At 44.7% G+C, this 63,117-nt stretch overlaps 1 pseudogene; it reads right to left on the reverse strand.

The window, feature by feature from the left end:
* Positions 1-39,950: 39,950 nt before the first annotated feature.
* LOC119814338 lies at positions 39,951-45,627 on the reverse strand (annotated as a pseudogene).
* Positions 45,628-63,117: the final 17,490 nt, after the last annotated feature.

Genomic DNA, 63,117 nt, shown 5'->3' on the forward strand with positions numbered 1-63,117 from the left:
GACATGTTTTTGATGGTTTCTTTAATTATAGTAAAGGGCATTCTTAAGTTATCCTAATGCATTAGTGTCTTAGCTAGGGTTTCTATTGTTGTGAAGAGACTGCATTGTAGCAAGAATAATAAAACCTTAGAGACAGGGGTTCAGCCTGAAGTTCAGAAAACCAAAGCAACCAAGCCACTAGAGAGACCTTTCAGCTCTACCACCTCTCCAGACAGAAGGGGTGAAATCTGTCCTTGAACTCACAGAGATCCCTCTGCCTTTGTCTCTCCAGTCCTAGGATTAAAGGTGTGTGCCACCACTCCCTGGTTTGTATGGCTGACTTGCATAACTGCTTTGCCCTCTGATCGTCAGGCAAGCTTTATTTATTAAAACACAAATAATATACCACCATACACCATGATCACAGAAAGTCCTGTAAAGAAAACATACCATTGGGGTGATTCACTTGCAGCTTCAAAGGTTTGGCTCATTACTATCATGACAGGGAGCATGGCGGTGTGCAGACATGGTGCTAACTACATCTTGATATGCAGGCAACAGGAAGCCGACTGAGACACTGGGCAGTATCCTGAGCATAGGAATCCTCAAAGCCCGCCTCCACAATGACACACTTTCTCCAACAAGGTCATACCCACTCCAACAAAGCCACACCTCCTAATAGTCTGCTCCCTATGAGATTATGGGAACCCGTTACATTCAGGCTCCATAATTAGCAACTAATGTGCCTTTGTTTAAAATGTAGGAAACCGGTGGCCGTGTGCTCCTGTCTATCACCTCTGTCCTTAATGCCTTTGTGTCTTACTTCATAAACTAACTCTATCCTATTGTTTTTAATTACATTTTTGAAAGAAATTGGAAGAGCACTTGGATTTTGATGTGCCTCACTGTGTGTTTATCATTTCCACAGCTTCCCAAAGTTTCCTGTTGGCTAAGGATTCCAAGAAGTCTCATCTCCTCTCAACTACAAAAACTTCCTTTAGCATGTCCTGAAGCTAGAGTGTTACTGAGGAAATCGTTGTGTCCTTCTTAGCTCTTAGTCTCTTTAATAGTCTATTATGTTTCGTGTTTAATCCCGGCGTTCAGGAAGTAGAGGCAGACACATCTCTGTGACTCTCTCTCTCTCTCTCTCTCTCTCTCTCTCTCTCTCTCTCTCTTTCTCTCTTTCTCTCTCTCTCACTCTCTCTCTCTCTCTTTCTCTCTCTCACTCTCTCTTTCTCTTTCTCTCTCTCTCTTCTCTCTCTCTCTCTCTCTCTCTCTCTCTCTCTCTCTCTCACACACACACACACACACACACACAGAGAGAGAAATTTAGAAGGACTCTGAAGGAAGCTTGAGAACAAGGGCTTCTCACAAAGGTCAGAAGAAGGTATTGAATCTCCTGGACCTGGAGTTTCAGAAAGTTGTTAGCTATCATGTGAGAACTGAACCTGGATCCTATGGAAGAACAGCAAGCTTTCCTAACCTCAGAGACACCTGTCCAGCCCCAAATTAATACGTTTTGCCTTGTAAAGCTTTGGTTCTCCTCCAGGACAGGGAAGAAGCTGAGATGTAGATCTCCAGACCGGGCAATCTAGCTTGCGAACTGTTCCTATGTTTAACTCCCCTTAAACAAAATACCTTCCTAGCCTGAATTAATCCTCTGCACACTGAAAGTGTTGAGAGCACTCTCAGAGTCGCGGAAACGAGAATAAACTGTGAACATAATACCTGGCACTACATGAGAACCAGATTCAAAAAGAGGGCTTAATTCTCCTTCCAGTATTATTGTGCCAGTAGCATTACAATGGGTGGTAGTACATCGTGCAAAATATATATTTACTTTGATATTTGTGTGTCTGTGGAGGGGGGGCACATGAGGGCAGGTGCTCATGGAGGAGAGAAGAGGGCACCAGATCTCTCTTTCTATTTTTCTAGCCTTCTGCCTTTTTGTCCACTTTATAGCTTACCTTGATAATTAATCACTGCTTGCTTAATAAAAAGAGGACAGCTAAGAGATCCTTTTTGCAATGTTGCAAGGGTGAACTTCAACTTCTAACCATTCGGTTCCAAGCCTTTTCCCAGAAGATGGCTGAGGGAATAAAGTTGTTTGCTATTTGGTTTATAAAAATATCATTTAGAATCATTTTCGGTAGTGGCTGATGAAATCATCTTCATCATTACATGTGTTCTTCCTCTCTTACTAATATTTCTGATAAGATAGAGAGATGTTCACTGAATCACAATCTACAATGGTTACTTTAAAACTGTAAGCATGACTCAAACCAAGCAGTGTCAAGTTGTTAATCTCCTCTGCCCACATGTGATCTAATTAAACAGTCTGAGGCATGACTCGTACCAGACAAAATGCAAAATCAGAATAATTGCTGACATCGTGGGCAGTCTAAAATAACTACATCAGGAAGCTCGCATATCAAATTACTTCCGGGCTCATAAGGGATCATAGCATCTGAGAGGACTCTGGAATCAAAAAGAAAGTCTAATTGCTATAGTTACATCAAATGAGTTTTCAAAGGGTAAAAAAGAACCATTTCCTTTGTTTGATGCTTGAAGATCATGCAATGTGAAATATAGAGATTATTTTCAAAGCTCTAAAAATGCACACACTTCCTCTTCACAGCCAAGACAATGAACTACTTTGCATTACACATCTAGAGCTATTTTGATGGATGTGATAAAGGGGGAGGCAAGGTCCTAAGCATTTTATTTTTACAGCGATCTAGTAATTAAGACTTTCATCTTTTTGTGCACGTGTGAGGGTGGAGGTCAGAGGTTAACATCAGGTGTCTTCTTCAACTGCTTCTCCATCTCACCACATTCTTTTCATTTTATATTATGTGCATGGGTATTTTGACTGCGTGCATACATCTGTAATCCTAGCACTCCTATGACAAGATAGGAGGCAGAAACTTGAGACTCCCCAGACGCTCAGGGACCAGCTAGTCTGGCACACACAGCAGCAAACAAGAGATGCTGTCTCAAACATGGTGCAAGAGGAAGATGAATACCCAGGTTGTCCATGGCACACATGTACTCTGAATTGCACACACAACCATGCACATACAAACTGACTACAAATTGAACTGATAAAAATAAAGCAGTGTGTTCTATCACAGCTGGAGAGAGGGATGTGGGCAGAATACATTCCCCCTGTATGCTTCAGCAGAATGTGCTCTGAGCCTTGGTCCTAGCTGATAGTGGTCATCAAATGCCTGAAAACCTTGACTTATAGTCATAGTACACCAGTCTTTGCCCCATCTCCATATACTACCCTTTCTAGGTTTCTTTCTATGTATCCCCTCTTCCTTATAAGCATAAATCAGTCGCTAGACTTAGGGCTAACTCTAATCAGGTAGGACCTTATCAAGTTACACTTGCAAAAGCTCCATTTCCAAACAGGCTTGAGTATAAAGTTCCAAAAGGGCATAAATCCTGAGAGTATAATGTGTAATTCACAGATAATAAACAATGGTGATGATGATAGACAATAGACAGAAAGTTGATAGGTGGATGGAGAACAGATGGATGGATAACATGATAGATAAAGATAGACAGATAGATAGATAGATAGATAGATAGATAGATAGATAGATAGATAGATAGATAGACGGATGATAAAGATAGATAGATAGATGATAGATAGATAGATAGATAGATAGATAGATAGATGATAGATAGATAGATAGATAGATAGATAGATAGATAGATAGATAGATAGATAGACGGATGATAGATAGATAGATAGATAGACGGATGATAAAGATAGATAGATGATAGATAGATAGATAGATAGATAGATAGATAGATAGATAGATAGATAGACGGATGATAAAGAAAAATAGATAGATAGATAGATAGATAGATAGATAGATAGATAGATAGATAGATAGATGATTGATAGATAGATAGATAGATAGATGATAGATGATAGATAGATAGATAGATAGATAGATAGATAGATAGATAGATAGATAGATAGATAGATGGATGGATGGTAGAGAAAAAGACAGAACTTGGTTTTTTTCTAGAACGATGGGATCTTTTATGGCTCAGTTGTATATGACCCAAGAGCCTAAGATGCTAGACACAACCTGGGACAGTGACTCTGAGTTTGTTGTCTATACCAATGAAGGCTAATTATGTAGACCTTCACAGTCATATGCAAAGCAGAAGCAGGCTTTATTAAGAATTTTTACCCAAAAGTGAGAAGCTGAAGGAAATTGAGAAATTAAGTGAGACACTAGAGAGTGGAAGAAAACTGCCCGTATTTGACACATTCTGTAATAGGGGCTGTTGAGCTCCTAACATTGCAAGAAATATCTTGAACATACCTGCTCCTTCATTTGAAGTGTCATTATTTTAAAAAGTATTCAGAAATTTCAGCAATTTACAGGGCAAGATTTAATGATTAATATTTTATAAAGTTTAACTCTTTTATCTATATTTTAAAAGAAATTATAATATAACGTGACTTGCACCTTGCTTCTCATGCCTTCTCCTTCCTTCCTTCCAGAGAGATCACGGCTGCACATACGTGTTAGATTTTGTGTTTCCCTGTGTCGCGTGTGTGGTTCTCTCTTCTTTAATGAGGGAGATGAACGCAGCCTCCGTGTGGCATGTTGCTCTTCATCTTGCTGTGAGTGTGGAACTTACACAGGTTTGCCAAGGTGTACTCGGCTCTGAATGAATTGTAGTTTATTCCCTCGCCCCGCTGTTGATAAGAAATGAGGTTGTTTTGTTCCTTCAGCTGTGACAAGCAGTGGTAGTGACTGTCTGCATTTGACACTTTGTGTGCACACAGGGCTCTCTTTGCTGCCTCCCTCGACTCGCTCTGTAAACGCTCATTCCAGCTGTGTCCGAGACTTTGGCCTTTACTACACCAAGTATCCCCCAGAGACACCGTCAATCCTACGAAGGATCTACTGATACAGGTTGCATAGAGACAATGCCATCTACTTTTTCGGCTTCGGTTCAGATTTGAATTCCAGCCTCCAGATGTCGGGAGGCACGCATCATTTATTATGACATTATATTAGAAGGATTATACACAAGAAGACAATTATTCATCCTGCTAACCACACTATTGCTCAAGGAAAGACATAGAAAACAGCTCTGTTACCTGTTCTCAGAGGGAATCTTGAATCCCGGCTCCCCGAGCAAAGACAGGCGTTGGAGGAGAAAGCTCAAACTCAGCTAGAAATATATGAGAATTTCCCACTAAGCTCTCCCACACTTCAATCGTCTCCAGGAAACAAGTAAAGGGGCGGGGGTAAGAGTTAACATTTTTAGACTGTGGGTCTATGGCGTGCTTACATTTCATTGTTTATCTTTGTGTCAAAATTCAGGGCTTCACCTTTTTTTTTTGGTCCGTATATACATGTTCATGTGTGTGTTGGTGCTTGTGTGTGTGCGTTTGTGTATTTGTGTGTGTGTGTGTGTGTGTGTGTGTGTGTGTGTGCATCATCACACCTGCATTTGTGTTCTCCTACTTATAGATTGTCTCTCACGTTCCAGGGATGTCACTCTTGGAGGAAGGTAGAACTGTAGGTTCTTATGTCCTTCTCGGTCAGAAAGAAGGGGCCCTGTCATATTAACACGTCAGTTTAAACAGGCATCTGTGTAAATGCATAGCACACAGTTATGAGAATAACAGCTGGCTATGATTATATAGCTTATCACATGAGAGCTAGAGATGCTGGCTTCATATATGACCTTACTGAATATTCAAAACCATTCAACACAGTGGGAATTGCTGTCTCCAGTTCAGAGAGGATGATATGGAAATCCAGGAAGGTTCAGCAACTCAGTCCCATAGAAGAACCGGGCTGACATCCTGGTTTATCTGACTCAGGATTACCGTCTCACCTCTTCGTTGAGCAATACTGTATGTTCCAGTGATACTAGGAGAAACAGATACTGGTCCAACCTCCAAAAGCCTCTCAATTGATTGTCGTGAGATTTATAATAATGAAAGCTTTATAATATTTTCCCAGCATCTGTTCCTATTACACATACTGGATAGAATATACTAGATGGTCATAAATGGAATCATGAAGGAATATATTAGTGAAGGCACACATACATGTGTGAGTGGGAGCTTGGAGAAGGAGGACTGTGTCTAGAGAAAGTATAAGCCGGCAGACACAAGCACTTGTGCAAAAGCAGAGATGGAGCACTGGGCGGGGTGAGGGAACACTACAGAGTGGATTGGTGGTAGCAAGCTCTGTGAAGAGCAGGTGATGCAGCTGCAAGCCGACGAAAAGGATTCACGGGGCCCTGGTGTGAAAGCGGACATCCATGCTGTGACCGTCCTCATCTTCAGTCAGCGAGCCTCACTCTGATTTGCTTTCTGTGGCTGTGATACAAATAAATAAGTCAAATAAGACACTGGCTAAAGCAGTTTCATGGAGGAAAGCGCTTGTTTGGCTTCTACGTCCAAGCAACAGGCCATCAATAAAAACTGTCAGGATAAAAAAACAAGCAGAAACCATGGAAGAATATTGGTTGCTGGTTCGCTCACAGATCCAGGTATAGCTAGCTTTCTCATAAAACCCAGGACTACCAGCCTAGGGATGGTGCTACCCACAATGAGCCAGGGTCCTGCTATATCTATTAACCATCAAGACAATCCCTCACAGACAGACCAGTCTAATACTGGAAATCTCTCAGTTGAGATTCCCCTCAGTAGAGTCAAGTTATCAATTAAAGCTAACTAAGACAACCATAACTCAACGTATTGACTGACCATTTCTGGCAAACACAGATCCTTAAAATCCTCATTTCTTTTTAAATCTGGGAGGGATACTAAATCATTTGTGCTGAACCCTAATGATGTATGTGAAAGTTCACACAGTCCCAGTGAAACCACAGAAAATCATCTTGACAAAAAAAAATATTCTTTTAGTTTCTGACTCTTAATTTAACAAGAACCATGCAGAAGGCAAGATCAGGGGCAGGAAAATATCTCAGCTGAAATGGCACTTAGATTGAAATATTCAACATGAGCAGGAGTTGGAAAACAAGTCGCGATTCTCTGGGCCCTTGATCATTTTCCTTGTGCCAGGAAACCACGCACATTTTTTTAAGCAACTGTAAAGTGTCTCCCTTTCCCCTCAGCACATGGGGAAAGGTCGTCACACAAATGATCTAACTAAATACAATGGCACCAGAGAGACTGGGATTTATACTCGCAAGGAACGCACAGACACGTAACTCACGAGCAATGTTGACACAGTGAGCAATAGAGAGTCTCGGAGGACCACAGATCAGGCCTACAGCTCCCATAGATTTAGTTCATTGTTGAGTTATACAACATTTTTATCTTCCGAACTGTCATTGGGTAGATTGCATTCTGGGCTTGTAACTGCTAAACTATGGGGGGCTTCATTTGACAGACATGCAAGTGGCCTGTGTTTCATTATGTTTCAACATAAAGTTTCACCCATAATTCTGCGGTGACCTGGGTGTTTATGGCCTGGAGGATGTGATTTACGGAGCATGCCAGATTCCGGAAGGACACTTTCCAACCTCAGGAGAATATGGCTGAATGGACATGTCATGAATGAGTACAGATCTCCGGCCCCTTGCACGGAGTTTATTAGGATCTCATTAAGACAGTCACTGCCCCTCTACGCTCAGTGCCGTCCTAGCATTTTGAAGGAAGATAAACAGTTGAGTAATTTATATTGGTGTCGTTGAGAGTCCGAGTATAGAGCCATTGAATAAACTAGCAGCAAAAACCAGGTACAGACAACTGCTTTATCAATAAGCCATTAAGCTTCTCTCTCAAATATGAAATGCCAATGGCGGCTTTGAAGGCATATCTCTTCCCCTTTCCTATTCAGCCCATCTCTTCTCTGCATTTTGTCCTCTGCTCCTGGGGACTTGATGGCATATCCACAATAATATCTGAATATATAGCTTTCATTTTAATTAAAAATCAGTGAAAATATTAAAAACTTTAACAAGTACACACAGGAGATGACTGCTCCTTGTGTTTAATTACCCAACCATTAGGCAATAAATGAGAATCACTTTCTGATTATGCAATGTGATTAGGAAAAAGTGTCTTTTGCTATCAGAAGAGAGAACCGGACAATTCCAAATTAGGTTTTGAAAAGAAGCTGGGGAGGCAGTTCTAAATTGTTTTTTTTTTTTTTTTGAGAATAAGATTGACAGTTAATATGTATGCTAATTGATGTCGTACATTTCCTAGGTATGCCCCATGGTTGCCTGTAAAAGTATCCAAAGGATGCTTCCTAAAAGTCCCTTTTAACAGGTATGAGGTTGGAGCCACATGGGTTAGAGGCCCTGTATCAATCTCCCTTGGGATACTGGATGGAGCAGGTCCTAGCTACCACCCTGAGCAGGACTCCTTTAGCCCCAGAAATTAATAGCAAGTTTGGGAGCAACCTGGTCTACAGAACTGAAAGCATGCCATGCTCGTGGTAAGTTCCCAGTTGTTGGTATCATGTGTTCTCATCCTCACAACTGCATGATTTAAGTATCGTCATTTCCTCTATGCAGACAAACAGACCAGGACTCCATGAGGACTCACACTGACAATGGGACTTTAGGCAGGGGGTGAAATAATCTGGTTCACACAGGCAGTATGACAGGTTTTCCACTATTTTGTGCCCCTTAGCCCTCCATGATAATGAAACGTGAAAGAACTCTAAAGCCTTTGAAACACTTTGTTCACGCCCACATCTTCTGGATCATGCATTGAAAAGGGTGTCGTTTATGGAATGAGAAGATTACCATCATGTTAAAAGTGACTTCGCTCTTTTTCTTTTAATGATTTATTTATTATGCAAATAAATACTGTTCTGCCTGCATGTATCCCTGCAGGCCAGAAGAGGGCACCAGATCTCATTAAAGATGCTTGTGAACCACCATGTGGTTGTAGAAATTGAACTCAGGACCTCTGAAGAACAGCCAGTACTCTGAACCACTGAGCCATCTGTAGTGGCATTTTATATTTATTTTAATAAAGCTTGTCTGAAGTTCAGAAGGTAAAACAGCCACACTGGCCAGCCTTATAGACCAGGATGCAGTAACACACACCTTTAATCCCAGTAACCACACTAGTTTGCCATAGAAACTGGGCAGTTCACACCTTTAATCCCAGCACTAGAGAGGAATATAAAACAGGAGGAGACAGCTCTCAGTCTTGGTCTCATCCTTAGATTCCTGGAGGCAGGATGGCCATTTCAGACTGAGGTCGAGGTTAGAGCCAGTGGTTGGCTGTCTTGCTTTTCAGATCTTCAGGCTGAACCCCAATTTCTCTGTCTGGGTTTTTATTAATTGTGCTTCAGACATCTCTCTTCATCTTTTGGCATTTTCGCATGTGTGGGGGTGAGTACGCAAGTGTGTCCATGTAGAGGCCTGAGGCTTACACCAAGAGTCTTCCCAACAGCACATCACCTTATGTATTAAGGCAGAGTCCCTCAGTTAAAACGTATGCTTGTGGATACAGCTAGCCTAGCTTCCAGCCTCCTCTGACTCTGCTTCCTTCTGAATGACGGAATTACTGACAGGCCACCATGCCTACTTGACATTTGAGTGACTTCTGGGGAACAAAACCCTGGTCCTCACCCTTGTACAGTAAGCATGCCATCCACTGGGCCATCTTCCCAGCCCACACTCTCAAAAGGAATATAAATATACTTTAACACCTACAGTTAGCCACACCAACCACCCACAAAAGAGCTGCATGTCATCACTTAGACATCTTAAATACTTTGCCATTTCCCATGAAACTGTTTTCCTGCCATATCCATCACCGAATCTTATTTTAAAATGTGATCTTTCAGTGCTTAAAATATTTTATTGATTTATCTACTTCTAAGTAACAAAAAGGTGTACAGGAAGTCTGTGAAGTTGGTAGTTAAATTGTCTGTGACCACAGTCCTTCAATATCAAAATGGTTCACCCAGTTGGTTAATAACTACAACTGTTCTTAGTTCAACTGTCAACAGATATTACATGTGTTTCACTAATGCTACCCCTTCCTGCCTGTTGTCTCCTGATTTTCTTGGCCCATGACCTCTCTAAATTCTGACCTAAAATTATAATTCTTGTAACCATACTAGTTCCTACTCATCAGATTTAACATGTTTTGCCTCCAAAACATGTGTCTGTTCCCTAGGAAAACCTAAGAGGCATTCAAGAGAGGACCCGGTCTCCTCTTCTCATCTCTCTATCCCAAGAGCAGTGTGAGCCACAGAGATAGCAGAGTGTAGGAAAGCATGGGTGTGAACATCAAATGTGAGGAAACTTGGGTTTGGAAGGTGTCTAGAGATTGGTCCAACATCCATTAGTTTGAAACAGTTGCTAGGCTTATTTCATACATGTGCGGTCTCTCTGTGTGTTTCTATAACTGCAAAAATGCATGTGGTTCAATTCCCAGCAACAACATGGTGGCTCATAACCATCTGTAGTGAGCTCAGATGTCCTCTTCTGGTGTGCAAGTGGACATGCAGACAGAGCACTCATATACATAAAATAATTAAATAAATCTTTTAAAAATGAGTTGATAATAAGCCTGAGCTAATAGGCCAACCAGTTTATAATTAATGTAAGCCTCTGTGTGTTTGTTTGGGACTGAATGGCTGTGGGACTTGGTGGCACAGAAATCTGTCAATATTCATCTCTATAGCATGTCCCCTTTAAATGTAAACAAACATTTATAAACAATTATTTAGGGAATTTGGGTTGTTTTATAGACTACTTTCTGCTGATTGGGAGTGTTGTTAATCAAGTCATTTATAGGGTATCCTGTGTGGTAGGTCCATCTCAGCCAGCAGTCCTGAAGCTGTCATGGATGTTGGACCATCTGGGCCATTGCTTCAGGGGGTCTTGTTTGATCAAACTACATTGGCTGGTAAGGAATCCACAGATTTTTGTCCTCTGTAGAAACAGAGGCCAACAGCTTAAGCATATTTCTGGCTAACTCTTACATCTTAAATTAACCCATTTCTATTATTTTGGGTATTGCCATTGGACTGTGGCTTACTAGTAAGATTCTGGCTGGTATCTGTCATCTTTCTTCTTTGGCAGCTACATGGCATCTCCTCAATTCTGCCTACTTTCTCTATATATCTCAGTTTGGATTTCCCGCCTGGCTTTACTCTACTAAGACATTGGCTGAAACAGCTTCTTTAATAACCAATGGTAACAAAAATATATTTACAACATATAGAAGGAAATCCTGCATCAGTGCACAGCTTCTAAGGAATAACACAGGTGGCTGTCCTCTGACCTACACCTATACCTATACACACACTTACACACACACACGCATACACACAAGTGCATCTATCTACCCCATCTACGCTATACACACGTATACATACACACATTCACCCACACACACATCCATACACATGTGTACCCATACACATACATGTACCCACACGTATACAGCCAAAGAATATTGTTTTGGGATATTTCAAGACAGTGACAGCAGAAGCAACTGAATAAAGTGGTAGCAAGAAATCCGACTTGCTTTGGTTGTTCTCTTGGTTCCCAGGTATGACTTGAGTTAAACCCATTCTCTTGAGCAATTTATTTAATCATCTATAAAAACTCATGGGCTAAAAGTCAATATTTCAATAAACCTACATATTAACACACATCCTGGTTTCAGCTTACATGGAGGGATTAGCTCTCTCTGTCTAGGTAATTTTGACCTTCATGGCAGGTTCTATTGCTGGATTTTGAAAGGAATGATTTACCCCTCTGTGATACTGTTTTGAATTCTTCAAATTGCAAGACATGAAAATTACATGGTAGGCATAGGAGCAAATGTGCTTAGGGCTTGCATTTTCCCACTGTGAGCTAAGAACAATAGATAAATGCTAATTGCATTGTAGGTCTGTACTGCGTGGATGGACACAGTGGTTCCTGGAGGGAAATAGTGTCCAATAGCACTGGTGATTAATTGGGTTAATTAAAGCTCCTGTCATCTACTTCTTTATTTCACCTCCATGTCTAAGCAAATGCTTAAGAAATAGCCAAAGCAGTGCGACCAAGCCATGGTTCCTATAGGAAAATCTAGGAACACACATAAACAGTGCCTGTAAAGCTGACCTCAGTTAACATAAGCCCCTGGGTTGTCTCAGATTCCGCTATCACCATGGAGTTAGGAGTGCCTACAAGCAGAAAGGAGATGGTAATTTAAACATGCCAGATCTAAACTTTCAACTTTGCCCAGAAAGTCATTTTTTTTAGTATTATATCTGATTTCAGCTGAGCCCAGAGAGGCTTAACCTGAAGTACAGCTGCTGCAAACTCCCTCTGCCACACTTTCTTCTTTGATTCTGCTTGGCCTGAAAACATATTTCCAAATGTTAACACCATGCCCCATTCTCTTTGAGCTTTTCAACAAGTTAAGCCCTTCTTTAATAACTCACGATGGAACTGGAGAGATGGCATGGGGTGAGGGAGCTTGCTGCTCTTCCAGAGGATTGCAGCTGGTTCCCATCACCCATGCTGGGCAGCCTACAACTGCCTGTGCTTCCAGCCTGAGGCTTTGACATATCCTTCTGGCCTCCACAGGCACCCATGCACATGCACACGTGTGTCCACGCATGCGCACATACCCACCCACCCCGACACATATACCCATTACACTAAAAACAAAAACAAAAATAAAAATTTTACAAGACTCTTGGTGGTATTATTGTGTAAGCAACTTCTCCAGGACAAAGGAAAGTGGCGACTCTGAGAATGTTTGTTTGCAAACAGCTGTATTCCTCCATCCCACATAATGCCTTGAACTGTGTGTGTGTGTGTGTGTGTGTGTGTGTGTGTGTGTGTGCATTCATGTGCATGCTTACATGTGTGTGAAAACCAGAGGTCAACTTTGGATATCATTCTTCAAGAAATATTGACCTTTCTTTTTGAAGCACAGTCTCTAATTAGCCAGTGAACTCCAGGATTCCACCTGCCTCGCTCCCCAGGGCTGGGATTACAAGCTCATACCCCTTGCCAGCTTTTGATTGGGGGTGAGGGATTGAACTCAGGTCCTCATGTTTACACAGCAAGCATTTTACCAAGGGACCCATCTCCCCAGCCCCATGTTTCCTTTGCTTTCTGGCTCCACGAGGAGAACAGTGCTTTCTCTTGGCTGTAACTGGGCATGTCTACATGAATTCCAGCCAACAACCCTCACAGCAGTGATGGACAGACTGCTGGGCCCACGCCAAAGCTTTTCTGCACTTCTTTCTTTCAGTTCCTGCAGATGAGCCAGACCCCTGCAGACTGTGCATCACACACAGTTTTGAAACAGGACACAAGGATATTTCATCCCTAAATCCAGGACTTGGCCAAGAGCCCTTCAGCCAATGGATATTGACCAATTTTACATCCATTAGACAAATTCATTTCAGCATTTGATGGACTATAGATCAGTCTGCTCTTTTGATGGGCCTTTAAACCAATGGTAACAGTTTATTGATTTCCTCGCTAATAAATAATTGAAATAAAAATCATTGCCCCACCCTCCATCTATATCTGTGTGGGCGTTGAGATTCTGCTATTCAAAACATTAGCACATAAGAGCATGATCACTGTCCATGGCAGAAACACACAGCATCAAACATCATCTTTCTACTACCCCTTTCAACATTGTTTGCTGAAGTTAAGGTTTTTTTAAGATTCATGTTTAATTGAGTATGTGGGTATCTACATGCTAGTGCCTGCCGAGGACAGAAGGGGACACCTGATCCCCAGGAACTAGAATTACATACAGGTGGTTATAAATCACCAAATGAGGGTTCTTGGCATTACATTCAAGTTCTCTGCAAGAGCAAGTGCTCTTCCCTGCTGAGCCATCTCTCCAACTCCCTTGGAATTACCTCTTTTAAAACCAGAATCAACACAAATGTAAACTCCAACCTTTGACCTGACGTGACACCAGCTCCGCAAAGCCATTTCGAAGCTGCTCTTTTCCAAGGTCTCAAGGAGAGAACTGACCGGTCACGACTTTGCTACAGCATACCCTCTCAGGACAGATGCCACACGCACACATCCCACACACAATCCTTCACTGCTCTTCCACACTGTTGGCACCACACTCGCCTCTGCTAAAGGACCTCAGAGAGGTACACAGAAGAGCGCAACTTGAGCCAACACGTGGAAGCTACCCAAAGGCAATAAAGAGAGGCGGGTTGCGTGCAGTGTTCTGCAGACACATCTGTACTAGCTTTTCAAAGAGAAGAAACACTGATGAATAAAATATGCTAAGTGCTTTTCCATGCCTGGATCCCATTTTCTGTAACACTGCAGTTGCAAATTATGTATTACTCCGTGCACATGGAGTCGTTTTCAAGTCTTACATCTTCAGGCAAGACAGACATACAGCCGACTCTGGATCCGTACTTGGCCCTTTGCTCTAAACCTTGTTCCATGTTCAGCCGTCAGTGGGGCTGTGATTTGGTTTAACTCCCTGTGGCCTTCTGCCTCCCACCTGGACTTCTCCATCTACCCCAAATGTTTGCTCCGGATGGGATTGGTGCTGTCACGTTTGCTTTTCGTTTTAATGATGAAAAGTGCTTCGTTTCCTGAAGACAGGGAAGGAAACATTTGCGACATGAAATCAAATGCGACAGTACCCATCCTTTCAGAAGGAAATGGTGCAGGATACAGTGATGTGTGGGATAAGGCAGAGACACTACGCTTAATGAATTAAGCCAGACACAGAAGAAAGAAATGGCATGAATTCATTAGTCTGAGATACCTAACACAGCTAAATTCCCTGAACCGAAGAGTGGGATGCTAGGTGTCTGGGGTTAAGAAGTAGGGAAAGTGAGGAATTACTAGTCATGGATCACACAGCTTCTGTTGAGCACCGTGAAAACATTCTATAAAGTCCCTGTAGCTGCAGTCAAAACCAGTGTGGTGTACATTTCAAATAATTCTTTGAGGAATTTTCTCATATTAAGTATTTTTACCACAATGAACTGGACTTCACAGAAACATTAAACTGATTGCATTAACTACTTTCCTGCTGCAGTGAAATACCATCCCCAAGGCAACTTTCGGAAGGAACAACATCTGGGTTGCTCTCAGAGGAACGAGCCCAGGGCGGCGATGAAGCTCTGTGGCAAGCCACAGGCATGGCAGCAGGAACAGGAAGCAGGAAGCTGAGAGCTCACGTCATTTTCCAGCGCAAGCAGGAGTAGAAGGGCAAACGGGAAGTAGGAAGTAAACACTCAAAGCTGGCTTCCACAGTCATACTTCCTCCAGCAAGGCTACACCTCCCCCAAGTCCCCACCACCCCTGCAGACCAAGAGTTTAATCGCCTGAGTCCTTTGGGGACTTTTCTTATTCAGACCACCACACGAGCCTAGTTACCGGTCTTACATGACAAGGGATGGTTCCCACAGAACACACGGTATATACGTCTGTTCTTACATTACAACTTCAGGTGGCAAGAGGTATGGTCCTCAGTACCTAGTCAATGCCCTTTTCTGAAAGATTTTGCTTTTCAATGAATTACACAATTTCTGTCTAAAAAAAAAAAAAAATGACCGGACCAGACAGTATGTTGGAAGAGGGTATTACTATGGATTCTTAAGGATGAGTTTTTAAAAAATGTTTAATATAGACTGAAGAGGTAGCTCTGGTGCATGATTAATTAAAACTCAGAGAGTGAAATTGGGGTTCAAGCTGAGGATAAGAAAAGCAAAGCAAGCTGGGCGGTGGTGGTGCACGCCTTTAATCCCAGCACTCGGGAGGCAGAGGCAGGCAGATCTCTGAGTTCGAGGCCAGCCTGGTCTACAAGAGCTAGTTCCAGGACAGACTCTAGAAACTACAGGGAAACCCTGTCTCGAAAAACCAAAGAGAAAAGAAAAGAAAAGAAAAGAAAAGAAAAGAAAAGAAAAGAAAAGAAAAGAAAAGCAACCAGCTACTGGGATTAAAGGCATGCCCCACTAAGACTAAATGCATGCATTGCCCGGTTTCTATGGCAAACTAATGTGGCTGCTGGGATTAAAGGTGTGTGTCATTGCAGCCTGGTCTGTAAGGCTGCCCAGTGGGGCTGTTTTACTCTCTGAACTTCAGGCCAGCTTTATTTATTAAAATAAAAATGAAATGTCACTACAAGGCTCAGCAGTTAAGAGCACTGACTGCTCTTCCAGAGGCCCCAAGTTCAATTCCCAGCAACCACACGGTGGCTCACAACCATCCATAGTGGGGGGTCTGATGCCCTCTTCTGGCCTGCAGTCATACATGCAGACAGAACACACACACACACACACACACACACACACACATATAAAGTCTTTTTAAAAATTGCTCAATATAAGCTTATGTCAACTATAACACATTAGAAATAAAAATGGAAAACCAGCTTCAGGGCTGGTTGCATCAGGGGCATCCAGTATTAGCACTCATTAGTTTCTGCTTTGCCTGTCTGTGTTTGCTTGATTCTCGGGCAGCTAAGACTGCAGGTGCGAAGGCCTATAGGTGGCCCACTAATTTAAAAGGCTCATCTCAGACACCCAGTAGTAATACTAGGATACATGGAAGTTACATAGAAGCACACCATGACAGAAGTAATTCTGCTCGATAACACAGTGGTTTGGGAGCTGGAGACATGGCTCTTGCTCTACAAGCATGAAGACCTGAGTCCAGATCTCAGTAACTACGTGAAAAGCCAGGCATGGCCTTGCATGCACTTATAACCACAGTGACGGGAGGAGGCCTGGGTCAGGAAGACAGGAAGGTCCCTGAGCTCACTGGCTGCAAACACAACAAGCTTTGAGTTCCGTGGGAGACCATACCTCAAGGGAATAAGAGAGAGAGTACAAGTGTTGGGCACCGATGTCTTCCAATGGGTGCTGGGGGAAAAGCCATCCCCAAAGTTCTACAGCCATGAGAGGAGGCTTCTGTTTTCTTTGATTTCCTACCCTGTAGCCTGCCTGTGTTCAGCCACCTCCGCACAGTCCGCCTTTGCTGCCCTTCTGCATTCTGCTCGAAGTCACCGAGCCGCAGCTCATGATGGATGACTATCCTGTGACTTCTTGACTTCAATTTTGGGGGTAGAAAAGCAATACTAGTATTTATGGCTAATATACTTAAGGTATTGCAGGAAAGCACAAACAAGGCAAAGAAAGCCAATGAGATCTGACAATAGAAGAAATGAAACCATTTGGCAAGCTCGTTGGGTCTCAGCTGGGAGGCCTTTGGCTGGAGCAGATGTTGTCATTGCCAGCTGAGTCAAGGCGGTCACACTGATGCGTCTATAATAGCAAAGTTGGCTTTTCAATTCACAGAGCAGAACCTGGAAATGTGCACATTGCCCCAGACAATCACCACTGACAGCTTTCCCTCTCGCTGGGTATCCGTGGAAGAAAGGAAGCTTTGTCCGTACTCATGCACACAGGCCATGTATCATCTCTCCATCCCCTACCCGCTTCCCTTAGTACTGACGTTAAAATGGCAGATTGAAGGGAGACTCTAACAATTTACTCCCTGCTTTCTGACCACATCTCCCAGATCTGATTAGATATGCTTTTTGATGGCATCCTATCAAAAACTCTTGCTACTTTGGGCCGCGAAATGCAGGCCAGAGAAGGAAACAGAAGGCCAAGAACTGCATGCAAGTCTCAAAAGGAATAGGGGGAGGGGCGGTGCTGGGAGACACTCAGCTCCAGGCTGAGCTCTGCAGAGCTGACAGTGTGGGGAAGCTCAACCCCATGCAGGAAAGCCAACGGCCTTCAGGATCCACAAGTGCTGTTGGCAGCAGCAGTGCTAACAGCCAAGGATGGATGCATGGGAAGGAGCCCCACTCCCCTGCCCCAAGGTTACAACAGAGAAGAGAAATAAGCGCATGTGAACAGCACTGAGTACTGAGGGCAGTTCCTGCAGAACGCTCAGCAAGGGGTGGCAATCAGGAAGGACATCTAGAACATTCTCAGAGTTGCATACATCCAAATTTCCTGGAAATCAAGCATTGATTCTTACCAGTAAGTCCAGGCTATCTCTTGAGCTTCTGTGCTTTTCATTTCCTTAAACAGTATCTTGTATTTCTTCAGGATTTTCATACATGATACAATGTATTTTGATCATAGCCACTCTGTACTCTACCAAACTCCTGCTCCCCTGCTTCACAACATCCCCCCCCCAAATTCATTCCTTCTTTTTTACTCACTGAGCTCAATTAGTGCTACCCATATGTTCATGGGTGGAGAGCCATCCACAATAGCATGGGCAACCAACCAAGACCCATACCCCAGAAGAAAACTGATGCCCCCTCTGTTGTAATCTGCTGACCTGGTCTGTCACCTGGGTATTCTATCCCTTTAAGAGACAAGTTCCACCCACTCCCAACCTTCCTACCTTCAGGCCAAGGCAAGCAAATATCCGACCTCCTTTCAAGTCCCCCCCCCTCTCTCTCTGGCTGTCCTTCTAGAGAGGCAGCTTCTGCCTCTCTCTCTCTTCTCTCCCCTTCTCTCCTTCTCTCTCTCTTCTCTTCTCTACTTCCTTTCCCTTCCCCTTCCATAAAACACTAAATAAAGTCTATACCCTAGCATAGCATATTGGTCTCTTACCCTTCGTGACCTCCCACCAAGGCCTTGGGTGACCTGCCACTGCTCCTCATGGGACAGGCCTCAGGTCACCTGTGTTATGTTTATAACTAATGTGGGATTCCCCTTTGTATGCTGTGAATACAACTGGTTAATTAATGAGGAAAACTGGCTTGACCTGATAGGGGAGAACAGAGCTAAGCAGGGGGGTGGAGGTGGGGGGAACTAAACTGAATGCTGGGAGAAGGAAGGAGGAGTTAAGGAGAAGCCACGTAGCCCCCACCAGAGACAGACACCAGATGGAACTTTACCTGGTAAGCCGCAGCCACATGGCAATATACAGATTAATAGAGATGGGTTAGTTTAGGATATGACTTAGTCAGAAATATGCTTAGGCTATTGGCCAAACAGTATTGTGAATAATATGGTTTCTGTGTGATTATTTTGGGGCTGAGCAGCAGGGAACCAACAAGCGGCCTTATTACAACATATAACTGCTAACACCCTCTCCTAGCAGCCATCAATTGCCTATAGCACCTCAGCCAAGAATACAATAATGACCAGCCTGGCATGATATGCTTATTGGTGCAATAGCAGCATGAGTATTTGGGGTAACCAACCACTTCCTGCTTGGATTTAAAACCTGCTCTAGAGGAGTGAACTCATATCTGGTATTACAAACTTGGATAAAAACCAATGACTGGGGAGGTCATAAGAGTTGGGAGAAAGCCTACTACTATTAATTTGCTAAATGGATAGAGTATCAAGCTGCCTTCTAAATATTTTTCTTTATATCCATGGGTTAATACAGCCCTGGGACCTCACCAGAGAATCTTCCTTTAACAGGGAACAGCTGTTAATACAGAAGTTTACAACTTGTCAAAGAACTGAGAATTAGTACCTATGGGGTAATCAGTGATAAATGGAACACCTTATCAAACTTCTTCCTCCCCCACTGCTCAGGAAACCAGTAGAAGAGAGTGTGGAGAGACTGTAAGAGTCAGAGGTCAGGGAGAACTGTGGCAAAACAGTGTCTTCAGGCCATGAAAGGGCCATTACGCACAGGAACCCCCAGCAGCTGTGGTTGCCTGGCCCTATGAGACCTACACAAGACCAAGGCAGGCAACATTCCAACATGGATCATGGAGGAACTTATGAAACCCCTATACTTTCATGGGGCTCCTTCTTGGAACACCAAATACTGTTGAGCATGGACCACATTTTCTAGTAGCAAGCTTTGGGAATGTCCCTGGCCTGGCATTTTAGGAACTGATGACGTTTCCCTCAAGGGAACATAGTTCATCTTGGCTTTTGGAAATAATGCTTAATCTCAAGCACATTAAGTAGAAAGAGATTAAAACTTACAACTTCATTCAAATAGTTCATGAGCAGAGATTAACTTGGAGATAAACTTTTAGGGAGGATAGTAAAAGTCTAAATTCAATGCTCGCATTATGCATTGCTCTATAAGAAAGCAACTTAAACAGCGGAAAGGCATGAGTTGCATCTTTTCTTCTGCTGGTATTTTCATTTGCAAGATGAAAAATCTTCAGTTAGTATGCTGTGAGCTCCAAGAATCCAGAGGCCATGAGTAATTTCTCTACAGTATCAAAGAGTTGCTGTGCCATAAATATTGATAATCAATACAAGTCATAATTTTCTAGTGTTGATAGTATGTATTAGTACCTTCTGTATACTATATCGCTTAAACTACATAATAACATGGCTAGATACTGCAGTTATCCTCAGGCTACAGCCAAGGAAACAGAGGAGCATCTTTAGGTAGACCAGAGGTGTGAACCTAACTATCCAAGAGATGATACAGTTGGACAACTGATCTTGAGTCCAGGCAACTATATCTAAGAGGAGTATGGTAGCCTAGTTAGTGTTCAAGGAAAACTCTTAAAGCATAATATAATTGTGACATACATGGATTAAGTGAATGTGTGCCAAAATTTAAACTTTCTGATAAGGGGATCAATTGAAGTTACAACTGGTTCCAAAAGAGTCAGAGTATCACACATTATAGTTGGATAAAGAGAAATGAATTTACAAGCCGACTTAAACTCAAAATGCAAAACAGTTAAATATCTCCGGGGCAATAACAATTGAATTTTACCAAACCCAACTTCCTTTTTAATGGATCTGAATTATGTGCATTCCTCTAAGCTTCTTTCTAGAGTTCTGGAATCACAGGCAAAAGCCCCACAAAGGCAGAGCTGGGGTTGACTGAATGAGTCAGTTGGTGTACCATACACTTCAGTCTTTACAATTTTCATGATGGAGCTCATGCCACAGTAAGCCCTACTTGAAACCAAAAACAAGGAGATAAACATGCAAAGGGCACAGATCTATGGCATTGTGGGCATATCCTTAAGTTCTGAAATTGTCTCATAGCACACGAATGTTTGCTGAGGTCTCAACAGGTATCAGTGCTTAGATGGACCAACTGATTGATGCTCAGCCACGGTTGTCTGCCCTAACTTGGGTGTAAACTGTGTTGTGGTAAGTGGAGAATTCATCACTCACAACTGCACAAAATAGCTTTGGGTCAGATACTAGTGTTCAGAAGTTCTAGGTCAGGTTTCTTGGTGGCACTCACTGTAGCCAGGACAAAACTTCCCAACTAACATGCATCTTCCAATTTTACTTATTTCTGACATCTTGCTGGAGTGCAAACCCGTTGGAAGAATGCTTCATGCAGGTTGAGTCTGATGTTGTCCCTGTGGCATTCCCGGGTTTGAGCAAGAGCTCTTCAGAGTTAAAGGGGTCATGAGAGGACAATGCGGTGCCTTGGAAAATGCTGTTTCCATGGCTCCTTACCACGGTATGAGCAACCTACTAGAAAAGCAACACTCCATCCTGCCTTCCCGACCTCTAAGAGTAGCAATCTTTACACGCAGAGAGAGGAGAGACCAAGAGAGGCAGAGAGAGGCAGAGAGAGACAGAAACACATAAGAGTCACATGTTTCTAGAATATTGATCTTCCTAGACTGGAACAACAAGAAAAATATTCAGGAAGCACTCGAGCTTCCCAGACATCGGTTAGCAGTGTTTCCTATTAGCTATCTATCATTGGACACAGTCATTAGATTGTGTAGTTAGTGTTTTAAAATGCCTAAGTACCTGGTTAATTACCAGCTCAAGCACCCTTCATTTACAATCGACATCAACTACTTAACCACAAACAGACGTGGTAGAGCTCACCAGGTCAGTTCACCACCGTCCTCACACGAGATTCGAGAGACTAGCCTGATCTAGCTCTAATGACATAGCTTCAGTATTTAGGGTCAAGGCTTTAACATGTGCTGGGACTTACAAGCTAAAATATGATCATGAAAGCACTGAGCAAAATAAGAATCTACAGCATAACAAATATTAAGCTTGTTACTCACGCTTGGGTACCAGAACCATAGGCCAACAGAGTCCTCCACCATAGTTTCTCTTTTGTTGCATAAAATCCTTCTACAAATGTCTCTCAAGGGCTGCTCTGGAGTTGAGTGCAGCAAGCATCTATGTGGGAGAGTGGATGCCTGCACTGGTGCACATGAGCAGATATGCCAGAAATCTCACCTGTCCACAATAAATACATTCTAAGACACCCCCTCCCAAAAGATGCCTCAAAACTTAGACAATACAACTCTGTATGGCTGTCTTTCTGCATATATGCATACCTATGATGAAGTCTAATTTGCAAATTAGACAACTAAATGTTAATAATACAATGATGGTTCTATAATTATAAGAGAACTTTCCTGTTTATTATTAAAATCAAAAACATATGATACACTGTAGGAGCAATGTAGGAAGCAGGGGTTGAGTTTGGGGTGGTTTTCTCAATCACCCTCCACCTTACTTTTGAAGACAGTCTCTCTCACCTGGATCTTGCTATCTCAGCTAGACTGGCCAGCAAGCCCTATGATCCTCCTGTGTTCACCCCCAGCACCAGGGCTACAGGTATGTATGTACCCAGCTTCTACAAGGGTCCTGACAATCTATATGCAGGGCCTTGTGTGTGTGCTGCAAGCCCTTTACAATTGAGCCATCTCCTCAGCCTAAAATGTCCATTTCTTCTATACATCCTAACATGCCATTCATAACATCTTACACTCTTCCTTGAGGCGTCTTGCTCAGTCTTTCCAATGACTCCCATGATGCTCTGTAGCGCAGCGAAAATTCAGAGATCCTCCAGAGATGATAACCGTGTCAGCTAGTAAAACCAAAACTGCCCCAAATATGTGTCTCTAGAATTGTCCTAGTCAGGGTTATCACTGCTATGATAAACACCATGAGCAAAGCAACTTGGGTGTATAAACACAACATCTGCCCTGCGCTCTACAGTACGTGAGCCAGGAACTAAAAAACTTAAGAACATATGTACACAGGCAGAGACATGGGAACACAGGTCATCCTTGATACAAGAATGCCAAATTTATTGTGCTCAGGGGCAGCTTATATAAGGATCCTTAACTGATAGCCACATCCCAGCTCTTGGGATTTTCAGCTGTAAAACCCACCAGAACCGAGTTCCCTGTCATCAGGGTCTCGTGCTCAGAGCAGCCGCAGGCACAGGCAAACAAGTTGTTTTGCTCAGTTCTCTCCAGCAGGCAAAGGGTCTGAGGCAGGCAAAGAAAGTCAAGAGCCAGGGGTCTGTAGCCCCCAACATTTGGGGAGGAAAGAGTTTATTTGACTTACACTCCCACATCACTGTGTTTCTTTAGAACTTAGGGCCTTAAGCCCAGGGATGGCACCACCCACAAGGACTGGGCCCTCCCCCATCAATCACAAATTAAGCAAATGTTTGACAGGGTTGCCTCCTACCCAATATTTTGGAGGAATTTTCTCAGTTGGGGTTCCCTCCTCAGATGACGCTAGCCTGTGTCAAGCTGGTATAAAATCAGCCAGCACTATCGACCGACCCGTTGTCAGCTTGGCACACAGCACTTCTTAACACATAACCTTCCCTTTTCTGGTTCATCCTCAAGTTCTCAGACTAATAAATATCACAAATATGAAACGTATTACAAACTTAAAATCCCACAGTCTTTACCAGTTCTGACACTCTAAAAGTAAATCCCTGGAAAAATGCAAAGTCTCATTGAAAATACAAAATCCCTTTTAAAAATTCAAAGTCTCTCAACTCTTAACAACTGTCCTACTTCAAGAGGAAAAAAAAAAAAACAGGGCACAGTCAAAAAGAAAAAACTCCACAGTGTAAATAATTCAATGTCCAATATTCAAGATCCACTCACCATCTTCTGGGCTCCTCCAAGGGGCATTGGGTCACTTCTCCAGCTCTGCCCCCTGCAGCACACACAGCTTGTCTTCTGGGCTCAGGCTGGCTCCACTCCACCGCTGCTGCTGTTCTTGGTGGTCATCCTGGGTACCAGCATCTCCAAACTGCTGGGGTCGCATGCTGCAACTGGGCTGCAATTTTGCCAATAGCCTCTCCTGGGCTCTCTTCATGACGCAAATCTCTAACTTTTCTCCTTCAGTCCTGGAGCTTCCCCCACTACTCCAGCTGCACCTTCACCCATGGCCTCTCCTGGCCTCTCACAGGGCCAAGACTCAGCTGCTCTCCATGACCCCTTCACACCTTCAGAACCAGTACCACCTGGGTGATTCTTACAGGACCAAATTCACCTGCCACCACAAGGTGTCACCTTGGTCACCTCTGAACTCTGTTTGCATGGACTGACTCTGAGGAAACATTTCCCAGAAGATTTCACCTCAGTGATGTTGGTCTCTTCTTAATCACAGCCGATTCTTCAACCCCAGTTGACCAACATCCATTGTCCCAGCAAAACAAAGTTTACTTTAGTGGTCCTGGTCTCTTGTTTCACAGTTAATTCTTCAGCTCCAGCTGGCAAGGCTACCACAAATTCTTTCCATAAATGCCCTGGTGGAGTCTCTGCTTCCCTCTGAAATGTCACAAGCCAGGCTTCCATTACCTACACTGCTCTCAACATTCTGTCTTCCAAGCTCCTACAGAACAGCTCACTGAGCACTCAACACTACTCATTGGCTTTTCTAGCCCAAAGTTCCAAAGTCCTTCCATGATCCTACCCAAAACAGTATGGTCAGGTCTCTCATAGCAAATCCCTACTGTCCTGGTACCAATTTCTGTCCTAGGTAGGGTTATTATTGTTATGGTCAAACACCATGATCGAAGCAACTTGGGGAAGAAAGAGTTTGTTTGGCTTACACTCCCAAATCAATGTTCATCATTGAAGGAAAGCCAGAACAGGAATTTAACAGGGCAAGAACCTGGAGGCCTGAGGTGATGCAAAGGCCATGGAGGGGTGCTGCCTACTGGCTTGCTCCTCATGGTTTGCTCAAACTGCTTATAGAACCCAGGACCACCAGCCCAGGCATGGTGCCACCCACAATAGCCTGAGCCCTCCCCCATGAATCACTAGTTAAGAAAATGTTCTACAGATTTGCCTACAGTCTGATATTATGGAAGAATTTTCTCAATTGGGTTCCCTCATCTCAAATGACTCTAACCTGTGTCGAGTTAACATAAAATTAGCCAGCTCAAGAATTGCCCTATGAAACATCCTCAAATGTATTTATTATGGTTTTGTGTTTGCTATAACAATAACAAATTAAAAACTCAATTATGACCACTTCAATTTGTATGTTTTAAAAAAATTTCTCTATTCTTGATAATTTTATATATGTTTACAATGAAATACAATTATATATGTCTTATTTCCCCATACCAACTCCCTCACAGCCTCTCAACATGTTTCCTAATTTCATGTCTTTTATAACCCACTTTGTCCAGTTAGCACTGCTCATATGTGCACAGGTGTGGGGCCATCCACTGGAGCACGGAAAACACACAATTGGCCGTATCCTCAAAAACAAATCGTTCTCCCTCCTCCAACAACTGCCCGATACCAACAGCTCTTCAGGAAAAAGTGCAGCCTAGAGGTCATCTACTCCACCTAGGCTGTGATTCTGGTTGGCTTGATCTTGGGCAGATCTTGAGAAGGTAACCTGCTTCAAGTTCATGTGTGACAACCGTGTCATGTCCAAAAGACAGCATGTCACAAAACCCTCCTATCCTCTGGTCTTTACATCCAGTCTCTACATTTTTGATATTTTGTTCCAGAATGCAAGAAAGCATAAATAGCAGAGGACCAATGTTAAGTCTGCCTTATGTGTGGTATGTGATGTGTGTGTGTGTGTGTGTGTGTGTGTGTGTGTGTGTACATGTTCCTGTGTGTGTTGTTTTCTTTACTCTTTTGCTCTTACCCCTTTGGTCTTTGGGGGTCCACCACCCAGCTCCCAAATAAATCATACACAGAGTCCTATTCTTTCTTATAAATTACCCGACCTTAGCTCGTCTTGCTTCTAGCCAGCTTTTTTATTTTAAATTATCCCATCTACCCTTTGCCTCTGGGATTTACCCTTTTCTTGCTTCTGTGTATCTTACTTTCATTCTTACTCCATGGCTGGCTGGGTGGCTGGGTGGCTGGGTGGCTGGGTGGCTGGGTGGCTGGGTGGCTGGGTGGCTGGGTGGCTGGGTGGCTGGGTGGCTGGGTGGCTGGCCCCTAGTGTCCTCATCTCCTTGCTCTATCTTGCTCTTTCTTCTCTCCTTCGAAATCTGATTTCTCCTTCTGTTTATTCTCTCAGCCTGTCAGCCTTATCTATCCTTTCCCCTGCCTCCCTATTGGCTGCTCATCTCTTTATTAGACCATCAGGTGTTTTAGACAGGCAAAGTATCACAGCTTCACAGAGTTAAACAAATGCAGCGTAAAAGAATGCAACACATCTTTGCATCGAGAAACAAATTTTCCACAGCGTGAACTAACGTAGCACATCTTAAAATAATATTCTACCGCATGTGTGCACATATGTGCTTGTGCTTGCCAGAGGCTTGTGAGAGGTGTCTTGCTCAGTCACTCTCCAGCTTATGTTTTGAGACAGCATCTCTCACTGACCCTGGAGCTCGCTGATTCATCTAATCTAGCTGGCCTTTGAGTCCCAGGGATCCTCCCATCTCTACCCTCCCAGTTCTGGAGCTTCAGATACATGTTGCTACTCTTAGTTTGTCCTTAGATGGGGGCTGGGGATTGAAGTAAGGTCTAAGGATCCCTGAGCCCTGGGCTTGGATGTCTACAGCATGAATGAGCAATTTCTGCTGCCCTTCTGGCTGCCTGTCTACTGCAGCCACTCCAGTCTCTGAGAAAGAAAAGCCAGGCACAGAAGAGTTCCAGAACTTGGAGAAGATTCCAGATTGACCGTGTAATGCATGGAAAGCAGACTGCAAAGAGTGAAGAACAAAATGAGCATTCTTAGCACCTGAGACCATTTTAAACACTGTCCACTAAGCACATCCACAGCCCAGGGATATTTCTCTTCTCTGCGAGAGAACACAAACGCTTCCTAGAGTGGCATCTGCCAGGACCGACCCTCACAATAGGAGTTCAGACTCTTAAGGCAAAACAGACTAGACTTGCTACTAGGATTTCCGTATCCACAAAACCGTTTTATATGCTAGTGTCGTACTTCAACCCTGGCCTTCTCAAGCTGCTCCTTGCCTCCTCTTGGTCATTGCTACTTTGAGCTATCTGCAGGACTGGGCCCAGGGCAATGACATTGCAGTAGCCTGTCTTGGGTTCTCTTGGCCTGGGATGGGTTCCTAATGTAGTCTGAACCAAAATATTCCAGAAATGAAACTGCTGAACTTCGGGGAGCTCCCAAAGCCTTGCAGTAAAACCAGGGGTCCCCAAAGAGGGGAGGCCAAGAAAACCTCAAATAAATGGACCAGAATGCCACAGAAAAGTGGAGCAAAAACTATAATAGTATTTACGGCACGAGTCTCTGAACCCAGTCACCCCTGAGGTCCAGCTGCACTCCACCTAGAGCCGCCTCTGAACAAATATCCGAGCTCCCATCACTTACAACCCGAGGAAAATCCAGCCAAGCCGCAAGGAACATCGAGCCTATTGTTTGACACTGAATGCATCTTTCCATCAATGGCATCTTACCTCTCTTCATATAGAACAACTGCCACCATCTGTTAGAGACAACATATTTTAGGCAGAACTTAATAGTAACCCAAATTCTTCTTGTTAGATATATTCAGTGAGAAAGAGAATTAAAGCTATCTTGGTGCCTTCGTAAAAAACAGCTACCACACAGCCTGCTACTCATAGTGACACAGGCTGCATTCTGGCATTTATGTTTTAATTTTAGCAAATGAAAAAATTTGGAGGAAAAAATAGATTTCTCTCTCTCTCTCTCTCTCTCTGTGTGTGTGTGTGTGTGTGTGTGTGTGTGTGTGTGTAAGAAAAGATGATCAGTTCAATGCAAACTAAAATTTCAACCATGTAGATGAAGGTATCAAAGTTAGAGATAAAATAATTCCAAATATCCAAGGTCCAAAGAGGTAAAAACTAATTTTATTCACTCACTTGGGATTTTTTTTTAATGATCTTGATGATGGATAGATAAAAATACTTTCTGAATACTCAACCACTTTAGCAACAATGAGAGACATGGCTTCCCAGCTTGGGTCAGAACTTGCTGAGTAGATTAAGTCAGCTGTATGGAAGGTCTCAGATGAGGGCTCAAGAGGCACATGGAGAAAGGTAGTTAGGGAGAATGAGTTCACTAGAACTGTTTCTGCCGCGGACAGACTTCAGGCTCCAGCCCCAGAGACAAAGAGCAATGCTGGATGTTCTGGAGAGGAGTCTGGGTCCCCTCTTCAAGCTCTAGAAGGGAGTGTTCCAAAGCCCAAGCCTACAGCCAGGCTCTCTGGTGCACCTAGAGGTGGCAGGGAAGGGGGATGGAAACAGAATATGTGGACACCAGGAGCACTTTGACATGCCCAAGATGGAAAATCCTCTTCCCCAGTGAGAAATCCAGATACCTGGAAGCCTGTTTGCTAGAGACTCTGACATGCTACTCTTGGTAGGAGTCTTTTCCACAGCTGTGGCGGGGACGTGGGCCTGTAGGTGTGACCTGAGAGGCAGTCTGGTCTGGAGTTTAATGCTATGGTGGGAAATAGTGATCCAAGTGTGTAGGGCTCTCAGACCACAGCCAGGTGGATTATTGTGATGATCATGCTCAGCTTTCAGGTGGTCACTTCCATCTTTGGCACCTGGTTTGATGACTCATTAGCTTTCTGGAATCTTCCTGCCGTGACTTCTGATCTTCCACACTGTGGACCCATCATTGTCTGAACTTCCGTCTCATCCTGTAAGGTGAGCTAGCAAGTTGTTAGGACATGTCTGCAATACCAGCACAACCCTATGGGGATGTCATCACCCTGAGGGAAAAAAAAAGAAGTCATCAACCCTAGATAACAAGAAGTAGTCTAGTAGTAGTTTAGCTAAGAAAATGTTTTGAGGTCAAAAAGATACCCTAGATTGGTAATACAAGTTATTATAGGAAATAAATTAGGTAAAAGACTTTGAACTCCTCAAGATAAGATAATTTATAGAGTAAATTCTCCAAATTTGCCAAAAGCAAATGGACTGGACATTGTAAATGTAATCCTTACTTGATAATTGTCCTTATTGTATACAATTTTACAGTGTTAGAGTTTAACATTTCCTTTTTATTTAGACAAAAATGAGGAAATGTTGTAGGATATTTGTACAACTGTGTGAAAATGTATTGCTGTAATGAGTGTAGTAAAAAGCTGAATGGCCAATAACTAAGCAGGTGGTATAGACAGGTCTTCAGGGCAGAGAGAAAACTCTGAGAAGATGAAAGGCAGAGACACCACGAGATGCAGAGCAAGCTGTATGTGCAGGATAAGAGGTAACAGGCATGAGTCACATGGCAGAACAGAGCTTAATATAAACATATTAGTTTAAGTTATAAGAGCTAGTCAAGCAAACCTAAGTGAAGGCCAAGCTTTCATAATTAATAAGTCTCCCTGTCATTTTTTGTGAGCTGGTGTCCCTAAGAAAAATCTGTCTACAATTTAGACTTTTGGAGATCAAAAAAAAAAAAAAAAAGGTTGCCAATGGGTGTGAAAGAGATTATTTTCTGGCTGACCAATATCCACATGTTTTAGTACCCAGACAGTAGTAACAAACGCTGTGTTTTTTAAATCCTCTCCATATAGACAAATGAATGTATTTTTCATAACTGCATCACAACAGTCCAAGGCAAAGACTTGTCAGATGGCCTGAGATGTCAGATTTGCAATGAGAAGTGCCAAGCGGGAGCAATGCTATGGCATGCTGATAAACAAGCCAACATAATACCATTTGCATGGTATCTGCATACTGGCAGTGCATAGATTATTCCCGAAATCAGCCAGGATAAATCCATCATGAGCCTGCATGGAATGGCTGTCTGTATGATGCCCTCAGATCTCCTCAGATTCGGTTAGGGATGGTTAGTGGATGGTTCTCCAGGCTCAGCACAAAGTCCCACTTCTGCTTCCATTCAGCAGCGTTGACATTTAAATCTGTCGCCAGCAGGGCAGCCTCATCCTGATGGCAAAATTTCTTGTGCTTTGAGTCCCAATTGCATATTTAATCATAAGAAGTGTTCATGGGAAAGCAGACAGAAAAATTGAACTACATTCAGTACGTCCAAGAGGGACAAGCAAAAATGTTTCCCCTTGGGGTTGGAGAGATGGCTCAGTAGTTTGAGTCATTCACAACTGCCTGCAACTACAGCTCCAGGGGATCTGATGCTCTCTTTGGGCCTTTGTAGGTACCCACATGCACACATATAGTCACACACACGCACACATGCACACACATACACACGAGTAAAAATAAAATAAATCTCTTCTTTTAATTTAGTGCCTCTTTGGAAATGAAATGAGCTGAAAACTTGGAACCAAATGTGTGTGTGTGTGTGTGTGTGTGTGTGTGTGGGTGAGAGAGAGAGAGAGAGAGAGAGAGAGAGAGAGAGAGCGAGAGAGAGAGAGAAAGGGAGAGGGGGCGGGAGGCGAGGGAGGAGGGAGGAGAGGAAGGAGGGAGGAAGGGAAGGGAGGAAAGGGAGGGGAAGGAGCAAAAGAATGGGAAAGTTAGAGCTCTGCACCCCTCGGTGCTGATTGCTTTTCCCGTTATTCTGTTATTTCATATTATTCAAGGCTGTGCACTGATAAAATTAAATTCAGGTAAAAGATACTTAAGCAGAGGCCATTTGTTTCCTCCATCTTCTCCCAACAGGCAAATTTACTAAAGTTTATAACTATCTAGAAAAATAATCAGGTTCTTAATGGAGACAGAGAGAGAGAGAGAGAGAGAGAGAGAGAGAGCTCCCTTAAATTGCAGGAATCCTGTCTCTTAGCTCTCTAAACCTAGTCCTTCAAAATGCCTGAGATCTAGAGTAGACCTGAGCTGGCACCAAAAAACACAATAATAATAAAAACATAAGTAAATCTGAAATGTTCCTCTAAGCCCAAATTAAACTGGCACCATCTCATTTTCCTGAGTTTGTGTTTATCCATTCATTTAGCCAACAGACCTTTATTGAGTCCTTTGCCAGGTACTGAGGGGATGGGAGTTAAAGCATGGGCCAAACCTACTGGACGAAGCTTATGTTTTAGAGAGAGGCAGGCTCCCTGCTTGGTACCAAATGGATGGCCCCTGAGTCAGCCTGTCTCGGAGACTCCTGCATGTCTGTGTCTATTGCTGTGCTATGCACAGCAGCTGCAGAACCTGCCTGGAAGTCCCCCACCCTCGTGCCTGCTGGACTTGGACAAAGGCTCTTGCTGTAGAGGAGATGGCATGGATGCCATGCAAACAGGAAAAACTGTCTTCCCTTTCTATAAAATGGGAAACTGTGATGCCACCCTTCTCATGGAGGACAGCATGTGTAACAAGAGAGGCATGGCCGTGGCCATGGTGATCTGTCCAAAACCCCACAATTTAATTACATTCCGTTTGATTATCTGCAAACAATGGTTCTAAATGGAGGAGAGAGAGAATACTATTTTTTGGAACACTCCAATACTTACCAATCCCTAACTCCCCTGTTTTCTTCCCCCACTGTGCAGTTATATTGGTCATATCTCTGTGATGTCTTTGCATTTAGTTTTGGAGTGAAATTACATAAATGGAAAATAAAGGGCCAGTGTGATAGCTCAGTGGATAAAGCTCCACACACGCACCATGGTGAGTGTCACACACACACACACACACACACACACACACACACACACACACACGTGCGCGCGTGTTAATTTATAAATGCAATAGAAAAAATTCAAAAACTCCATGTCCTTTTCGGAAAACAATAAATAGGAAAGGAGATGAAACAAAAACGGAAAGAAGTAAGTAACAATTGAAAGGAAATAGTAGAAAGGAAAGGAAACGGTGTTCACAGTATGATCCTGCCACTTTTGGGTCGGTATAGTTCATCATAGTTCATCTTAACCCAAACCTAGGTTGTTTCTTGCCATGAAAAACAAACAAGGGAAACGCTCTGTGAACCCCTGCTCAAGTCAGTCGCTCAGCGTCTAGCTATTTGTGTGGACGAAATCAACAAGATGAAGTGAAATAAAGGAAATGGAACGAGACAGACAGAGACAAGTGTGTCACCAGCCACCCTAGCGGTGATCTTACCTTGGCAGCAAAAGGGCAAATTCAATTATCTCATTCACTAGACAAAGACGATCCGCACCTGGAAATTACATATTTGCTGCTGCAGATCACAGTACAGCCAATCAAATCACACCCTTGATTTTATTATTAGCGAGGTTAAGCTTCAAAGCCCCAGATGCACCCCAACCACCACTCTGCACATCCTGCGGTCAGACTTCCCTGCGAATCTCATCAGACGCCTCCCAACGCCGCTGAAGAGCCGATAAACGGGGTTATGACACACTGCTCAAATCAGCGAAGTGTCTTTCATATATTTTTAAGTGGTTATTAATCTTGGAATTAGTTTAGAATACATTACCCTTCAAGGTAAATTAGATCAATGAGGAAAATGACTCGCATGTCCTGAATTGCCTTTTTTGATGTTTTCACATCCAGTTCACGGACCAAGAGTGCCAGGCAGGCACAGGACTCTGCCAGTCACCATTAATGATGAAGATCTCAAGTTGCGAGAAGGACCTTATTTTTGCCATGTCTATTTCTTCCTGGAAAGTAGCCAGGACATGAACAGGCATGGACATATCTTTACACCCTCAGTCTCGAGAAGATTTAACTATTATCGAGGAAAAATGACTTGTCTGGTCCCTGTCACTCTTGTTAGTGACATTTCAGAGCTCCCTGCTAATAGCTGTGGGATAGAAGAAAGCAAAAAGTGACAACTTTTAAGGGATCCAACATGGTTGCTCAGGTGCACATGTGGAGGACAGACGACAACGTGTGCACTCATCGCTATGTCACTGTGAAGGTCAGAGTTCAATGCTGTGCACTCATCACTATGGGGAGGTCAGAGGACAATAGGGATGAATGCACAGCGATGTCCTCTGGTGTTGAGCCTGGTGAGGTCGCCCAGGTTCGAACTCAGTTTCTCCACCCCCTGAGTGACCTCACCAAGCCCGACACCGGACATCTTAACTTGAACAGACACTTCAAAGTAAATCACAACATATTCTTCTCAAGACTTTTTTTTAATCCTCTTTCCTTCAAGACTCCAGGAGATAGATGAAATAAGAAGATGAGAGAGAGAGAGAGAGAGAGAGAGAGAGAGAAGAGAGAGAGACAGACAGAGAGACACAGAGACAAAGAGACAGAGACAGAGAGACTGAGAGAATATTTGACCATGATTGTTTTAAACAAGGAAAAAATAACTCTGGCTAGTGTTTCAGAGCAACACATGAAGCCAGCAAATTGCTACAAGATAAACTCAAGTGTTTTTTTAAGTTATATAAAATTTGGAAATTAAATCTTTGTTTTGAAAAATCTTCCGATACATTTAGTAATAAAAAAAGAGAACTGGAAAGAACCTGTGTTTATGAAGGATGAGTAACAGGTTAAAATTTCAAAGACTGTGGAGAGGGTTGGAAGCTGTAGGTCCAGAGCCTAACGCCAGCTTCTTTGGGACTGTCTTCTGCCCCCTAAACAGCTATTCCTTCACCCCTTCTGTGTCAGACCTAACACTCTGATAACCATAAAATCCTTGGAACATACTAATTTAACAAAACCCTATTCTCTGCCAACCAAGGGGCAAAGGACGCATCAGATAGCACTCAAGGCCCAGAGCTGAGGCCCCTGCACTTTGCAGGAGAGCCCATTTAATGCTCCCACCAATGGGTTTGAAAAGCATCTTGGTCTATGACTTTTCTTTGGTCTGTTGCTATAAAACCCTCATGAAACTGCTTGCCCCATGGACCATGGTATTTGGAAAGAACAAAAATGTAAGTCCCTGGGCCAGGATCCCTCGTATCAGCTCCAGGATAAACCATCTCTGGGTCTCTTTGAGGGGAGAGCTGTGAATTTGCGTGGACAATGGGATCTGTAAAATAAAGACCATCACAGAGCTCAAACAACAGTCACTAAACAGAAAGTTAAACATGAGCAGAATTACGGTAATGAAGGCAGGGATTCCTGCGGGAACTATTGCTACCTGCGCTCCTCCTGGCCAGGCTGAAGGAAGAAATCCTGTAATTACGGCATCCTATATGGAGCTTGGCATGAAAAAGAAACCTTTACTTTCTCCTTTGTCAAAAGTGAGGCAATGCCGAGTCCCCGAAACGAGAACAATGTGCAGAAACACATCTTAGATGAGTAAAATAACCCACGACTTCCCTTGTTCCTGCTTCCTTTCCAATTAGAGGCAGTCGGGAGCTGGCTCCTGTGGGGCCTTGTCTCACAGCGTAGAAGACAAATAATCCCTTAATGGTCTTGTTTCCCACACCAACACAGTGACTGACACAGCATACGGCAATTAAAAATGAAGGAGACATTTATTTGAGATAAATCATACTTTAATTGGCATTTTAAGTGAGGATGTGTTAAGCGCGATGTCACTGTGTGAGGGCAGACGGCACTCTTTAGGCAAAGCCTCGTGCTACTGTTGGTTGGTTGTTGGTACATCTGAGCCGGTAAAGAGGCCTTTATTTAACAATAACTGTCAGTATTTCATGCTTGAAAAGTATGTATCGTGATACCAGTGAGCCAGCTTCTGCCAGGTTCCTTCCTGCAGTGCTCAGGTGACGTTTCTCAATCAGGGCCCATGCTTCTGCTCTTTGGGGCCCCTCACAAGGGTCACTGGGGCCCTTCCTCTGCCTCTCTGCCTCCTTGTCTGAGACAGGGTCTCTCGCTGACCCTGGAGCTCATCTATTCAGTTAGGCTGCATGCCGGTAGAGCTCTGGAGATCTGCCTGAATTTACTCCACACCCCTGCCCTGGGGTTACAGCTCAGTAGCACCATGCCTGGTTTTTTATGTATGTGTTGGGGATCAAATTCAGGTCCATGTTTGTAGGACAATCACAGTGCCAACTGAGCTATCTCTCCAGTATCATGAGTCTTTTTGTTTTGGGGTTTTTTTTTGGGGGGGGGTGTTGTTGTTTAAAATAAAAAACAATCCTTTTATCAGATTTTGTTCCAGGCTGCCTTTGCATAGACTATGAAACAAAGGCCTTGGGACACAGAGTTGCTTACTAGGGGGCAGGAGGTAAATGGTTTCTTGACCAATAGAAGAAGGAAAATGTTTAGTTCTTGGCAATGTTTGGGCAGATTTGCTACTGACCTCTCTAAAAGCCTGGATTTCTCAGCTCAGGCTTCCTTAGCTGTGGCCTGCGTGCACACACACAAAACTGCACACACAAACAAATGCATGCACTCACACACATATCCAAATGTGCACACATGAGTACACACATACACACAAGTGCACACAGATACACACACACACACACACACACACACACACACACCCTGGGCAGCATCTAAATGTGCTGCTTCCCAGTCTTGCCAGGGACCCTGAGAAGAGACATTCATTACACACCCAAGAAGCTCTGGCGGCTCGTGCTGCCTGGGGTGCTCTGATTAGCAAAGGCCTCTTGTATCTGAACCAAGAGTTCTGTGGCTCCCACCAGCGTCTGGAGAGCAATAGCAGAGCATCCTGATCCCCAGCGCACTTTACAGACCAAAGGGTTCATTCCTGAGAGGTGACTCTCCTGCACCAAACAAATGAACATTGTCTCCTACTTAGAAACACTCCGGCCATGATCAGGATGCCCCCATCTATCACATATCAGTCTTCTAGCTAGGCCCTAAAAATTAGCTTGGAGGTGTTAGGATCTGAGATTACAGGACTGAAAAGAAGCAAGTGGAGGTGGGAAGAAAGGTGTGTGAGACACATATTGACTGGATCCTGTGACCCTGAGGTAATGGATCCTGTGACCCTGAGGTAATGAATCCTGTGACCCAAAGGTCATGGATCCTATGACCCTGAGGTCATGGATCCTGTGACCCTGGTTAATGGGTCCTGTGACCCTGAGGTAATGGATCCTGTGACCCTGAGTTAATGGATCCTGTGACCCTCAGGTAATGGATTCTGTGACCCTAAGGTAATAGATCCTGTGACCCTCAGGTAATGGATCCTGTGATTCTGAGGTAATGGATCCTGTGACCCTCAGGTAATGGATCCTGTGATTCTGAGGTAATGGATCCTGTGACCCTCAGGTAATGGATCCTGTGACCCTGGGGTTCTGGTTCATATATAAGCCTGGAATGAAAGGGAGACGCTCTGCTCAGTCTCCCACGCATGGGTTACAAATCCTGCTTCTCAGGGTGCTGTCTCTTCATCAGGCCATTTTTGCAGATTTATGTCCCTCAAGGTCATAAGGTCCTAAGCACAAGAGTGACTCCACTAATGAGTGTCCTCCCACTACAAGACTCTGCCCTAAGTCCCAAGGATCGTCACCAGCAACCTACTCAGCAACAGGTGGGTGTTGCTCCTCACGAACTTTGTCAAGCCACAGAAACAAATCTGACCTTTGAGACGGACCTTAGTCTATAAAGTACTTCAGGACTCCTCTTTGTTATAGATCCCAGATCCCTGACCTGCCCCTAACACCAGTGAAGGAGCCCCAGATCTCTTTAGTCCCAGGCTCTTGTGCTGAACAGAATAAGTAGGTATCACAGAGAAGCCTCTGGGAACTTTTCCTTTCAATCCAAAGCCCATTTGGAAGTGTGGCTCAAATTTTCTCTGCTGAGTTGATGGATCTTCACTGTGAACTTGGCTGGATTTAGAAGCAAGCAGAGGACACATCTTGAGAGTATCTTTGAAAGTGGTTTCAAGATTTTACTGAGGAAGACATGCCCTAAATGGGGGCTAGGATCCTGGGCAGGATACAATGGAGACAGGGAGCTGAGCATGAGCATTTATATCTCTCTGCTCCCTGACTGTGGATGCCATGTGACCCACTGCCTCATGTGCCTAAAGTGATCTCAGCACCACACCTTGCCCTCCAAGCTGGACAGTATCCCCAAACTGAACCAAAGTAAACCTTTCCTTTCTTAAGTTGTAAGCAAGCTTCCTGGCTTGCTTTCCATGCATGTGGGCTTCTGTTTATGTGTTTTCTTTCTGATCTTTGAGACAGGATCTCACTCTCCAGCTCTGGCTTGCCTGGAACTGGCTATGTGGACCAGGCTGGTTTCAAACTCACAGAGAACTGCCTGTTTCTCTAGTGCCAGGATTAGAGGTGTGTGCCAGCATGCTATGGTTTAAGCTGCTTCGGTCAAGTGTTGCCACTGCAATGAGAAGGTAACAACAACATGAGCAAAGAGATTCAACACACAATGGTTGCCAGCCAGAACTGTACCATCCATGTCACAGAGCGCTGAGAGAGAGGAGCCGCACAGCCCAGCACTGACGCCAGCACTTGGTAGAATGTCTCTATCTCCCCAAGCCCACAGTCTTGTCCCATTTTGCAATTGGCCATCTTTTCCTTGCAACAATCTGGAAAAATGACTCAAACTCAACCTTCTGATTGGCTCTGTCCCTTGGTTGTCAAGTACACACTACCAGCACCGCAATGATCTGGTACACACAGTGGACTGACAGGCCAAAACTGTCACTGAGCAGGTCCACTCTGCAGCCGCTGGCCGGATGGATCTTGGCCCTGATGTCACTACCCAGCAACAGATCACTCTGGACTTCACTCCCTTGCCTCGCAAAGGAAGACTAGACTCGTGTACTCAGTAGGCTAAAGGTCTCCACACCCAAAGTTGTTCCAAGTGGCATCAGAATCTTTCTTTAAGATTTATTTATTATGTATACAGTGTTCTGCCTGCATGTATGCCTGTCTGCCAGAATAGGGCACCAGATCTCATTATAGATGGTTGCTGGAAATTCCCATGTGGTTGCTGGGAATTGAACTCAGGACCTCTTAAGGAGCATGCAGTTCTCTTAACCTCTGAGCCATCTCTCTAAACCCAGCATCAGACTCTTAAAGAGCTGAAGAGATAGCTCAAACAGTAAAGGGCTTGCAGCACAAGCATGGGGACCTATGTTCCACCCCCAGAACCCATGCTTTCTTTAAAAAAAATGCAGGCACAGTGGCAGGGCATAGAGCCAAGATGATCCCTGGAATTCCTTGGCCAGACAACCTACCCTACTCGGCAAGCCAGGCCAGTAAGAGACCTTGACTCAAAAGACAAGTTGAAGTCTCTCTCTCTCTCTCTCTCTCTCTCTCTCTCTCTCTCTCTCTCTCACACACACACACACACACACACACACACACACACACACACACACGCACATGCGTGCACACACCCCTGACATACAGTATCACACCCAGCTTAAGCAGATATGCAGAGCCCTCAGATCCCCAGCAAATAACACATAATAACCCTGCCTTGTCATTAAGTTGTCGTGAGCAGAAGCAGAAGGAGCTGTGTTTTAACTGAGATGTAAAGGGTCGTCTTTGAGAGACCTCCACTCCAGGAGAAACCATCAGAGCTGCCTGCAGACTACCTGGAGTTCAAACCAGCTGCGAGACTGTGCCCCCGTCTCCACCGGCAGCAGCGTTTTCCTCCCCGTCCTCCCCTGCATGAAGCAATCTGAGCACTCTGTAATTAAGAAATCCACTAATTACAGCACAGGTCTGAGATGAGCGTGGCTGTGTTCCACTAGGGGCCTGTCAACTCCCCTGGAAGGAGGAACACGTTCAAGTGGGTGGGTCCTGACAGGCAGCTCGGCTGCTTCTCCCGAATGCCTCACCTCAAGGTGCAGAGACAGATTGTTCAGCTCTCAGGTAGAAGCCCTAGATGGTTTCCAGGTATAAAAATTGAAGAGGCTAGACAGCAGACGGTTTATTAGAAAAGGTAGTGTTACATGGATGGAGGTATTCAAATGAATAGTCCACAGCACTTGAGATTATACACGCATGAGCGACCACACAGGGGTATGCGTGTGAGTGTGTGTGTGTGTGTGTGTGTGTGTGTGTGTGTGTGTGTGTGTTTCTGGGGCTTGAACCTTAAGGCGTTCGTGCATGCTAGGCAAACACTCTACAACTGAACTGTAAGTCCAGCCCTCTTTTTCCAAATCTCAGTAAATTGCTCAGGCTAGCCTTGAACTCACTACGTAGTCTAGGAAGGCCTCCGCTGGGTAATGAACCTGTCTTCATCGTTTTTGAAAGCTCCTAGCTTCATATTTAGTGGTGCTTTTGTTTTCAGATGATGTCAACTTGCCAGTCAACGCTAACCATTGTCATACTTCCTTCGCCTGTCCTTCTCGGTCACCTGACTAGCAATTCAGTGTCACTTCAACGTCACTTCTTTTACTCTTTATTGTATTATCTTCTGCTTGCCCCTTGAGAACCAAGGCTCCCTTTCCCCCAGACTGCCACAACGAGGCTCCTTTTATGGAGTATTTTAGACAAACACCTCCGTAGAGATCTGCCTAATTGGGTCGTGTGGTCTTCAGGACTTCACAGATCACGTCTCTATGTTTTCACTAGAACTGTTTTTGTGGGGTTTTAAGAAAGATGCTCTGTCGGCAGAGGGCTATTGGCTGACTATAAATTACCAGATTTTCCCACTGAAAGCCTCTCTGGGCCGATCTACTCACAGCTATGGCGATCGCTGTGAAGGAAGGTTTGCTGTTTCTGTCGAGGAATTAGTGGAGCTGGGGAGGTTATTTACACAAGCTGTCCCATGCTTGACTATTTTTTTCATCTTTTAATTTTTTTTGAAAAATTCCTGACATTACATAACTAAACTGAAATGTATTAATACTCCACTCTTACATTTCCATGGCAAACAAAAATTCATGAGCCAAAAAAAAAAAAAACAAAAAAAGGAAAAGAAGGGAGAAGCTTATAAAACTAAATATGGACATCTCAGCGTAACTGCTGAACAGAGAGAATTAAAACACTTTCAATTAAAAAATTATGAGTGAATGAGAAAGTGTATAGAAACTGAAAATTTATAAACTGGAATCGCTGACTGTTCAGAAACTACACAGATGGATCATGGGTGGTGGTGAACAGCAGAAAGGGATTATGGATGAATCTGCACTGTTCTAGCTGCTCCCCACACCACCTGTCTCCAAGGAAAGCCTGACACTGGTTAGATACTGAGCCAGGCTGATGCTGGCAGCAGACCCAGTGATGGTGACCTGTCTATCAGTAGATCCTTCCACTGGGTTTGCAATTCTGATCTGCGCCCCAGACATCTGATGAATCTCATTGATTTGGGTGCCCTGACACCCAATTATACAGCCAACCAAATCATTTGGAATGATGAGTTCTTGAGAAGTAGTTTGAGCAGATGTATCCAAACCTGCCCAATAGCCTTTCACCTCTGGAGAGCTGGGTGCAATGCCACTGAATCCGGTGTTGCCATGGGTCATGGGAAAATGAGAGTGTCGCATTGCCAACAACTGGTGCAGCTTGGTCAAGTCTGGCTGGGGAATGGCATACTGTCCTTGAATGATATAGGCCTGGCCACCTGCACAGATAACTGGAGAACCAGAGGGCTTGGGCTGGTATGGGATGGCCACGCCCTTTGGGGGGGAGGGGGAATCCACCATGACCATGGAAATCTGTTTGACACACTCAGCGATGGATTGTAAAACGTCAACAGTAGTAATTGCCCGCTCAGTTGAGTTGGGGAGCACATCCCCTGGCACCTGGATCTGAGTTCCTGTTCTCGCTACTATTTCCTTGATCTCGCAACCCCCTTTTCCAATGAGAGAGCCACACTGACTAGGAGGGACCACGAGCCGTAAGGTAACTGGGGGGTCTGCTGGTAGCTGTGCTATTGGTCACAGAGCCACTTATGTCCTCTTCCAGTTTATCATGATCATAGCAAAGGCTTTGAAGATGGCTTTAGTCGGTCCAGCCAAAGTGGTAATTCTCTCAGGACAGTTCCCTTCTGAGAAGTGGATCCGTACACCACTCTTCTCGCGCATCTTCTTAACAGAGTCTCCTTTCTTTCCGATGATACCGCCAACTTCCTTTCCATGCATGAGTAGCCTGATAGTAAGAGTGACATTTAATCCACCTTCAATCGACTGTTTTAAAGAAGGAAAGATGTTTTTACAACAATATAATTAATGAAATCATTAGGAAGGATGTATCTACAGAGTGCTTGAAAGATGTGTTGTGCATTTCTCCTCGATGTCCATGTAGGGAATCTCAGATGCAGAGAACGTAAAGAAAGCAGCTGGGATTTAGAGGGTCTTGGAGCCGAGCTAGCCATTGCCGTTCCAAACTCTGGGCAACCCTGAGCTCAGAGTTCTGAGCTCCATTAGGGTGGGCAGGGTGGGGGGCAGGGGGACAGAGGGGCAGGGGCGGGGAGGATGGGGTGGAGGCAGCCTTTCTATGGCACCTGCTGTAGAACTAGAAAGATGTCAGGCTCCCAGTTTTCCTCATCTCAGAGGGAAACTGGTAATGTTCCTAGCTCCTCCATGGTTGAACAGAGAAGTCAAGAAACCTTAATTTGGTTCCTAGTTGGTATAATTCGTGTGTGTGTGTGTGTGTGTGTGTGTGTGTGTGTGTGTGTGTGTGAGAGAGAGAGAGAGAGAGAGAGAGAGAGGGAGGGAGAGAGAGACAGAGAGAGAGAGAGACCAAGAGAGAGAGACAGAGAGAGAGAGAAAAAAATTTAGTTTTCAACTACAACAGGATTTTTTATTTTATTTCATACTTAAAAAGAAAGGGAAGACATTGGAGAATGAGGGAACACTGAGCTCTCATTTTGAAATTATGCGTGTACCACATCGGAACTCTTTTGGGAATATCCTCTAGGAGTCCCTTCCACCCTCACAGAGCTGCTCAGAGTTCCACAGGTGAGGATGCATGGTGTGTGCTAAAGGTGGTCAGGACAGAGCTCCCATTCACAGCTTCTATGGCAGGGGATTCATCCCTTGGGGGTCCTTACACACAACCCCGAAGGCCACCAGCACACACTTTGAAAGGCAGCCACACAGCACTGAGAGTGTGCTTGCCCACAAACAGACTCGGAGGGGGGGAAGCTCAGTTCATTCAAACAATCAAATGGAGAACAGGCAGAGATGGACAGGAAGGAGCTCTGGAGAAGTCATCCAAGGTGCATTAGGAAATAAAGTCAACTCCAGCACGGGTCAGACGGACACTTGTCAACCTCTGCAATGTGAGTCCCTCGGTACAGATTAGCGACCTTCACGAGACAAAATGTCTAGCAACAAACACGCCATTGTCATACTGTCTGCCAACTAATTAAAAACTAATAAATACTGACCATGAAAAGAAGCATGAATAGTACACATCAAGGGGGAATAAATCAATAACACGGCTGACAGATGTTAGAGGTGAGCAGAGTGACGTCAGAACACTTCTTACATAACCACTGCTGATGCCCAAAAGGACATTGAAAGAACCGAGTAAGAAAGCTAGAAAATATGAGATTAAAAGAAAATACATTAGGGGCTGGCAGGATAGCTCTGTGGGTAAAGCTGTCTGCCACCAAACCAATGACCCGAGTTCAGTCTTAACCAGGAGCCAGTTCTCTTGTACTTTGAAGGTAATATTTCATTTTGTTTATTTTGTTTGCATTTGTTTATGGAAGTGGGCACAGATTGGGACAATATGCAGGAGTCACTTCTCCCTTTCTACCGTGTGGTTCTGAGGGATTGAACTCAGGTCAGCAGGCTTGGCAGCGAGAGCCTCCAACAGATGAGCTATCTCACCACCAGGCTTATTAGGAGCATCCCTGATTTGACGTGAATTCTGCTGCCAAGAATGATGAAGGCCAGGTTTAATGTGTTTTCCCCTTTGCTGTTAGGGCAGGCAATGTTTTGTGCAACACGCACGCATACACACATGTACAACACATTCACCTCACACACATGCATACATATACACATACACAATACACACACATATATATACAAGTGTACACATACACACATATATACATATACAGACACCTACACACACACCTGCACATACATACACATATACACACATACACAGACACACATACATGCACATACAGGCACACATATATACACACACATATATATACATATACACACATGGACACATACACAGACATATACTCACACATACACACATACATATGTATACCCACACACACACACCAAAACTCAGAGTGCGGTAAGTCCCACCCTCATTGAGTCTGCACAGCACTAGCTGACCTCTCTCCATGGGATGGGATCAGACCTCCGAGGAACAGCTGGGTAACTACCTGTACAAAGGACGTAAATGGTTGTGGGTGGCCTGACTTAACCAGTTCAGATCACTTCGTCTGCAGGATAGGCTCACATGGGAGACACATGAGGGTCTCAGCAGCATCTCAACAAATTCACGATCATCAGGGGCAGGGCCTGAAGCTGGGCTGGGAGTGGGGTTCAGTTAGCAGAGCGCTTGCCTGGTGTACAGGAAGCCCTGGGTTGGACGCCCAACATTGCGTAAATGAGGCATCGCTGCACACCTGTCCTTCCTGCGCTCATGAGGCAGAGGCCCAAAGGATCCAGTTATTCTCAGCTGCATAGCAAGTTGGAGGGCAGCCTGAGGCTTTGGAGCCTATATCAATAGAATCAAAAGCAAAATATAATGAAATGTATCGAAGGTGAACAGGAAAGAGCTCTGTTACACAAAATAATCCAGGGCAGCAAGATGTCTGGAATACAGGAGACTTGGCAAAGACTCTCCATAAGATGACTCCCTGACAGGTCCTCTGTACTCAGAGCAATCACTGGGGTCAAGAAAAGCTCTGAGCAGTTCTTGGGAATCCACAGAAGTTTGGAGGACTTTTTATTTTTTTATCCATCTTTTCTATTGATGGCTTTTAACCACAAGCCTGATTATACTTCCCTCATAAAAGAAAGGTCACCTTGGTCCATTGTGGTGCCCTGGATTTCCCTCCCACAGCTTTGCCGCCTTCAGTTTAATCTCTGCAACCCCTGAGCTTGACCCTTCCAACAGCAGGTTATGCGCATAGCTCTCCTGCCTCCCAAACATCTGGCCATTAACCCCACACTGCCATCCCTTAATTCCCACAGGGCAGATGTTGGCAATTAGCGCTTCTCAGGTTCAGACCTCCAAAAGGCCTCCTGCTGCGATCTTTCTGTAAATAGCTTCAGCTAGCTATCAAAACTGATGATATAAGTAAGGACTTGGGGGACAAACACGGCAATCTCTCCAGACTCCCAGTGGGCATATTCAGAGACACCCCTCCCCGGTGAATATTTGAAACTGCCTATAGTAGCCAACCTTACATATAACTAGGGATTCTTTGTCTATGTATATCACAGATAACTATGAAAGAGTTCAATTTATTTTCTAGACACAGGAATCTTAGGCCATCCTCTTTAGGTCACTCTTAAGAGGCCAGATGACACAGTCATAAGAAATCAGGTCACACAGCCTTACAGAAAGTAATAGAAGGAAAATCACAACGAACTAACATCTTAATCGACAAAAACATTTGGGAATCTATTAATCAAAAGTTAAATCATCAGATAGCATCTGAGGCTCTAAGAGAGATTCCCCCATTTTTCTGTAACCATCTCCCTGATGGGTGGGTACCAATGTATTTATGACTTCCTTCATTTTGTTATAAGCTCCCTGAAAATGCTTCCACATCAGAGATGTGGAACCCGGGGTGACCCATGGCCATAGTCATTCAAATTTGGCCCCAGAATAATCCATTTCCCTTTCACTTTGAGATGTAAGCTGTGTTTTGGTTTTTGTTGTTGTTGTTGTTGTTGTTTTGTGTGTGTGTGTGTGTGTGTGTATACATTAATAGACAGAGGTTTGAAACCATTAGAACCAGGAAGAACCACTGTAGGCATGCATTGGGCCCAGAGCTGGGAGGCTGGAGTCTCCTTCTCTCTCTAAAGGTCTCATTGCTGTTCTCTCCCATCAGGACAGTGTGAGCTGACACGGTGCCTACATTATGAGGCGGTGTGCAGCGCGTGGCGCAGGCCCAGGACACAGCGCCAAGCTTCCTCAGAGGGTCACTTGAATGCAAGCACAGCCATAAGGTGGACACTGATCTGATAAGCAGGGTGACTGATAGCTAACGCGCAGGGACCACAGTCCTTGAGGACATAAACAAAGGGGTGACTCCCTCCCAGGCAGGATGGGGCAGGGTGAGCTGAGATTTCGCTATGTCACTCAAGACAGCATGCCACTGAAAACCTAAATGAAACTGTTTACTTTTAGAATTTGCCATGTAACTTTTTTGGACTGCAGTGAACTGTGGGTAGCTGAACCCAGAGGAAAAGTTAAACCGAAGATAAGTTAGGACCACTATGTTCCCGAGAGCAGTGTTTCCTGACTGTGACAGACACAGCCTGGAGTCCAGCCTGATGGCACATCCTTGGGGTAGGATGCATCTTTCTGAAGCAGGTGGGACAGTCTGTTGGGGCAGCTGGCCCAATCCCTGCGTTCAGGGGCGTGGCTGCTCCAGCGGGGTAGCATTGCCCTTTAAATAGGATTGGGGGCCGGAAGGCAGGCCCGTTCTTGGCGCTCGCCCGCGCTCTCCTTCTGCTCCGTTGGACCCTCGGTTCTGTGAGTTCCCTTATCTCCCTTTGTATTAAAATTGAGTAATTATAAAAGGACTATTTTTGGTTATTTCCAATCTTCGCCGCATCAACAGTCCACACACCTACTCACCTCCTCGTCTCTTTCACCTCCTCCATGGGCATGCTCCCTGGGGCTGGCACCTATGTGCTCCAGCACAAGCTCCATCCTTTCAGAGCATAGCAACTGGAGGAGAATTCAAGGAAGACAACCATTGGCTGTACAGAATGAGATTTCATAGGGCGAGAACAGCACATAGGCTGCCCTCCTGATGACGGGGACTCTCTGCAACCTCTTTGTGCCCCAAGTTTCTGGTCAAGAAAATAAGTCATTAAGAATATCAGCAGGCTAGAGAGATGGCTCAGTGCTTAAGAGCACTGGCTCCTTTCCCAGAGAACCAGGGTTCGATTCCCAACATCCACATTGTGGCTCACAACTGCCTGTAATTCCAGTTCTGGGGATTTAAAGCCCTCTTCTGACTTCTGTGAGCACTGCATATACATGGTGCACAGACATCAAATAATGTGAATAAATCTATTAAACTTTTTTTTAATGCCATAAAATAAGGGCTGGTAAGAAGGCTCAGTGGGTAAAGGCATTTGCTGCCAAGCCTGACAACCTGAGTTTGATTATTCCCCAGGATACATACAGTAGAAGGAGAGACCAGGTCACAGTCCTCAAAGTTGTCCTTGGCCTCCATATGCATGCATGCCATGGCACAAAAGCACCTCTCTCTCTCTCTCTCTCTCTCTCTCTCTCTCTCTCTCTCTCTCTCTCTCCTTCCCTACCTTTTCCTCTCCCCCCCTCTCTCTCTATGTAAATAAAAGTAATGAAAAAGAATACAAAATAAACAAAACGATATGCCCTACAGAGAGCTAAAAGAAATAGAAACCCACGGGGCCATGGGCATCATGGGCACGGTGGCCCTTGCCTACTACAGTCTAGCACTCGGGAAGGAGAGGCAAGAGAATCAGGAGTTCAAGAGCAGCCTCTGATACATACTGAGTTTGAGGCTGGCTTGGGCTACATGAGATTGAGCTCAAAAACTTGGTAAAATAAAAGCCTAAAGTCAAGAAAACAGAATCAGGAAGCTTAGCAGCTGGATAGAAGGTTGGCGCATCATTAAAGGGTCCAAAAATGCATGGTTTAAATCCCGTCTAGGAAGACATGTAAAATTCACACTTTTTCTTTTTAACTTTCAAGTGTTTCTCGTAGCTTTTTATGAGACATGGTTTTGGCCTAAATCTGTCATCCCCAGGCAGACATTAGCATTTCCTGGGAAGGGCTGACTAGGAAAAAGAGTAGAAGAGAAAGCAGAATAAGCCAGATGGTGCAGAATTTGTTTTAAAGGTCTGTGTACATCAGAAAGGCTTCCAGAAGGCGCAGACTCAGATGCTCATCTCTGAGGAGTGGCTATAGGGTAGAGGCTCTGGGCAGCTGATTTCAAGTTCACTGAGAAAAATGCATCTTAAACAACAGTACTGTGTTTGCCATTCGCCGGGCAGGGCATCGCTGATGGCCCTTGCTGACATTTGGAGCTGGGTGAATCCCTGCCTTACAGGGTGCTGTTCCTTGTGACAAAAAGATTAATGGCATCTTTAGCTCCTCCCCTTTGAGATGCCAGCAGTACTCACTCACATCAGGCTGCTTAGACAAAACTGTCTCCAAACGTCACCAAATTTTATCTGGTGAGGGAACAGGGAGAGAATCAATTCCACTATCCACTCAGTCCCTCACTGTCCAAAGACTACCTCTTCCCCTCTCTCTCCCTCCTCTCTGCCTAAAAAGGTTGCCATCTTTTTATAAGGAGAAAAAATTATATATATATATATATATATATATATATATTATTGTAATATCTATAATTACTCTGAACTTGTTCATGTCATTGACTGTTTGTGTGCACATTACATAGGAAAACCTGCAGTGCACAATGGTTAGCTGGGAACAGAACTAGAGACCAGCTTCCAAGTGTGAACTCAGTACCAGCCTCCTAGTGGGTGTGACTTATGGCACACCATTTCACCTATCTAAAAAAAAAGATCATTTGCCAGAAGAGTGCCAGAAATGGGCCAGAAAGACGGCTCAGCAGGAAAGGTCACCTGCCAGGCAACTCTGATAGTCTGGGTTCGACCTCTGGAACCCACGGGAATGCACAAGGAAAGAACCTACTCTGCAAGGTTGTCCTCTGACCTCCACACGTGCGCTGTGGCACACGCGCCCCTCCCCTCTGTTGTTGGTTGCTGTTTGGGGGCCCCCAACCAGCTCCCAAATAAATCACATGGAGTCTTATTCTTTCTTATGAATACCAAGCCTTAGCTTGGCTTGTTTCTAGCCAGCTTTTCTTAAATTATCCTGTCTACCCTTTGCCTCTGGGCTTCTACCTTTCTCTATTTCTGTATCTCCTTTCTTTCTTCTTTTTCCATGTCTGGCTTTAAGCCTGAGTGACTAGCCCCTGGAGTCCTCCTTCTCTTGCTCCTAGATCTTTTCCTCCCAGATTTCTCCTCCTATTTATTCTCTTTGTCTGCCAGTTCCACCTATCCTTTCTCCTGCCTCGCTATTGGCTGTTCAGCTCTTTATTAGACCATCAGGTGTTTTAGTCAGGTAAAGTAACACAGCTTCGCACAGTTAAATAAATGCAAAGAAAAGAATGCAACACATCTTTGCATCATTAAAACAAATGTCCCACAGCATAAAAAAAATGTAACACATCTTTAACAAATACTCTCCAGCACCTCTTCCCCAACACACACCACACTTTAAAAAAGACTGAGGCTGGGTGTGGTGGTGCACACCTTTCATCCCAGCATTCTAGAGGCAGAGGCAGGCTAATTTCTGTGAGTTCAAGACCAGCCTGGTGTATACAGTAAGTTCCAGGCCAGCCAGGACTATGTAGTGAGACCCCGTCTTAAATAAACAAAACAGTAGCAGATTATCAAAAGCATTAAACAATCAGAGATCGACAAGCACAGCCTGTAACATGGTCAGCAGCGTAAGCCAGCTGTTCATTCCCAGGGCAGGCAGAAAGGACCCCCAGGTCTGTGGCAAGTTGTACACAATGTGCTTTACACACAATAAACTCTGCAAAGGAGGAGGGACTGCATGTCTGTCACCTGACCCATTCTCATTCCCTAGGATGCTGTAAGCAGCAACAGAGCCGAGTGGTGCTGAGAACAAGAAAATCCTCAGCTCATGAGGGCTCCTGGTACCAAGCACGCAGGACTCTCCCACCCTTCAGCTCTCATGAGTGGTTGCTGGCTGCCAGTCACCAAGATCTTTCCTGTCCAAGACTCTTACCAGAAGGCCGCTCAGGCAAAGGTTTACAGATTCAGAGACCTCACACACTTTGCCACTGGTGCCAGAAAGGTGCCTTCAGGCTCGCCAGGAAGCTGGGATGTTGCTAGCACAAACTGAGGAGGAGGAGGTGGGCGCTCACAGCACTCCACTCGGACTCTCTCCCACTCCGACCATCTGCCTGTTTGTGTTCTTGGCTTCATTGAACACAGTGAAGATGAAGGATGTGAAAGACAAAAATGAAAATCTGACTTCAAGTACACAGATTTGGGATTCTGTCTAGAGCGCTATCTCTCAATCCCCACCTACCTGTGACACTCTCTGGTTCCCAGACTTCCTGACCAGAAGGCAGAGATGGAAGCAAGAAGGGTAAGATAGGAAGAGCCATCGCAGAAGAAGACTTGAGGTGTCTTGGTGTGTTCTGGATTCTCCACAGGCCCTAGGGTCCCCTGTAGTGTTCTTTAGTAGAATGTTGAGCCTCTCGCCCCTCTTCATCCTTAGCTGCAGGTCTGATAGCTGTATGCCCTAAACACATTAGATTCTCTATGAGTGGTCAAGGAAGCCAGGAGGGCATGGATGTAAGTTTTCTCACTCCCTAAATGTTCCTGTAAGGTCTAGAGAACAGTGGTTCTGAGAACAGTGGGAGACCATCTTTGAGATGACTGGCGTGGTGCCAACCCTGATAGTATCTGCAGAATCTGCAAAAGGACTAAGTCTTCCTTCTCCTTTCTGCAAAATGGAAATCACGCGGTCGTTTCTCTACCATTGCCATGGCTAAGTCACTTTAACAAACCTCAGCCACCGTATCATTGCAACGTTTGTATTTCAATACGCCTCTCCAAGGAAAATGGGGACTTAGGTGACCTCAAAGCCATTGTCATCAGCAAGAGTTACTAAATCCTTAATACTATATAATACCGAGCCCATGTCTAAGTTTTTCTCATCTTAAAAAAAGTCCTTAAATTATATTTAAGGTGTATGTATGTGTTATGTGCTTGTGCAAGTGTGTATGCGAGCATATGAGCCTGCATATGTGTGTGCACATGAGTGTGTGTGTATGTGGGTGCACGTGGGCGTGTGTATATGTGTATTATATGTGTGTGCACATGAGAGTGTATGTATGTGTATGTGTGTGCACATGAGTGTGGGTATGTATGTGTGTATATGTGTGTATGTGTGTGCACATGGGTGTGGGTGTGTATGTATGTATGTGTATGTATGTGTGTGTGTGTGTGTGTGTGTATACTGTGTTAGAGGACAGCATGTAATTTACAGTGTAATCTCTTTCCATGTGAGTTCCAGGGTCTCACAAAGCAGAAAGAAAATGGAGGAAAGGAAAACATAGCTTCCATTTTGAAGTCCAGAACTAGAGATGCTGGGCCCCAGAACCTACAATCTCACCTCAGGGGTTCACTGGCTCTCAGTGCCTTTAATATAAGCTGTGGCCAAAAATGCTTGCCTTCCATCTCAGTTCTCAGGTAGAACCTGGGGACCAAAATTCATGACTCCATCCTGTATGCCTGGCACTAAGCCGGTTACTAAGTTAAACTTCCCCAAAAAGTATCCTCTGAGCACCTATGATAGCCTGTACTGTTATGAATTAAACAAAGGACTAATCATTTACAGTCCTTGACTCTGGAACTGGGTAGATGGCTCAGTCAGGAAAGAGTTTGCTACCCAAACATGAGGACCTAAGTTCAAGTCCCCAACACTGATGTAAAAAGGCAAATGTGGTGGCGTGTGCCTATATTCCCAGTGGGGAAGCAGAGATAGGTAGATCTCTGGAATGGCCAGACAACCCAGTCAGTGAGCTCCAGGCTCAGTGAGAAAAAATAAAATGGAGACGGCAATTAGCTGAGGGAGACACTCAAAAATCTGGTCTCTACATACATATATGTATATACACATACACAAGCACACACACACATACACCCAACATGCATACACACCCAAAGCCTTGATTCTACAGAACTTGAATGTTGATGGAAACAATCCATTAGCTGTGTGACAAACAGTGACACAAACCAGGGGACTTTCATCCTGGCTTGGATGAAGCCAGGGAGTGGCCTGGAGGCCATTCCAGGCAGAGCCCAACTATTGCACATTGAAACTCTGCAGTGGAAGCAAAGGTGGGAGGTTGAGGAAAGGGGGAGGGCTCTGGTGGCAGCAGAGAGCGCAAGAGGTGGTGATGGGGAGCTGAAGTCACACAGGGAGGCAGGGTCACGCCATCTGGAGTGGGCTAATAAGCCCCTTCTCACAGAGCCAGGCCATAGTAGTTAGATTCTGTAAGTCCTTTGGTCTTCGTGAAATTACTCACGTCTGCCATCATAGAGGTAAACCTTGGCATAGACAATATGTAAATGAATGGGCGTAGTTATACTGCAGTAAACCCCACTTATGGTACCAGGTGAGATTTGGCTCAGTCTCCTACCCTGTGATCTAAGCCTTATAAGACCGGGTAATTAGCACGAATTTAATTAGAAGCACAGTTAGAAGCCACTGGAGGATTTTAAACTGGAGAACAATACAATTTAATTTACTTTTTAATGATGGCCATGGCTGTTCTTCATGCACAATAGAAAAGCAAGCTCGGATACCAGAAGACAAACAGAACACACGGGATGCTGTGCCGGTTAATTTTGAAGGACCACTTCATGGATCATACAAGAGGTGAGCCGGTTTGAGTCTCTAGAAATATTTAGCTGAGGAGAGAAGGCCCACCCTCCATGGCTTACACTCTCCTGTGGACTGGGATGCCTCCCACCATGAATAAAGGGAATGTGAGTCATGCACCAGCCTTCTTCTGTTTCAGTGTGAGCAGCTGCCCCAAGTCCCTGCCACTGTACTAAACTGGTGCCTTAAAACCCTGAGCCAGGGCCGTGCGGTGGTGGCGCACGCCTTTAATCCCAGCACTGAGGAGGCAGAGGCAGGAGGATCTCTGTGAGTTCAAGGTCAGCCTGCTCTACAAGAGCTAGTTCCTGGACAGGCTTCAAAGTTACAGAGAAACCTGTCTCAAAAAACCAAAAAAAAAAAAAAAAAAAAAAAAAAAGCCAGAATAAGCACTTCCTTCCTCAAGTACCGAGGTTAGGTACCTCCCAGGCAAGAGAAAGTGTAGTTTTGACAAGGTAGCAGGGCACAGCACGGTGAGTAGTTATGGTTATGGTCAAGAACATGACATTGCTTAAGGATCAAATGTGGGGTGTTGGAGAATGGGTGACTTGCTTGTTATTAAAGAGAGAAGTGTCACCTTCTGAGAGGTCATAAAGTAACCACCAGAGTTCACCCAAAGAGAAACGAAGAATGATGTCCCATTTGTGGTTCCAGTGCAGGGGAGGCAGAGACAGGTAGACCCCTAGTGCTCACTGGCCCACCAGCCCAGCCTCCTTGGCAAGCTAGAGCAATGAGAGCAATGTTTAATGTCTCATTAAACAAGGTTGATGAGAAGGAACGTCACCCACACAGACCCACGTGCATCTGAACACACACAAAAACAAACCACTCTATTTAGTGAACTTGAGCCAGCGAACTCTTGGTGGACGCAGCTGTGGCATCTGAGTCTTTTTAGCTCCTCTCTTTCTGAGTGATTCAGAGAGAGAAGCGGACTTTGAAGAGGCTCCCTGCAATAGCCCTGTCTTTGCTGCCCTGTTTCAGCCATCCCCGCCCATTTCCAGGATGGCTTTCATGACACCTTGTACAGTGATGGTAGGAAGCCGTGAACCAGCCCACCCTCTACTGTCCTCCCCCTTTCCCTCTCAGTGGCCCCATCCTATATCCATTTCTAAGCACCACTTGCCTTCTCACACCTCCTTTTCCTTTTTGCTTTTTTTTAAATTCACATTTTAGCTGGAAATGGTTTTTCATTTCCGAACATCTCTTTGGCATTTTAAGCTCAGTGAAGGGTTTTCCTTAAACTTTAATGCATTTCATCAGGATAAAATAAAGCAATTTTGCCAGCTTTTATGAATAATTAGTGACTCAGAAAAGAGCCCCGGAGTGAGTGGGAAATTCACTGTGAGGTGGTGAAGCGATAAAAATACACCGCAGTATACACTTTGATGCTCTTTAAAGAATTCATCATGGACTAATAATACACTGTGTCAAAGGAGCCCATCAGGCTGACGGGAAAATTGTTTTTCAGGAAACAAAGTCAGTACGACATTTGCAGCAGCCCCTCTAGAGGTTTACAGCACAAGAGAAAGAGGAGGCTTAATTCCATTATTTCCCTGCACTTAAAAAGTAACCAAGCTTCAAAGAGAGATTGGTGGGCTGACACACATGCGCACGCACGCACACACACTCCCTCAGAAAGTGGGACATGTTTTCCTTCATTCTTTAGCATAACGAGGAATGAATTGCTTTCTTGCCACGCTTAGCCTCGCCTAGAAAAGTCTGATTTTTGAATAAAGTCAAAGTCACACTAGATGCTAGAGTGGGACACGGTAGAGGGGCCTCTCATGAGCCACTTATGTAATATGCTGTCGTGAGAATTTCTTCCCTAGGTTGGGGTTGGACAGGGGTGGGCATCTAGGCAATGGCTCTCTCCTCCCTTTCTCGGTTCTAGCGACCAAAGTTGTATTTTGTGAAAAAGGTCCCCTGGAGAAACAATGAGCTTATGGGGTTTCCTTTACAGAGCATGGGTGAGGGGTTACAGGCAGGAGCATGGGTGACCCCAAAGCAGTCACACTGGAAAGCCAACACCTATCATGAATGATGACTTCACCATGACTGTGTGTAGATGGGTCCCCTTATTCTAGTCCTTCCCAGTCTACATACGCTAGCCCCTCCCAAGACCTAAATGCAATCTAAATTAGGGCAGAACTGGGAGGAATGGCTGTATACTTGTGTGAGGGTTCAACGACCTTCCTCATCCTCTTCTCCTTCTGCGATGGAATGTGATGGTCCACAGGCCCAGTTGTAATATTGTTCAAGTTGACAGAACAGTGAGAATGAGGACACAGCAGTTCGGTTCTGAGGCGAATGCATCCTAGACAAATCCCTAGATCCTAGGGCTGCATCCCTAGACAAATCCCTAAAGAATTCCATCCACACATTATAGCATCTCAATTATAGCAAGGGTTGCTGTTGACAGTCAACGCAAAGACGGAAGATGATCATCTGAAATAACAACAGCAGCCAGGCTTCGAGCGATGAGCTGGCTGGGACACGACACACTTGGTATCTCATTAGCTCCCATTTCTTATTTTTGGAGTTCACTGGTCCACCAATCTAGCTGGGTACCGAGTGCTGGCACATGCCTTTAATCCCAGCACTTGGGAGGCAGAGGCGGGAGGATCTCTCTGAGTTTGAGGAAAGCCTGGTCTATAGAGTGAGTTCCAAGACAGGCTCCAAAGCTACAGAAAAATCCTGTCTCAGAAGAGAGAGGGAGAGAGAGAGAGAGAGAGAGAGAGAGAGAGACACCAAAGGGTGGGGGGTCTTGGAAGTTGAGTAAGAAGCTTGTCTACCACTGGTATGGAATTAAAGTTGATTCTGTTTCACTCCTGACTCACAGAGTCAGCCACTGTGGACCTCAGTTCTCCTTTCTCTAAACTTTGAACTCTATAAAATCTCCAAGGTCCCCGTCAGTCCAACTTTAATTCAAGGAGACTCCAAACATTACAAACAGCACACCTGAGAGTCACTCCAGATCCCAAAAGAGCTCTACCCTCTCTCTCCCTTCCACACAGTGTGGTGAGTGTCACCTCCTCCCGTAGCCATCAGTGCTAAGGAAAGCACTAGAATGCCCCGCCAACTCACCTGCTGGGCCATGAGATCAAAAGGTACTGCTGTGCTTATGTGCCAGTTTGCAGCCTTTGGAAAGAGGGGACCATGAGCCTCCAAAATTTAATTGAAATAGGAGGATAGTTTTAGCAGTTTTCCGGAAACTGTCAATTAAAAAAAAAAAAAAGCAAACAAAAGAAGCAGCTGTGCATCCTGAGGTTAACAGCGTCCCTGCCTTATGGACTGACTGGCAGACTATCTCTGGTGGCGGTGAAATCTGTTTAGATGTTCTCCTGACCATCTTTTCAAAAATTCTATACGCTCCATTTTTTGAAGTGCTTTCCCTTTGAATGGTCTTTGTAATCTCTTTGAACTCCTCACAGCGTTGCATCTAAACAAGGCGAAGGAAAAGCCAGAGTTACCCGTTCCTTGGATGTTATTTTTCTTAAATCCTTGAAATGCTTATTTGTTTAAAGGGGACCTCCTTTAGGCAGAAGATAGGAAACATTACTGAATAATGTTGTTTGATTAAAAATCTGAGATAGGCAAGATTTGATTTTATTCCGCAGTTAATTGAAAGGGTTGTTGTCAGCGTGCATGGATCCCTGCTGCTGCTGCTGCTGTCTCCTTTCGAGCTGCTGTGTGGTGCTGGTTTGTGCACTAGAGTTTGCTGACGTTTGTCATCAAGGCCTTGCTTTCTGCTTCTGTCAGTGTCTTGTCGCTGAATGATTTGATAATGTTTGAAAACTGAGAGGCCTCACGTGGACAGTGTGAGGGTTAGTGTCAGTCTTAGAGTCCGGAATCACCTGGGAGATGGGCCTCTGGGCACACCTGTCAGGGGTTATCTTGATGCGTGGATAGAGGTGGAAGACCTGTCCACAGTGGGTGGCGCCATTCCTAGGCTAGGATCACAGACTATGTAATACAGAAAGGGAGCTGAGTAGCCACAAATGCTAGTTACCACTGAAGAGCTATTTAAATCTGACACACAAATACCATCTAAGCATGGTGAGGGTTCCCTTCCTTCCATGCTTTTCAAAGAATTCCTGTAATAGTTCAGACTATAAGCAAATAGATATTTACTTTCAAGAAAGCATGTGGTCTATGTTACTTTCTCTGACTATTTAGATCAGCACCAACAAACTATTTAACCTGAGAGTAGACCTGTGTCTTATGTAGCAAGCCTGAAGGCATGGCTCATTATTTATACAAGGGCTATAGGGATCCTACCATTTTGTAGTATTTCATTAATTCGTTGTTTCTAACTCCATTCTGTATTAGATCAAATCACACAAAACATCCAAGCATAGTCATGAGTCCAGCATCATCTTCATCGTGGGGAACTGTGTACAAAAACCAACTTTTCCACGGGATGCAGCTCTGAAAAGAACTTTGGTTCACAGGGCAATGGTGTTTGCTCTGCCTGGTATAACAGACCTTAAAACTACTTCACTGAAACTTGGGGTGCAACACCAGTCTTTTAGTAACAGGCTCATTTTAGGGGTTCCTGGTGCTCAGTTCAAGTGTTAGAATGGCCCTTGGCTTTTTTTGTTTTGTTTTGCTAGCCTGAGACTCCCAATCCAGGAGGGAGTGCCTACCTTCTGGGGATGTGGATCATAGGGGTGAGTGTCACCACATCCAGCAACATTGTGGGTTTTAGCCTAAATGCAGCTGGATGAGAGCTGAAGCAGAAGGTATAAGACGTGATTAGCAGTAGATGTCATGGTGCACACGTATGCAATCCCAGCTTTCAGAAGGCTGAGACACAGAGATACAAAGTTTGAGTCCAGCCTGTGTTGTGGAATATTCCTTTACAACGAGAGAAGGTGTGTCACTGTGATTGGTTTAATAAAAAGCTAAATGGCCAATAAGCTAGGCAGGAGGTATAGGCAGGACTTCTGGACAGAGAGAACTCTGGGAAGAAGAAGCACACAGTCGCCAGCCAGATGCAGAATAACCAGGATGGGTAGCATGCTGGAGATGAAGTAACGAGCACGTGGGAGAACACAGATTAAAAATATGCGTTAAGTCCTAAGAGCTAGTTAGAAACAAGCCTAAGCTAAGGCTGAGCTTTCATAATTAATAAGAAGTCTCAATGTCACTTTTTGTTATCTGGTGGCCCAAGAAGAAAAATTTATCTACAGGCCTGAGCTTCCTAGTGAGATCCAAATCAGCTTGGGTTATGTAATGAGAATCAGAGAAAACATAACCAAACCACCATTCTACGAACCATACTCTGTCTCCTCCTAGGTGGTCTTACAATTTTTCATTAAGTCAAAAATATTTCAATACCTTTAAACCCAAAATGCCATTTCATACCACTGCATAAACCCTTTATTTATAGCAAGTTTTTAAAGGGACTAGAAAAATCAAATCCCTTTGTACCAAAGAGTTCTACCTTCCATCAGATTTCTCAATCAGACCCCCCCCACACACACACACACAGAACCCCACTTCTCACCTAGCACCTAACAGTCCGTCTGCATCAGGGCAGGCCCCACCTCTCTACTCCATTTCCTGAGGTAGACCACGCCCTCCCCCCCCCCCCGCTGTTATTATTCAATGTGTTTATTATGGGATGTTTGTGTGTTAGCGCTCTTTTTCAGATGAGGACACTCTGACCCTGAGTTGAGACGTCATCTATACAGGTAGAACATCTAAGGCCAGAGTCCCTCACGGCCCCAGGAAAGTATTTTTCTTTAAAATCGGGGTAAAACAAAGTTAATATAACAATCTCTGTTATGTTTCCCTTTATGCCAAGGCATAAGATGTGCTCCTCCTCCTCCTCCTCCTCCACTCCTTCTCCTTCCTTCTTCCTTCCTCCTCCTCCTTCCTCCATCTTCTCTTCTTCTCATCCTCTTCCTCCTTCCTCTTTTTCTTCTTTCTCTTCTTTAGGGGGAAAGGGCTCAGGCAGGTAAATCTCCTTGGCATTCAGAAAAATCCTAATGGAAGCAATGTGTTCAGGGCTCCTACTATAAACAAGAATCCTTGGAAAGAAGCTGTGTCAGCCACAGCTGACTGATTACAGCCCCAGTGCTGTGGAGAGATATTGGAATGTTGCAAGTTCAGGAGATAATTCTAGCTTCTCTTGAGCTATTCTTAGCCCCTAAATAGCCATGCCTTTCCCACCTCTGTGTCTGCTCTAACACCTGTGACTAACACATTAAAAGCCTTAGGAACGTATTAACTTAACCAAAAACCCTGCTTTCCACCACCGGTCTATGGGCTAAGAACGCTACCGGGCAGCATCTGAGGTCCATAGCTGAGGTTTGTTCATGTGACTGTACCCGTCTCTCTGATGTTTCTACCAATGTTTTGATTCGTGCCTTTCTTTGTTCTGTTCCTATAAAAACTCCACTGAACTCCTTCCATGTTGGAACATGGAATTTGGGGTAACCAAATGTGTGTTCCTTGGCTGTGGTCACTCACACTTGACTCCAGAATAAACAGTCTCATCACTTTGGGGGTAAGAGTTGTACTTTTGTGTCAGCACTATGACAGTCATGTAGAGTTGTTCCATACAGTATTATTTGTGGTGGAACCTGTACAAATGTGGCATCCCCTAGCTGCATGGCTTTGAGCGGCCCCCAAAGAGCCCTGGGCTTTCACAGGGCTAATCACAGTAAACGGTATCTATGGAGTCCTTACTCCACCCCAGGACTGGTGAGGATTGTATAACATCCTTCATCCTGGATGGGAGGGCAAGCCAGAAGGACACAGGAAAGTCACCCAGAGCCTCACCAGGCCCAGCTCTGCACCTGCCCACAGTGTAGCCTTCAGCAGTGGCTTCTCCACTCAGGGTCAGAGTGTCCTCATCTGAAAAAGAGCGCTAACACACAAACACCCCACAATAAACACATTGCATAACAACAGCGGTGGGCCCGTGCTCTACCTCAGGAGCTAGAGCATAATGATTAGTGAAGATTCCTGTTGTCTCTCCAGCTATGCCTGCCTTTCCTTCGGTCAGCTTTCCTGTCTTTTCTAGTACTTAACTCTTAAGAGAAAGCCTGTCTCAGTTAGGGTTTCTGTTTCTGCGATGAAACACCATGTCCAAAGAGCAAGCTGGGGAGGAAGGGAATATTTGGCTTACACCTCCACATCATAGTTCATCACGGAAGGAAGTCAGGACAGAACTCAAACCAGGGGAGGAACCTGGAGGCAGAAGCTGATGCAGACCATGGAGGGGGCCTCTCACTGGCCTGCTCATGGCCTGCTCAGTCTGCTTTCTTTTTTTTTTTTTTTTTTTTTTTTTTTTGGTTTTTCGAGACAGGGTTTCTCTGCAGCTTTTTTAGAGCCTGTCCTGGAGCTAGCTCTTATAGACCAGGCTGGCCTCGAACTCACAGAGATCCACCTGCCTCTGCCTCCCGAGTGCTGGGATTAAAGGCGTGCGCCACCACCGCCCGGCTCAGTCTGCTTTCTTACAGAGCCCAGTGTAGCAGGCTTTCTTTTAGGCCATTAACCAGCTCCCAAATCATGACACAGACCATTAGTTTTGAATGATTAGCCTTAGCTTAGCTCTTTTCTTGCTAGCTCTTATAACTTAACCTGTTTCTCTTCTTCTATGTTTTACCTTGAGCCTTTTAACCTTTTTTCTTTCTGTATATCTTACTTTCCTGCTGTCTCTGTCGTTCTGTCTGGTGGCTGCCTGGCTTCTGGCCCTGGGTATCTCTCTCTGACTCTGTCTCTGTCTCTGTCTCTATCTCTGTGTCTCTGTCTCTCTCCTTTTTCTCTTCCTCTCTCTCTCTCTCTCTCTCTCTCTCTCTCTCTCTCTCTCTCACACACACACACACACACACACACACACACACACACATACACACTAAGTACATTTTAAAAAAAGAAACTAATTCCCCAGGAGTCTCATGCTGGGGAAGGGAAAGGCTAAGGACCTGGTTCCAGCCCAAGGGCAGTCTTGTCTTTCTGCTGCCTCCTCAAGGAGAAATTTCACATTTTCTGACAAACTTGTTCTACCACACCGCAGGGAAGACTGGAGTGAAAACAGAATAGATGGATCCATGAAGGCCGCGGGGCCAGGACTCTCGGTTCTGTGTGCCTCTTACCATCTACCTGACGACATTCCCCGTGTCAGAACTCAGAAGACATCAGTTTCTCTTCTCCTTCCCCCGCTTTTGAGTATTTCTTGCCTGTTGTCTTCCATGAGCCTTGCATCTTAGGGCCGCAAGGATCCAGTCTTTTGTAACTGTCCTGGCAGAAGCAAAGACATTCTAAGGAGGCTCTCTGCCCCTCATTTTGGCTAATACAGTTGGGGCAAATGTCCCCCAAGAACTGGCATTTTCCCCGGAGTAGCAAGCCAAGAGAAGAAAGGGGGCTGTGGTCCGGAGCCACCAGAGTGCTCGCTTCCTGGGTGGTTTCACAGAGCTCTGACAGCCTGCCTGACCCCTTGCAGGACAGACTGGAGCTGAGGCAGAGATAGTCAGCTGGGGGAGGAGGGCAGAAACACGCTTTGACCAGAACCGCTTACCTACCCATGTTCCTTGCTGTGTATTTAAAGCTAAGTCTCATGTCAGCACTCTCAAAGGCAGACCTGGGTTGGGTGAGGTCACTGTACCTGTTTATTTGCCTCTCTTCCCATTGCAGCCACTGAAGAAATCTCCCTTCCACTCTGTTTCTCACTATCACATTGGCCTATTAAGGACAAGTGGCCAAGCCCAGCTTGTCAGGGCTACGGGGGCCAGGATCCGACCCTGGAGACACAGGTCACTGACACACTGATCCTTTTAAGGCTTTGCCTTCTGCCCAGCACCAGCGCTTGGCTGCAGCTTGCCGTCTTCCCTCCACGCTAATTTCCTTCTAAGAATATTTTCACATCACCCACAGTTTAATCTTTAATGATCTGTTCCCTCCCAGAAGCCAGGATGCCTCCAGCCACCCTCCACCCCAAAGTCCTTGGGTCCAATAACAAGATGCTCCTGTAGGTTACCTGGTCCACGGACAGGGCTGTGCTACAGACTGTCGGGTGGGGCTCTGGTGCCCCTGCTGACCCCCAAGGATAAAATTATCTGAATCAGGCCAGTTTTCTGTTTCAGAATCACCCCAGGCTTATGTTTTAGCTCGTTTGTGTGGCTAACCCGACTGCCTGGGGCAGGTAATTTTTAAAGAACAGTCTGCCTTCTTACAACCCTGACGTTGGGCAGCTCCAGGGCACACAGCCAGCATCTAGCAGGGTCTCTGGCTGTGCCCTACCAAGGAAGGTAGAAGGGTAATCAAGAGGGACGAGATTCACTCTACAGTAAATGGTTATGGTAGCACTGATCTGTTTCTGGGGCACAACCCTCATGCCCAAACCTCCTTCTTGAAATGGGTTTTGTTTTTTACATTTTATTTTCAATGATGTATATGTTTCTGTGTGTGGGTACAGGTGCCCCCGGAGGTCAGAGAGGATGTCAGTTTGCCTGGGGTTCAAGTTCGAGGTGGATGTGAGCTATCCAGCATGGGTGCTGAGTCCTCTGCAAGAGCAGCACTGGCTCTTGGCATCTAACCACTGAGCTAGCTTCCCAAACCCTGGTTTGGGCTTTGAGACCACCTCACTACATTGACAAGGCTAATTTGTTACCCATCTCCTGACTGGATTACCTCCCAGCCTCATTTCTCTAACAGCACGTTAACCAAATGCCTGAAGAAGAAAAATCCTTGAGTCATTTGCTAGAATCTTCTTGCAGCAATTTAAGCTTGACTTGGATGCCAGGCCTGGTGGTGCATACCTTTAATTCAAGGATTTAGGAGGCAGAAGCATGTGGATCACTATAGTGATATCTTCTAACGTTTATTACAATATAAAACTCAGGGACAACATGTTAAAAAAAGAACCTGAGGCAGCCACAACCACAACACACCATCTTCATCTCCTCCCAGCAGAGAAGGGGCCCTAGCCACCTTTGGGCCTGCTTCCCCTCTAGGGGCGTGGGAGTGGGGCACCAGCTCTTACTTGAGTCTGGGAAAACTTTAGAATCCATCCTGACCAGCTGAATGTAAATCCTGCCTTTTGAACCAAAACTGACTCTAATTGAACAAAGGAAACACAGCATAGATAAGATTCCTATAACAGATCTCCAGGGCCAGCCTAATCTATATAACGAATTCCAGGGCAGCCAGAGGAATATATTAAAGAACTCATCTCAAAATAAATAAATAAATAAATAAGTCTACCTTGATGCTAAAGAGGTATGTTAAGGGGTTAGGACTGCTTGCTGCTTTCAGAGAACCCGGGTTTGGCTTCCAGCATCTTTGATCCCTCATCAAGTAGCTCCCAACTGCCTGTAACTCCAGCTCGAAAGGATATGACGCCCTCTTCTGGCTTCAACAGGCACCTACACTATGTCAGCAGGGAAGCCCGGAGTGGGGCACACAGAAATTAAAAATAATTCTTAAAACAAGTGTCTTTGTTGAGAATTTAGAAATTATATATCCATCCATCTTTAAGCTTATTTACAACATTTACCAAAATTATCACATTGCAATGCTGACCCTTGGAGTTTAAACAATCTTCTAAAATTCTATTAATCCTGAAGTAGCCCCAACTTATCCTGAGTTCTTACATGATGACACTTCCCTGGGTATTCTGGCACAGGAGTGCCATCTGCTGGAAAGGTAGTGCACAGGCCCTCCAACTCCAGGACACACTGGTGGTTTGAAGAACTATCCCCCCAGGTGCAGGTGTTTGAGGGGTGATGAGGAGCTGTGGCCTGGCTGGAGGAAGTACCTCACTGTGGTGGGAGAAGGCATGGAGAATGTACGTAGCCTCTCCCGCTTCCAGTTCAGTCTCTGCTTCCTGCTGCCATGCCTCCCCTGTCTACAGTCTCTAAACTGATCCTTTTGTAAGTTGCCTTGGCCATGCTATTTTCTAACAGGAACAGACAAGTTACTAAGACATGTCTCTTAAGGAGGGATTGGGAGTATTTGCACCTAAAAAATAAGTCTTGCTTTTAAACACAGTGGCCTGATTTCTACGTCTTTATGAATATGAATATTTGATCACAGAGCACTACAAATCTAAAACTATCTCTAATTAAAAGCATGAACGTTTTGGGAGCAGCAGATGGCTCAGCAGGTAAAGGTGCGTGCAGCCAAGTCTGACAACCTGAGTTCAATCCCAAACCTATGAGGTGGACCGGGATAATCTCCGAAAGTAGTCTCTGACCTCCGCACAACCCCCCAACCCCAACCCACACACAAATGCCTTTTTAAAAAATTCTTTCTAAAGACCTCAATTTCTTATTTTTGTTGTTGTTTCTTTGGTCCCATGTCCGCCCTTCCATCCATTCATCGCCCCCTCCGCCCCCCGCCCCAAGACAGTGCTTCTCTGTAGCTTTGGGGCCTGTCCTAGAACTTGTTCTTGTAGACCAGGCTGGCCTCGAACTCACAGAGATCTATCTGCCTCTGCCTTCCGAGAGCTAGGATTAAAGGCATGTGCCACCACCCTGCTTAGACCCCAATTTCTAAAACGTCTGCTTTTCCATTTGTAAGAAGATTGACATGAATCATCAGTCCAGCTATTACCAATATCCAAAACACAAAGATACGTGTGTTACAAAAGCCTTTAAGAGGCAGGCAGGTGGGTCTCTGAGTTCAAGGCCAGTGAGTTTCAGCCTAACCAGGACTACAAAGTGAGATCCTATCTCAAAAGAT

Source organism: Arvicola amphibius, chromosome 5 (genome assembly GCF_903992535.2).
Source record: "Arvicola amphibius chromosome 5, mArvAmp1.2, whole genome shotgun sequence".
In the NCBI taxonomy this organism is placed as follows: Eukaryota; Metazoa; Chordata; class Mammalia; order Rodentia; family Cricetidae; genus Arvicola; species Arvicola amphibius.